The sequence below is a fragment of the Triticum aestivum genome, chromosome 2B, assembly GCF_018294505.1.
Source record: "Triticum aestivum cultivar Chinese Spring chromosome 2B, IWGSC CS RefSeq v2.1, whole genome shotgun sequence".
In the NCBI taxonomy this organism is placed as follows: Eukaryota; Viridiplantae; Streptophyta; class Magnoliopsida; order Poales; family Poaceae; genus Triticum; species Triticum aestivum.
The window spans coordinates 554,495,010-554,567,098 of record NC_057798.1 but is presented as its reverse complement, the minus strand read 5'-3'; positions in this window follow the sequence as shown (position 1 = coordinate 554,567,098).

Below are 72,089 nucleotides of genomic sequence, written 5' to 3'. Positions count from 1 at the left end.
CGGAGGAGCAGACCAGTCAAAGTCTTCTTTGAAGCCCATTTGCTTCAGATCTTCTTCACCATATAGATGTGACAGAATAGCCCAGGTGCAATCGAAAACTTCATAGAGGTAGTAATGGTTTTTCTTCACTACATTATGTGTAGAGGTCATATTGTGAAGAATAGAGCCAAACTGACGCTTAACCCATTTGTGTTTTCGATCCACCTTCTGGTGAAGACTTAAAAGCAGCTCATGGTCAGTCATCACACGAGGAGCAGTGGCTTGAGGACTTGACTTGGGAGCATTGGCAGCAGAATCATGTGTGGCAGAGTCATCATTGGTGGAGTAAGATGCAGCTTTGCGGAACTGACCATCCAATGGACAAATGCCTTCATCAATAACAGCAGGTGCCTTGCCCTTTTCTTCAGCTGAAGAATATGTCCGTTTGAGGACTTCAATCAGGGGCAAGTAGTTGCCATGGTTGAGAGTGTCAGCCTTGTAGTTGAGCAAAGACCTTGTTATGAGGAATCTCATGGTCCATGGAGCATAAGGCTTCATCTCAAACGGGGAAAGTGCAACATTAGCAAGAGTCCTCATGAAGAAATCGTGGTAATTGATAGGGATGCCATGCATGATGTTGAAGAGCATATTATTCATCATCCCAACAATTTCTTCATCAGATGAGTCATGACCTTTGATTGGACTGATAGTCTTCGTCAGAATGTGATAGATGGTCCTTGGCACATACAACAATTCCTTCACGAGGAATTTTGTCCTTGGGGCTTGACCAGGCTTCAGAGGCTTCATGAGGACTTGCATGTAATGATCGATGAGTTCAGGCTCATCATACAGACAACGAGCACCATCTGGTGGAGGACTGATTGGCAAGGCATGAAGCAATTCAGAGGCTGGTGCCTTGTAATGAGTGTTTTCGGTCATCCAGTCCAACACCCAAGAGTTGATGTCATTAGCTTCACCAGTGATATGCAACGTCGCATAGAACTGAAGAATTAGCTCTTCATTCCAGTCAACGATGTCAGTGCAAAAGTTAAGCAGACCTGCATCATGAATCATACTGAGGACTGGTGTGAAGCAAGGCATAGATTCCATGTCCATGTGAGGAATATGCTGGTGGTCGAAGACTTTGTCCTTGTCGAAGAGTACTGAGGAATAGAAGTTGGCCTGGCTGGCAGTCCAGAAACGCTTCCTTCTTAGACGAGCATTGTCATATGGGTTGAATTCAGTGAAGAATACACGCTCGCCGAAGAAATATCAGCCTTGAATTTTGGCTTCTTGGAGAAGGGATTCTTTTGCTTGGGTTGAGGGGTGTCGGTTAACTGCATTACCACCTCAGGAATCACAATCTCAGGTTCCTAATGCTGAGGAATTTCAGCCTCTTCTACAGCTGCAGCCTGGGTCATCAATTCTTCATTTACATTTTCTTCAGCACTAGTGGCTGGAATTTCTTCATGGACGGACGGGGTTGCACGAGGTTCATCAGATCCCGTTTTCACTTCAGTAGGTGCAGGGGACTGAGGAATTGCTTGGAGTGGAGTGAACAACGGAGAGTTGGGGTGCTAACTTTCCAAAAAGTCATCATTTAGTACAGGTGTGGTACAGCCGATGTCCACATCCTCATCTTCCATTTCTTCAACACCTGCCTCTTCAGCAGTGAACTGAGGCATAGGTGAAACAACTGGGGTTGAAGGGATTCTATCCACTTCAATTTCTTCATCCAACTGCTCTGTCGAAGCAGCAGAAGGAGTTTCTTCATCAGATTCCTCGGGAATCACATAATCTTCACCAAAAGGAACAAGGTCCTTTGATGGCATGTAAGAGACAGGAACGACATCAATTGGATTTTCAGTTGAACTTGTTAAAGGCTTCATTTTCTTCGGAGCTGAAGAATCTGATGAAGCTGATGCCTTCCTCTTTTTCATTGCTGCACGCTCAGCAGCCTTGGTCTTCTTCACATCTAATGCAGATGGAAGGATCGGAGTGGGTGTAGGCGCAAGAGGTGCAAAGGACTTGGGTTCAGTTTCTTCAGGCGCAACTGTTGCAGTTGCCGTGACTTCTTCATTTTCTTCAGGCGCACCACTAGTGGATGCCCTGGCAATTTCTTCAGCGGCTGGAATGCAGTCATCAGCCCTGGTACTCTCATTTTCTTCAGCAGTCTGACTGACATCAGCAGTGCTGGCATGTTCTTCAGTAGGCTGAGCAGATGCTTCAGCCTGAGGAATTTCAACGTGCACAGGAGCAGTAGCAGTTGAAGTAAATGTCTTTGTCAAATTGACGAACCGAACCTTTGCTCCCTTCCAATCGGCATAGTATCGATTGAAATCATCACTCAATTGCTTGATTTCAGTTTGCAAAGCAATGAGTTGCTAAGGGGTAAGAGTGAGGACATTGTCCTTGAGGTAGCGCTGTTTCTTGTACTGCGCTTTCTTCAGTTTTCTGCCTTGTTCATATTTCCACTTCTCTTCCTCAATGAAGTGAGTCAGAACATGACTTTGACCAGGAGTGAGGTTCATCTCCGGCAAAGGTGTGTTAGGGTCCTTGTGCCATAGGTCAATGAAATCGAGGATCAACTTTGGATCCAGTAGTAGTGGCACATTGCTGCCTTTGGCTCTAGCGGCCCTGGCTTGCCTGTCTCTGATGATTTCTGCAAGTTCTTCATCATCAGCCTCATCGTCATCAGAGGGGATTTGGAAGGTGACATGCTTCTTGTGAGGACATGGTCGAAGGCCTCGTCCAGCAGTGGCCTTTTTCTTCAGCAGAGATGGGCCAGCCGAGGAACTTGGTGCAGCAGTGGAGCTTGCAGATGCTCCAGAGGCAATTGAGATGCCAGTTGTCCTTTGGCACGTGGCGATATGCACAGGTGCCAATGATTTGGTCGGAGCAGCTGAAGACTTTGTCGGAGGAGCTGAGGACTTTGGAGGAGGAGCAGACTGAGGAATTTGTTGTGAGGGCTTTGAAGATTCTGGCCTTGAGGGCATTGCCGAGGAGCTTGGCCGTGAGGGCATTGAAGGAGAAGCACTGGACTTATGTGCAGGCTTCTTTGGCATTGCCTTCCTGGGCTTACTAGCAGAGGCCTCAGGAGTGGTAGCAGCATCAGTAAAGTCTTCATTGAATTTCCTCACTTCTTCCTTTGCTTGTTTGGCTAGTTTGGCCTGGCGCCTTGCCCATTCACCAGCATAGTCCTCACCGCACCGTGCTTGAGGTTGGTGGGATCCGCCAGTTGGCCAGGTGCCAATGGAGGTCTTGAGCATGGAGGGTTGAGCGCGAATTTCTTCATATACTTGGGAGTAACATACCTGTACTCCCTCCATTCTCGTGCCCATCTCCTCTCTATACGTTGTATGCACACCTTGCGCTGAGTCTTGTCCTCCTTGCCAAACTTGGCCTCATCAGGAGTGCAGTATCCAGCATAAATGTCCTCAGGGATTTCAAACGCAGTATTGACCTCAGGCCTCTTTCCTCCCTTTTGTGGCTTCTTACCATCACCCATTTTCTTCAGCTGAGGAATATGAACAACTGAAGTTTCTGAAGAGGTATGCAACTTTTCTTCGAGGAACGCTACAAATGAGTTAAGTTGATGAGAACCTAGTGATTCAGTAGCGGACATGTGTACCTGTGAATAGAGTATAGTTGCGAGGAATTTGGAGAGGTCATATGCGTTCTCAGAAGATTTTCAAAAAGAATAGGTTTGAGGAATTTGACCAGGTGTGTCTTGAAGAATTTCACTAAGCATTCTTAATCTTAGGTTCCAGAGTTGTATAGATTGAAAATCCACACAATTGAGGAATCTTGAAGACAATCATCGCTTAGAGAAACGAATCAAGAATGGATAACATGTGAGGTGTTTAGTGTGTGAAGATTTGAAGAATAAACACCTTTGAAGATTTTCCAGAAAACACATGAATCAAGGCGGGCAGTAAAAGTAACTTTTAATTACACCTTGATGAAGAACACGATGAACTGAGAAGTGTAGATGTGATGTTCATCAGTTCAGATCTTCCACGCCCTAACTCGACAGAGGAAGACAGCTACGGTGGCGGCGGAGTGAAGAAATCCGCAACCGGCATGAGTACGACGGCGACGAGGTCGAGGCAGTGAAGCTCTTACTCACCGGAGACGATGAAGTAGTGGCGGCGCTAGGGTTTGGGGAGCTCGAGCGGGAGTTGAGATCGAGCGGAGTGAAAACAAAGTGAAGAAGAAGCAGGGGGTATTTATAGTGGGAGTGAAAAACTATACGCCCGAAGATTTCGGATGAACGTGCCCCTGGCCCTTCTTATTCGCTTGACATGTGTCACCCACGTACTGTGAGGTGGCAATCGTGTAGGATCGTGGGTGAATAGATAAGTATTGTCGTGGGATGCGGAACGGTTTGAGCGGCAAAGCCGAAAATTCAGATAATATTAGTTAAAGTTCCGTTCGCAATTTCTTCAGCTGTCAAGGACACAATGAAGATTTTGAACGAGTTTCAAATGAGAACGCACATGAAGAATTTGTGAAAATATTAAGTTGAGTTTAGCATAGAGGGGGTCCGATCACATTCACTTAGCATAAAAAGTCAACTTGAAGAAAAACGTTACTTCGTGTGTTGCGCATCTAAGTCATCAAGTCAGCATAAGTGTTAGGATGAGTGTCCATTTCAGAGAACATTCGAAGATTCTAGGATATTTAGCTCACACCTCAACTTGCTAAATCTCTTCTCATCCAAGGGCTTAGTGAAGATATTGGCCAGCTGATCTTCAGTGCTTGCGTGGCTGATGGAGATATCGCCCTTCAACACATGATCATGAAGAAAATGATGACGAATCTGGATGTGCTTTGTCTTTGAGTGCTGAACTGGGTTGCGAGAAATCTTGATAGCACTCTCATTGTCGCAGTAGAGAGGCACATTCTTCACGTTGATGCCATAGTCCTTGAGTGTTTGCTTCATCCATAGTAATTGAGCACAGCAAGAACCAACAACAATGTACTCAGCTTCTGCAGTGGAGAGTGATACACAATTTTGTTTCTTCGAGGACCAATAGACCAAAGATCGCCCGAGGAAATGGCATGTGCCTGACATTGACTTGAAGTCCATGCGATCGCCAGCATAGTCAGAGTCTGAATATCCAATGAGATCAAATGAAGAGCCCTTGGGATACCATAATCCAAGTGTTGGTGCGTAAGCTAGATATCGAAGAATATGCTTCATAGCCTTATGGTGTGATTCCTTCGGTGTAGCTTGAAATCGGGCACACATGCAAGCACTAAGCATAATATCTGGCCTAGATGCACATAGGTACAATAAAGAGCCAATCATGGAGCGGTATACCTTTTGATCGAAGTCTTTACCATTTTCATCAGTGCATAGATGGCCATTCGTAGGCATTGGAATTTTGACCCCTTTGCAGTCTTGCATGACGAATTTCCTCAATACATCTTTGAGGTATTTCTCCTAAGATATGAATATGCCATTGCACTGTTGATGAATTTGAAGACCTAAAAAGAATTTCAATTCTCCCATCATAGACATTTGATATTCTTCACTCATCATATAGGCAAATTCATCACTATAACGTTGGTCAGTACAACCAAAGATAATATAATCAAGATATATTTGGCATACAAACAATTCATCATCATAAGATTTTGTGAGAAGAGTTGGGTCGAGTGAACCGGGTTTGAAGCCTTTCTTCATGAGGAATTCCTTCAAAGTATCATACCACGCCCAAGGGGCTTGCTTGAGGCCATACAGGGCCTTGTTGAGTCTGAAGACTTTGTCGGGATTCTTTGGATCTTCAAAACCTGGGGGTTGAGCAACATATACTTCTTCCTCAAGCGTACCATTGAGGAATGCATTTTTCACATCCATTTGATATAATGTGATATTATGATGGTTAGCGTAAGCAAGTAATATGCGAATAGCCTCAAGTCTAGCAACAGGTGCAAAAGTTTCATAGAAATCAATTCCTTCAACCTGTGTGTAGCCTTGAGCTGCAAGTTGTGCCTTATTCCTCACCACAAGGCCATTTTCATCTTGCTTGTTGCGGTAGATCCATTTTGTGCCAATGATGTTGTGCTTGCGAGGATTTGGACGTTTGACCAGTGCCCAGACGTTGTTGAGCTCGAACTGATGTAATTCTTCTTGCATAGCCTGAATCCACTCAGGCTCCAGAAATGCTTCATCTACCTTAGTGGGCTCTGAGATAGAGACAAAAGCAAAGTGCCCACAAAAGTGAGATAAATGTGAAGATTTTGAGCGTGTGAGAGGACCTGGTGCTTCAATGTCATCAATGATCTTCTCGATTTGCACTTCATTAGCAATGCGAGGATGAGTGGGTTGTCTTCGAGGAATTTGATCAGCATTCCCTTCAGGAGCATTTTCTTTAGCACCATTTTCTTCAGGTGCCCCAGCCCGGCGATCATCACGATCTAGAATGAATTCTTCAGCAGATTCTTCGGTAGGAATGACATCCTGATTAGCCTTGAACTTGATAGAATCCTCAGGTGCTGGTTCATCTATCACAGAAGGTAGGTGCTCTCATTGCGAGCCATTAGTTTCATCGAACCGCACATATACAATTTCAACAACTTTGTGAAGAACGTTGTTGAAGACTCTATAGGTGTGCGAGTCCTTTCCATAACCAAGCATAAAACCTTCATGTGCTTTCGGTGAGAATTTTGAAGTGTGATGAGGATCTCTAATCCAACATTTTGCACCGAAGACTTTGAAATAACTGACATTGGGCTTTTTGTCAGTGAGGAGTTCATAAGCAGTTTTCTTGAAGAATTTGTGAAGATATACCCTGTTGATGACGTGGCACGCGGTATCAATTGCATCGATCCAGAAACAATGAGGCGTTTTGTATTCATCAAGCATAGTGCGAGCCATTTCAGCGAGGGTTCTGTTCTTGCACTCCACGACGCCATTCTGCTGAGGAGTATAAGGAGCAGATAACTCATGAGTAATACCAAGTTCATCAAGATAGCCATCAAGACCGGAATTCTTGAACTCGGTCCCATTGTCAGTTCTGATGTGCTTGATCTTCACACCAAAGTTGGTTGAAGCCCTCGAGGAAAATCGTTTGAAGACTTCCTGCACTTCATGTTTGTAAGTGACAATGTGCACCCATGTGTAACGAGAATAATCATCAACAATAATAAAGCCATATTGAGTTGCATCATTCAGAATTGCAGAATAATGGTTAGGACCAAAGAGATCCATGTGAAGAAATTCAAATGGTCGAGTGGTGGTCATGATAGTCTTCGCTGGATGCTTGGCCTTTGTCATCTTTCCAGCTTCACAAGCTACGCATAAGTGATCCTTGAGGAATTTGACATTCTCAATGCCAATGACATGCTTCTTCTTCACAAGCGTGTGCGATTCCTCATGCCAGCATGACCAATTCGTTGATGCCATAGCCATCCTTCTGAAGCTTTTGCAAGTAAGCACACGACTGGTTGTGGTCCTGTAGAGAAATCAACAATATACAAGTTTCCTCTCCTAAAGCCTTCGAAGACTTTGGAATGGTCAGCTTCCATGATCACAACACAATGATATCTTCCAAAGACAACAACCATATCGAGATCACAAAGCATTGAGACAGACATGAGGTTGTATCCTAAGGACTCGACAAGCATGACTTTGTCCATGTGTCGATCCTTTGAGATCGCAACCTTACCTAGACCCAATACCTGACTTTTGCCTTTGTCTGCGAAGATGATATGCTTCAGATGTGATGGTGATAGAGGAGCATCCATCAATAGATTCTTGTCACCAGTCATGTGATTCGTACAAACACTATCGAGGACCCACTCGTGTGCTTTGGGTTGATCATCCTGCAGATGAATTAGTGCAACTTACGAACTCATATACTTCATCAGTGAAGAATATGACATCAATATCATCAAATCAATTTCATCAAGCAACAACACAGATAAATCAGCATGAGGATGTGAGAAATGAAAATTCATTTCTTCATGATTAGCTTGCGTCCTTTTAGGCACATTCAGGTCTCCAGCAAATTCTTCAGACGTTTTGAGCACGTCTGGAGACCTGACCCTGCATAAGAGATTAGTTCTTTTTCTTCACCACCCACATCTGAAGGGGTGGCAAAGAATTCATCACTTTGCGAGCACCATATGATAAAGGTGGCATAGAAGCCAGTCTGCTTCGTTTCACATGAGAGGGTTTAGAGTAAGCATATGAGTAAGCAAAGAAATTCTTCGAGGACTTATGAACATAATGATTTAAAGAATAATACTCATATTCATAGCCCTTAGCTCTACCCTGCGAAACAGAAGGGTTAGCACGATAATGATCATATGAGGATTTTGATCCATATGAAGAATTAGGTCCATATGAAGAATTTGATCTGGGGTTCCTATTCTTCACAGGTGGTGTCATGAGGACATTCACGTGAAGACTTTCAAGATAACTTTTGGGAACCCAGATTTTCTTCACAGGGGAACCGTTCCTGCAGTTAGTGCCAACATATCTAGCAAATACTTCACCATCTTGATTTTTGAACAGTTTATAGTTGGAGTCAAATGACTCATCAGAAGAATGAGGAGATTCACATGTGAAGCCAGATAAATTGGATGGATCAACTGAGGTCCCTTTGCAGCAACCCATGAGGTTTTGGGGTACTGCTCAGGCTTCCAATATGTTCCATCAGCATTGAGTTTCCTCTCAAAGGCAATACCCTCTTTCCTAGGGTTCCTGTTGAGGATCTGCTTTCTAAGCACATCACAAAGAATCTGATGCCCTTTGAGGCTTTTGTACATGCCTGTCGTGTACAATTCCTTCAGCCCTGCATCATCAGTAGTACTAGCAATGTCCTCAGATGAGGAATTAGTGATATCATAGACAGGTGAAGAATTTGTAATATTTGAAGCATTTGAACATTCAGGTGAAGAATTAGCAGATTCACGTTCAATGCACTTCAGACATGGAGGAATAAATTCTTCCTGAGTAGCGCTGATTTGTTGAGCAAGTAATGAATCGCTCCTTCTGAAGATCTTCATAACTCACTCTTAGATTCTCAAGATCTTGCTTTCTTTGAAGAAATTCATAAGAAAGCTTCTCGTGATCAGATAAGAGAGTGTTATGATGACTTTGAAGGTTGTCAAACTTAGACTGAAGTCTCTAAAGATTTTCAGTTAGTCTTTAGTGCGATCCATTTCTTCACCCAACATATCATCACTTTTGTCTAGCATGTTTTGAAGCTTTTCAATAGCCTTTTGTTGTTTCACAGCAATCTTAGCAAGTTTAGAGTAGCTGGGCTTAAGATTTTCATCAGATTCATCCTCACTAGATTCAGAGGAGGGGTATTTAGTTACCTTGGCACCCTTTGCCATGAAGCAATAGGTGGGAGCGTAGTCATCATTGCCTTCATCAGCATTGTTGGTGTTGCCATTTTCTTCATAGTTGAAGATAGACTTGCTGACGGATGCGGTAGCAAGAGCTAGTCTTGCCACACCATATTCGGACTCCCCGGATGCCTCCTCTTCCTCATGATCCTCAGGTTCAGCCTTAGAGTCCATTTCCTTGATAATGAATGCCCGAGCCTTCTTGGAGCTGCTCTTCTTGTGAGATGAAGACTTCAAGGATTGTGATGATGAGGACTTTCAAGATTTCTTCTTCTTCTTGGCATTATCAGAACTGTAATCCTTGTATTTCTTCTTCTTTAATTCCTTGTCCCACTGAGGACAATCTTGAATGTAGTGACCAGGTTTCTTGCATTTGTGGCATAGCCTCTTCTTGTAGTCACTAGATGAGGAATCGTTGCTCCTTGAGGATTTTCCAAAGCGACCACGTCTTGAGAATTTCTGAAATTTCTTCATGAGCAGTACTAGTTCCTGGCTCAGTTCTTCAGGATCACCAAGGCTGCTAGTAGAGTCCTCTTCTTCAGACTCAGAGACTGCCTTGGCCTTCATAGCACATGGTTTGCCATAGCTCGAACCATAGAGATCTCTCTTCTCAGAAAGCTAGAACTCATGAGTGTTTAGCCTCTCGAGGATATCAGCGGGATCAAGTGACTTGTAATCAGCACACTCTTGAATCATCAGTGCCAGAGTGTCAAATGAAGAATCGAGCGATCTCAAAAATTTCTTCACCACCTCATGGTCGGTGATATCAGTGGCGCCAAGCGCTTGAAGCTCATTTGAGATATCAGTGAGGCGATCAAAGGTTTGATGAACATTTTCATTGTCGAGTCTTTTGAAGCGGTTAAAGAGATTGCGAAGAACGTCGACACGAGAGTCACGTTGAGTTGAGACTCCTTCATTTACTTTGGAGAGCCTATCCCAGATAAGCTTAGCAGTTTCCAAAGCACTCACTCTACAATATTGCCCTTTGCTCAGATGGCCACATATGATGTTCTTCGCTTGAGAATCGAGTTGCTTGAATCTCTTCACATCAGCAACATTCAGGGAAGGTGTGACTGAGGGAACACCATTTTCCACAACATACCCGAGATCATTATCAATTGCCTCAAGATGCATTCACATCTTATTCTTCCAGTAGGGGTAGTCCATTCCATCGTAGGTAGGACACCCAACAGAGACCTTGATCATACATGCGGTCGACATAACTAAAACTCCAGGTGGTTAAACCAAAGTCACACAGAACAAGGGAGTACCTTGCTATGATACCAATTGAAAGTGCGTTATATCGACTAGAGGGGGGGTGAATAGGCGATTTTTATGAATTATTCACTGAGGAATTTGCTGGTGAGGAAATTCCTAAATGAAGAACTACTTACAGCGGAATAAGTACTCAAAAGTAAACATAGCAGAACACACGCATAGTCATCATGATGAAATGAAGACAAACATAGAGTACAGAAAGCATAAACACAGGATAACACAAGATGAAGACGGACAGACTGAAGAAATTGAACTTAGGAAATAGAGAAAGTCTTCAGTCAAAGTCTTCAAACAGATATGAACAAGCACACAACAACAGAGATGAGGAAATGAAAGAGTTGAGGAAATAGAACCAGTAAGCTCGGTGAAGACAATGATTTGGTAGACCAGTTTCAACTGCTGTCTCAGTTGTACATCTGGTTGGAGCGGCTGGGTATTTAAACTCGAGGACACCCAGTCCCGGACACACAGTCCTCACCGTATTCTCCTTGAGCTAAAGTCACACAGACCTCGCCCAATCACTCTTGGTAAGTCTTCAGGTGACTTCCGGACCTTCACAAACTCGGTCACTCGGCGATCCACAATTCCTCTTGGATGCTCTAGACCTTGACACCTAACTGTCTGGAAGAAGCACAGTCTTCAAAAGAAACAAGTGTCGGATCCACGCATGATCAATCTCTTCAGTGATGCTCAATCACTTTGGGGTTTTGTAGGTTTGGGATTTGGGTTTTCCTCACTCGATGATTTTCGCTCAAAGTCCTCGGAGGATGGGTTGCTCTCAAATGACAAGTGTCAGTTTCTCTTGGAGCAGCCAACCAACTAGTGGTTGTGGGGGGCGGCTATTTATAGCCTAGGGAGCAGCCCAACATGATAAGACATAAATACCCTTGTCTGATATGACCGTTAGGTGGGTAGATATTTTGGGACAGCTAGCGCGTAGCACAACAACGGTCGGAATATTTGACTCTCAAATACCTCAGGGCTATCATGTTCCTCACTGTGTACGCAATCCGCACTGGCGAATTCCTAGCTCCTCAATCAGAACAAATTCCTCAGAGACCAGAAGAACTTCGTCTCTATCACTGAAGAATATGACTGAACTGTGTGAGATTTCCAATGGCTTCACTCGAAAGGATTGGTAGGTGTAGGATTTTGAGATGAGCATCACATGGAAAATTTTCCTTAGTATTTCCTCGACCCCCTTTAACAGTACGGTGTTTCCTATGACTCAAGAAAGAGAAAATGAAATAGTAAAAACAAGAGTCTTCACGCTTCATGTTCCTCGAATGATTACCAAGTCTTTAAGGTCACACCAATTTCTTCACTTTCAAAGTCTTCATAAAGTCTTCAGTAATCCAACGTCTTCAGTCGAAGAACTTCATTTTTAGGGGTCAAATTTCTCTGTAAATATCAAACTCCTCATAGACTTATAGACCTGTGTACACTCACAAATGCATCAGTCTCTTAACCTATAAGTCCTCAATACACCAAAATCACTAAGGGGACTAGATGCACTTACACCCTCCGGTTTATATAGACACCAGAGGGGACTAGGGTTGTACAGAGTTGGTTACAGAGAAAGGAATCTTCATTATCCAGATGCCAAGGTTGCCTTCCACACCAATGAGAGTCTAGACACGGGAGAGAGTCTTCGGTCTTGTATCTTCACAGCCCAATAGTCTGGCTCATGTAACATAGTCCGGCCGTCCGAGGACCCCTTAATCCAGGACTCCCTCAGTCATCTCAATGGATTTAGGCGGTGCCCTATTTAACGTGAATGCGGTTGTCTCTAATGCATGACCCCAGAACGATAGTGGTAAATCGGTAAGAGAGATCATAGAACTCACAATATCTAATAAAGTACGATTATGACGTTCGGACACACCATTACGCTGTGGTGTTCCAGGTGGCGTGAGTTGTGAAAAAATTCCACATTGTTTTAAATGAAGGCCAAAATCATAACTCAAATATTCGCCTTCGTGATCAGATAGTAGAAACTTTATTTTCTTGTTATGATGATTCTCCACTTCACTCTGAAATTCTTTGAACTTTTCAAATGTTTCAGACTTGTGTTTCATCAAGTAGATATACCCATACCTACTTAAATCATCTGTGAAGGTCAGAAAATAATGATACCCACCGCGTGCTTCAACACTCATCGGACCGCATACAGCGGTACATATTATTTCCAATAAGTCATTAGCTCGCTCCATTGTTCCGGAGAATGGAGTTTTAGTCATCTTGCCCATGAGGCATGGTTCGCAAGTATCAAATGATTCATAATCAAGTGACTCCAAAAGTCCATCTGCATGGAGTTTCTTCATGCGCTTTACACCAATATGATCTAAATAGCAGTGCCACAAGTATGTTGCACTATCATTATCAACTTTGCATCTTTTGGCATCAATATTATGAATATGTGTATCACTACGATGATCGAGGTTCAATAAACCATTCACATTGTTGTATGACCATAGACGGTTTTATTCATGTAAATAGAACAGCAATTATTTTCTAACTTAAATGAATAACCGTATTGCAATAAACATGATCTAATCATATTCATTCTCAATGCAAACACCAAATAACATTTATTTAGGTTCAACACTAATCCTGAAGGTAGAGGGAGTGTGCGATGGTGATCGTATAAACCTTGGAATCACTTCCAACACACATCGTCACCTCACACTTACCTAGTCTTTGTTTATTCTGTAACTCCTGTTTCGAGTTACTAATCCTAGCAACTGAACCGGTGTCAAATACCGAGGTGCTACTACGGACACTAGTAAGGTACACATCAATAACATGTATATCAAATATAATTTTATTCACTTCGCCATCCTTCTTATCCGCCAAGTATTTGGGGCAGTTCTGCTTCCAATGACCATTTCCTTTGCAGTAGAAGCACTCAGTTTCAGGCTTGGGTCCAGCTTTGGGCTTCTTTATGGGAGCGACAACTTGCTTGCCATTCTTCTTGAAGTTCCCTTTCTTTCCCTCACCCTTTTTCTTGAAACTAGTGGTCTTGTTAACCATCAACACTTGACGACCTTTCTTAATTTCTACCTCCACTTATTTTAGTATTGTGAAGACCTCAGAAATCGTTTTAGTCATTCTTTGCATATTATAGTTCATCACGAAGCTCTACTAGCTTGGTGATAGTGACTCGAGAACTTTGTCAATCACTATCTTATCTGGAAGATTAACTCCCACTTGATTCAAGCGATTGTAGTACCCAGACATTCTGAGCACATGCTCACTAGCTGAGCTATTATTAGGGGTGGAATTCGAGCCTAGTCGAGCCAGCTCGACTCGACTCGCTAAAGCTCGTTTCATTAACGAGCTAGCTCGACTCAGCTCAATACTATAACAAGCTCAAATCCAAGATTGGCTCGACTCGTATAACTCGCGAGCTGGCTCATTTAGCTTGTTAAGCTCGTTAAAGATATGACCATGAAAACCTTACAGATATGACAAAAAGATTAACTGGGAATTTAACATGGACATATATGGTCATTTATGTGTGAGTCTCCTAGGTGACTAGGCCTTGAGAGGTTGGGCCTTGTGCTTGGACACAAGGTGTTTAGTGGTTGTTTCTACTACCCAGCAAGAAACACTGATTCTTATACCGAGCCTAATGAGTTATACGAGTACTTGTGAGATCGGCTCGTTTAACTCATTTTGTAAATGATCTTAAACTAAAGCTTGGCTCAACTCATTATTGTTCGAGTTCGAGTCGATTGGACCCGAGTGACGAGCTACTCATTTAGCTCGCGAGATTTGAGCTTTTTTTCCAGCCCTAGCTATTATCCTGTATTTTTCATAGGTCACATACCTCTCAACACAGGCATGAGCCTGAAATACCAATTTCAGCTCTTGGAACATCTCATATGCTTTGTGGCATTCAAAACTGTAAGTGCATCTAGTGCCCCTTAGTGATTTTGGTGTATTGAAGACTTATAGGTTAAGGGACTAATGCATTTGTGAGTATACACAGGTCTATAAGTCTATGAGGAGTTTGATATTTACAAAGAAAGTCGACCCCTAAAAATGAAGTTCTTCAACTGAAGACTTTGATATTCTGAAGACTTTCTGAAGACTTTGAAAGTGAAGAAATTGGTGTATCCGTGAAGACTTGATATTCATGCGAGGAATATGAAGCTTGAAGACTTTGTTTTCATAGTTTGTTTTCTCTTTCTTGAGTCATAGGAAACACCGTACTGTTAAAGGGGGTTGAGGAAATACTAAGGAAAAATTTCCATGTGATGCTCAACTCAAAATCCTACACCTACCAATCCCTTCGAGTGAAGCCTTTGGAAATCTCATACAGTTCAATCACTTTCTTCAGTGACAGAGATGAAGTTCTTCTGGTCGCTGATGAATTTGCTCTGACTGAGGAGTTAGGAATTCGCCAGTGCGGATTGCCTACACAGTGAGGAACATGATAGCCCTGAGGAATTTGAGAGTCAAATTTCCGACCGTTGCTGTGCTGCGCGCCAGCTGTCCCAAAATATCTTATCCACCTAACGGTCATATCATTGAGGGGCAGTTATGTCTTATCATGTCGGGCTGCTCCCTAGGCTATAAATAGCCGCCCCCTACAACCACTAGCTGGTTGGCTGCTCCGAGAGAACTTGACACTTGTCATTTGAGAGCAACCCATCCTCCGAGGACTTTGAGCGAAAATCATCGAGTGAGGAAAATCCCAAAAACCCAAACACCTCCAAACCCAAAGTGATTGAGCATCACTGAAGAAATTGATCCTGCGTGGATCCGATGCTTGTTACCTTTGAAAACTGTGCTTCTTCCAGATGGTTAGGCGTCAAGGTCTAGAGCATCCAAGAGGAATTGTGGATTGCCGAGTGACCAAGTCTGTGAAGGTTTGGAAGTCGCCTGAAGACTTACCACGAGTGATTGGACGAGATCTGCGTGATCTTAGTTCAAGGAGAATACGGTGAGGACTGGGTGTCCTGAGCTGCGTGCTCAGAGACTGGGTGTCCGGGACTGCATGTCCTCGAGTTTAAATACTCAGCCGCTCCAACCAGACGTACAACTGAGACAGCAGTTGGAACTGGTCTACCAAATCATTGTCTTCACCAACCTAACTGGTTCTATTTCCTCAACCCTTTCATTTCCTCACTACTGTGTTGAGTGTTTGTTCATATCTGTGTTTGAAGACTTTGACTGAAGACTTTCTCAATTTCCTCAGTTCAATTTCTTCAGTCTGTTTGTCTTCATCTTGTGTTATCCTGTGATTACGCTTTTTGTACTTTGTGCTAGTCTTCATTTCATCATGATGACCATGCTTGTATTCTGTTATGCTTACTTCTTAGTACTTATTCCGCTGCTAATAGTTCTTCGCTAAGGAATTTCCTCACCGGAAAATTCCTCAGTGAAGAATTCATAAAAATCGCCTATTCACCCCCCTCTAGTCGACATAACGCACTTTCAATTGGTATCAGAGCAAGGTACTCCCTTGTTCTGTGTGATTTTGGTTTAAACGCCTGGAGTTTCAGTTATGTCGACCGCAGGTATGATCAAGGTCTACCCCTACCTTTGATGGGACGGACTACCCCTACTGGAAAAACAAGATGCGAATGCACCTCGAGGCAATTGACAACGATCTCTGGTATGTTGTGGAAAATGGTGTTCCATCTGTCACACCCTCACTGAACGCTACCGATGTGAAGAGATTCAAGCAACTCGATTCTCAAGCGAAGAATATCATATGTGGCCATCTGAGTAAAGGACAGTATGGAAGAGTGAGTGCTTTGGAAACTGCTAAGCTTATCTGGGATATGATGTCCAAAGTGAATGAAGGAGTCTCAACTCAGCGCGACTCTCGAGTTGATATTCTTCGGAATCTCTTCAACCGCTTCAAAAGACTCGACAATGAAAATGTCCAACAAACCTTTGATCGCCTCACTGACATCTCAAATGAGCTTCAAGCCCTCGGTGCCACTGACATCACTGACCATGAGGTGGTGAAGAAACTGTTGAGATCACTTGATTCCTCATTTGATACTCTGGGTCTGATGATACAAGAACGGGCTGACTACAAGTCTCTTGATCCTGCCGATATCCTCGAAAGGCTAAATACTCACGAGTTCCAGCTTGCTGAAAAGAGAGATCTCTATGGTTCAAGCTATGGCAAACCACGTGCCCTGAAGGCCAAGGCTGTGTCTGAGTCTGAATGTGAGGATTCTGGTAGTAGCCTTGGTGATCCTGAAGAATTGAGCCAGGAGCTAGCACTGCTCGTGAAGAAATTCCAGAAGTTCTCAAGACGTGGTCGCTTTGGAAAATCCTCAAGAAGCAGTGATTCCTCATCAAGTGACTATAAGAGAAGGCTGTGCCACAAATGCAAGAAACCTGGTCACTATATTCAAGATTGTCCTCAGTGGGAAAAGGAATTGAAGAAGAAGAAATACAAGGATTACAGTTCTGATGATGCGAAGAAGAAGAAGAAATCGTCAAAATCTTCGTCATCAAAATCCTCGAAGTCTTCATCTCACAAGAAGAGCAGCTCCAAGAAGGCTCGGGCATTCATTGGCAAGGAAATGGACTCTGAAGCTGAATCTGAGGAAAATTTGGAAGAGGAGGCGTCTGAAGAATCCGAATCTAGCGTGGCGAGTCTAGCTTTGGCTACTGCTTTCGTTAGCAAGTCCATCTTCAACACTGAAGAAACTGACCCCACCGACAAGCCTGATGAAGATAATGATGACTATGCTCCCACCTATTGCTTCATGGCAAAAGGTGCAAAGGTACTCAAATACACCTCCTCTGAATCCAGTGAAAATGAATCTGATGATAATCTCAAGCCCAGCTACTCTAAACTTGCTAAGATTGCTGTAAAACAACAAAGGGCTTTTGAAAAGGTTCAAAACATGCTAGATAAAAGTGATGATATGTTGGGTGAAGAAATGGATCGCACTAAAGCCCTGACTGAAAATCTTCAGAGACTTCAGTCTAGGTTTGATAACCTTCGAAGTCATCATAACACTCTCTTATCTGATCATGAGAAACTTTCTTATGAATTTCTTCAAAGAAAGCAAGATCTTGAGAAGCTAAGAGTGAGTTATGAAGATCTTCTGAAGGAGCGCGATTCATTACTAGCTCAACAAATCAGTGCTTCTCAGGAAGAATTTGTTCCTCCATGCTTAAAGTGCATTGAACGTGAATCTGCTAATTCCTCGCCTGAATGTTCAAATGCTTCAACTGTTACAAATTCTTCACCTGCCTCTGCTATCACTAATTCCTCATCTGAGGACATTGCTAGTATCACTGACGATGCAGGGCTGAAGGAATTGTACACAACAGGCATGTACAAAAGCCTCAAAGGGCATCAAATTCTTTGTGATGTACTCAAAAAGCAGATCCTAAACAGAAACCCTAGGAAAGAGGGTATTGCCTTTGAGAGGAAAATCAATGCTGATGGAACATATTGGAAGCCTGAGCAGTACCCCAAAACCTCATGGGTTGCTGCAAAGGGACCTCCAGTTGATCCATCTAACTTATCCGGCTTTACTTGTGAATCTCCTCATTCTTCTTATGAGTCATTTGACTCCAACTATAAACTGTTCAAAAATCAGAATGGTGAAGTATTTGCTAGATATGTTGGGACTACTGCAGGAACGGTTCCCCTATGAAGAAAATCCGGGTTCCCAAAAGTTATGTTGAAAGTCTTCAGGTGAATGTCCTCATGACACCACCTGTGAAGAATAGGAACCCCAGATCAAACTCTTCATATGGACCTAATTCTTCATATGGATCCAAGTCCTCATATGGACCAAATTCCTCACGTGGATCAAATTCCTCAAATGGATCAAAGTCCTCATATGATTATCATCGTGCTAACAACTCTGTTTCGCAGGGTAGAGCTAAGGGCTATGAATATGCACATCATTCTTCAAATCATTATGTTCATAAATCCTCGAAGAATTTCTCTACTTATTCATATGCTTACTCTAACCCCTCTTATGTGAAACAAAATGGTTTGGCCTCTATGCCACCATTCTCTTATGGTGCTCGCAGAGTGATGAACTCTTTGCCACCCCTTCAGATGTGGGTGGTGAAGAAAAAGAACTAATCTCTTCTGCAGGGTCAGGTCTCCAGACGTGCTTTAACGTTTGAAGAATTTGCTGGGGACCTGACAAAATTGCCTGAAAGGACGCAGACTAATCATGATGAAATGAATTTTCATTTCACACGTCCTCATACTGCTATATCTGTTTACTGCTTGATGAAATTCATCTGATGAACTTGATATCATATTCTTCATTGATGAAGCATATGAGATTGTAAGTTACACTAATTCATCTGCAGGATGATCAACCCAAAACCACTGAATGGGTCCTCGATAGTGGATGTACAAATCACATGACTGGTGACAAGAATCTTTTGATGGATGCTCCCTTATCACCGTCACATCTGAAGCACATCATCTTTGCTGACAAAGGCAAAAGTCAGGTATTGGGTCTTGGTAAGGTTGCGATCTCTAAGGATAAACACATGGACAAAGTCATGCTTGTTGAGTCCTTAGGATACAACCTCATGTCAGTCTCAATGCTTTGTGATCTTGATATGGTTGTTGTCTTTGGCAAGTATCGCTGTGTTGTGATTATGGAAGCTGACAATTCCAAAGTCTTCGAAGGCTTTAGGAGAGGATATTGTATATTGTTGATTTCTCTACAGGACCACAACCAGCCGTGTGTCTACTTGCAAAAGCTTCAGAAGGCTGGCTATGGCATCGACGACTTGGTCACGCAGGCATGAGGAATTTGCACACGCTTGTGAAGAAGAAGCATGTCATTGGCATTGAGAATGTCAAATTCCTCAAGGATCACTTATGCGGAGCTTGTGAAGCTGGAAAAATGACCAAGGCCAAGCATCCAGCGAAGACTATCATGACCACTACTCGTCCATTCGAATTGCTTCACATGGACCTCTTCGGACCTAATCATTACTCAGCAGTCACTAATGCTACATCTCTATATGGTTTTGTCATTGTTGATGATTACTCTCGATATACATGGGTACACATTGTTACTTACAAACATGAAGTGCAGGAAGTCTTCAAACGATTTTCCTCGAGGGCTTCAACCAACTTTGGTGTGAAGATCAAGCACATCAGGAGTGACAAGGGAACTGAGTTCAAGAATTCCGGTCTTGATGACTATCTTGATGAACTTGGTATTACTCATGAGTTATCTGCTCCCTATACTCCTCAGCAAAATGGCGTCATGGAGCGCAAGAACAGAACTCTTGTTGAGATGGCTCGCACCATGCTTGATGAATACAAAACGCCTCATCATTTTTGGATTGATGCAATTGATACTGCGTGCCACATCATCAACAGAGTATATCTTCACAAATTCTTCAAGAAGACGGCCTATGAACTCCTCACTGACATAAAACCCAATGTGAGTTATTTCAAAGTCTTCGGTGCTAAATGTTGGATTAGAGATCCTCACCACAATTCTAAATTTGCACCAAAAGCAGATGAAGGTTTTATGCTCGGTTACGGAAAGGACTCGCACACCTACAACGTCTTCAACAATGCTCTTCACAAGGTTGTTGAAACTGTAGATGTGCGGTTTGATGAAACTAATGGCTCGCAAAGAGAGCACCTACCTTCTGTGTTAGATGAACCAGCACCTGAGGATTCTATCAAGTTGAAGGCAACTGAGGATGTCATTCCTACTGAAGAACTTGCTGAAGAATTCATTCCAGTACGCGAAGAACGTCGAGCTGATGCACCTGAAGATAATGCTGAAGAAAATGGTGCTAAAGAAAATGCTGACCAAATTCCTCAGCGATAGCCAGCTCATCCTCGCGTTGCAAAAGAAGTACAAGTTGACAAGATCATCGATGACATTGAAGCGCCAGGTCCTCTCACACGCTCAAAAGCTTCACATTTATCTAACTTTTGTGGGCACTATGCTTTTGTCTCTATCACAGAGCCCACTAAGGTAGATGAAGCATTTCTGGAGCCGGAGTGGATTCAGGCTATGCAAGAAGAATTACATCAGTTCGAGCTCAATCTGGGAACTGGTCAAACGTCTAGATCCTCGCAAGCATAATATCATTGGCACAAAGTGGATCTACCGCAACAAGCAAGATGAAAATGGCCTTGTGGTGAGGAATAAGGCACGACTGGTAGCTCAAGGCTACACACAGGTTGAAGGAATTGATTTCGATGAAACTTTTGCACCTGTTGCTAGACTTGAGGCTATTCGCATATTACTTGCTTATGCTAACCATCATGATATCATCTTATATCAAATGGATGTGAAAAGTGCATTCCTCAATGGTAAGCTTGAGGAAGAAGTATATGTTGCTCAACCCCCAGGTTTTGAAGATCCAAAGAATCCTGACAAAGTCTTCAGACTTAATAAGGCCCTCTATGGCCTCAAGCAAGCCCCTCGGGCGTGGTATGATACATTGAAGGAATTCTTCGTGAAGAATGGCTTCACACCCGGTTCACTCGACCCTACTCTCTTTACTAAATCTTATGATGGTGAACTGTTTGTGTGCCAAATATATGTTGATGATATTATCTTTGGCTGTACTGACCAACGTTATAGTGATGAATTTGCCTATATGATGAGTGAAGAATATCAAATGTCTATGATGGGAGAGTTGAAATTCTTCTTAGGTCTTCAAATTCATCAACAGCGCAATGGCATATTCATATCTCAGGAGAAATACCTCAAAGATGTACTGAGGAAATTCGGCATGCAAGATTGCAAAGGCGTCAAAATTCCTATGCCCACAAATGGCCATCTATGCACTGATGAAAATGGTATTGACTTCGATCACAAGGTATACCGCTCCATGATTGGTTCTTTATTGTACTTATGTGCATCTAGGCCAGATATAATGCTTAGTGTTTGCATGTGTGCCCGATTTCAAGCTGCACCGAAGGAATCACACCATAAGGCTGTGAAGCATATTCTTCGATATCTAGCTCACACACCAACACTAGGATTATGGTACCCCAAGGGCTCTGCTTTTGATCTCATTGGATATTCTGACTCTGACTATGCTGGTGATCGTGTGGACCGCAAGTCAACTTCTGGCACTTGTCATTTCCTCGGACGATCTTTGGTCTGTTGGTCCTCGAAGAAACAGAACTGCGTATCACTGTCCACTGCGGAAGCTGAATACATTGCTGCTGGCTCTTGCTGTGCTCAACTGCTTTGGATGAAGCAAACACTCAAGGACTATGGCGTCAACGTGAAGAATGTGCCTCTCCTCTGCGACAATGAGAGTGCCATCAAGATTGCTCACAACCCAGTTCAGCACTCGAAGACAAAGCACATTCAGATTCGTCATCATTTTCTTCGTGATCATGTGTTGAAGGGCGACATCTCCATCGAGCACGTGAAGACTGAAGAACAGCTAGCTGATATCTTCACTAAGCCCTTGGATGAGAAGAGATTTAGCAAGTTGCGGTGTGAGCTAAATATCTTAGAATCTTCGAATGTTCTTTGAAAAGGACACACATCCTAACACTTATGCAAAATTGATGACTTAGATGTGCAACACATGAAGAAACGTTTTTCTTCAATCAATGAAGAATAACACTCTAAGTGTGAAGAAATTAATGAAGAATTTGATTCTCAGAACCCTACGACAATTGTACGCGGTGTCTGAAATCATCATTCTTATACGGTGGGTCACGCCACCACAAAAAGTTGAAAATCTTCAATTTGAGTTTTTCCTCAGTTTTGAAATTCTTCAGTTTTTCAAATTCTTCATCTTTTCAAAATCTTCACTGGTTCCTTAGTTTTTGTTCATTGGCTATATATATATATATATATATATATATATATATATATATATATATATATATATATATATATATATATGAGTTTATGTCCTCTACATCATTCACTTATAGCTATTTCTTCAAGTTGCTTCTTCTGCTAAGTGAATGTGATCGGACCCTTCCCCCTCTATGCTATACTCAACCCAATCTATTCACAAATTCTTCATGTGCGTTCTATTTGAAACTCGTTCAAAATCTTCACTGAGTCCTTGTCAGCTGAAGAAATTGCGAACGATACTTTAAAACAAATCTTATCCAGATTTTCGGTTTTGCCGCTCAAACTGTTCCGCATCTCACGATGCATTATTCTATTCACCCACGATCCTACACGATCTCCATTACACAGTACGTGGGTGACACCTGTCACGTGAAGGAGAAAGGGCAGGGGCACGTTCGTCCTAAATCTTCGGGCGAACAGTTTTTCACCGTGTCTATAAATACCCCTCTCCCCTTCCTCACTTCATTTACTCCGCTCGACCATTCTCTCTCTCGCTCGAGCTCCTCAAACCCTAGTGCCGCCGCTACTCCATCGTCACCGGTGAGGAAGAGCTTCGCTGCCTCGACCTCGTCATTGTCGTACTCGCGTCGACCGCGGAAATCCTCACTCCGCCGCCGCCGTAGTTGTCTTCCTCCGCCGAGTTAGGGCAAGGAAGATCTAACCTGACGAACTTCCCATCTGTTCTTCTCAGTTCGTCGTGTTCTTCACTTTGGGTAATTAAAAGTCACTTTTATTACTCGCTTTGATTCTCAAGCTTTCCTGAAAATCTTCAAAGGTGTTTATTCTTCAAATCTTCACACATATGAACACCTCACACGTTATATGCTCTTGATTAGTTTCTCTAAGCATCTTTTTCCTTCAAGATTCCTAAATTGTGTGGATCTTCAATCTGTACTACTTTGGAACCTAAGACAAAGAACGCTTAGTGAAATTCCTCAAGGCTCATCTGGTCAAATTCCTCAAAACTTGTTTTTTTTGAAAAACCTTCTGAGAATGCATATGACCTCTCCAAATTCCTCGCACCTGTACTCTCTTCACAGGTACTCATGTCTGCTGCTGAATCACTAGGTTCTCATCAACTTAACTCATTTGCAGCGTTCCTCGAAGAAAAACTGCATACTTCTTCAGAAAACTCGATTGTTCAAATTCCTCAACTGAAGAATATGGCAGACGGTAAGAAGCCACAAAAAGGAGGAAAGAAACCTGAGGTTATGACTGCTTTTGAAATCCCTGAGGAAATTTATGCTGACTATTGCACACCTGATGAAGCAAAATTTGGCAAAGAAAACAAAAATCAGCGCAAGGTGCGAATTCAGAAGATTGAACGGAGATGGGCAAGGGAATGGAGGGAATACATATATGTTACTCCAAAGTACATGAAGAAATTCACTCTCAACCCTCCATGCCCAAGAGCTCCATTGGCACCTGGCCAAGTAGCTGACCCCACAAGCATCAAACGTGGTGAGGACTTTCCTAAAGAATGGGCTAAGTGCCAAGCAAAATTGGCAAGACAAGCCAAGGAGGCAGTGAAGAAATTCAATGAGGATTCTGCCACTGCTACTGCTACTGAGGCCTCGGTCAAACTAAGGAAATCCATGCCAAAGAAGCCTGCTCGTAAGCCAAGTGCTTCACCAATAGCGCTCTCACGGCCCAGTTCCTCAGCAATGCCCTCACGGCAAATTCCTCACACTGCCACAGCTCCACCAAAGTCCTCAATAGCTCCTTCAAAGTCCTCAGCTCCTGTGCATCTGGCTACATGTCAAAGGACTGCTGGTTTCTCGATTGCCTCTGGTGTTTCCGCCAGTTCCTCAGCTGCACCAATTTCATCATCTGGCCCCACACTGATGAAGACCAAAGCAACAACTGGACGAGGTCCTCGGCCAAGTCCAAAGAAGAAACATGTCGTATTCCATGTGCCTTCTGATGATGAAGCTTCTGATGAAGAACTTGCAGAAATCATCAGAGACAGACAGGTGAAGGCCGCTAGAGCCAAAGGCACATCTGTGCCACTGCTATTGGATCCGAGGAAAATCCTCGATTACATTGATCTCTGGCACAAGGATCCAAACACCCAATGCTTGATTTTCCTCTGACCACTGGACAAAGTCATATGTTGACCCATTTCATCACTGAAGAGAAATGGAAGTTTAAAAAGGCAAGAGAGATCAAGAAAACTCAATACAGAAAGGAGAAGCTCCTGAAGAAAAACGTTGTCAGAATGATACCTGAGGAACTTCTCCAGGCTCAGTCTGAAATTCAAGCCCTCAGCAAAGACTTTGATGCTTACTATGCTGATTGGCAGGGAGCTAAAGTGAGATCCGTTAACCTGACGAAGAAATTCACGAATGTTGCAGCCCCATCACAACAAGAAAATCTTCAGGCTGCAGACTCTGCTCAGCCTGCTGAAGAACATGCCAGCACCGCTGATGACTTTCAGCCTGCTGATGAACAAGCTCGTTCCAGGGCTGGTGAAGAAATTCCAGCTGCTGAAGAAATTGCCAGGGCATCCACTAGTGGTGCGCTTGAAGAAACTGAAGTGATCAGGGCAACTGCATCAGTTGCGCCTGAAGAAAATCAACCAGATTCCTCAGCTCCATCTGCACCTACACCAACTACAATTCTTCCATGTGCATTCGATGTGAAGAAGACCAAGGCTACAGAGCGAGCTGCAGTGAAGAAAAGGAAGGCATCAGCTGCCTCAAATTCTTCGGCTGCGAAGAAAATGAAGCCAATGACCAGCTCACTCGAAAATCCAATTGATGCTGTTCCGATTTCCTCCATGCCATCAAAGGACCTTGTTCCTTTTGGAGAAGACTATAAGATCCCAAGCAGATCTGATGAAGAAAATCATTGTACTGCTTCGTCAGAGCAGATTGATGAAGAAATTGAAGTGGACACAATCCCTTCAACGCCAATCATTTCCTCGCCTATGCCTCAGTTCACAGCTGAAGAGGCTGGTGTTGAGGAAATTGAAGATGAAGATGTGGATATTGGCTGCACCACACCTGTGATGAACGATGACTTTTGGGAAAGTCAGCATCCAAATTGTCCACTCTTCACCCCACTCCAACAGATACCTCAGTCCCCTGCACCAACAGTTCAAATGGGCTCTGAAGGAACTCATCCCACAACATCTGTCCATGAAGAAATTCTAGCCACTAGTGCTGATGAACCTGCTGCTGCTGATCCTCAGACTGCACCTGTTGAGGAACAAGAAATTCCTCAGCCTGAAGAACCTGAGCTGGCGATTCCTGAGGTAGTAATGCAACTCACTGACACCCCCTGCCAAAGCCAAAGGATCCATTCTCAAGCAAACAAAATTTCAAGGCTGAAGATTTCTTTGCCGAGCACGTATTGTTCACAGACTATAATCCATATGATTCTGCTCGCATAAGGAAGAGGCGTTTCTGGACTGCCAGCCAAGCTAATTTCTATTCCTCAGTGCTTTTCGCCAAAGACAAAGTCTTCGATCATGCACATATTCCTCATGTGGACATGGAATCTCTGCCCGGCCTTGAGCCAGTCCTCAGTGTTCTTCACGACGCAGGACTTCTGAATTTCTGCATTGATATCTGTGACTGGAATGAAGAACTCATTCTTCAATTCTATGCAACTTTGCACATCACCGGAGACGCTGATGACATGAACTCATGGGTGTTGGACTGGATGTCTGAAAACACTCACTACAAGGCACCAACAACTGAATTGCTTCGTGTCCTTCCTCTCAGTCCTCCACTTGATGGTGCTCGTTGCATCTACAATGAACCAGAACTGTCAGATCACTATATGCAAGTACTGATGAAGCCTTTGAAGCCAAGGCAGGCCCCACGAACCAAATTCCTCGTCAAGGAATTACTCTATGTGCCTCGGACTGTCTATCGAATTCTGACGAAGACAATGAGTCCTATCAAAGGCCACGACTCAAATGATGAAGAAGTCGTTGGCATCATGAAGAATATGCTCTTCAACATCATTCATGGCGTTCCAGTCAACTTCCATGATTTCTTCATGAGGACTCTGGCCAATATTGCTATGTCACCATTCGAGCTGAAGCCCTATGCTCCTTGGATTATGAGATTCATCAGGGCAAGATCTTCACTGAATTACAAAGCTGACACTCTGAACCACGGTAGCTACTTGCCTCCCATTGAAGTCCTCAAGCGGACAGTTTCATCAGCTGATGATAAAGGCAAGGCCGCTGCTGTGATCGATGAAGGAATTCGTCCATTGGATGGTCAATTTCGCAAGGCTGCATCTTACTCTACCAATGACGGTTCTGCCACACATGACTCTGCCGCAAATACCTCAGCCAAGCAAAATCCTCAAGCCACAGCTCCCAGGGTGATGACTGATCGTGAGTTACTCCTCAATCTTCATCAGAAGGTTGATCGCAATCATAACTGGGTAAAGCGCCAGTTTGGTTCAATTCTTCACAACATGACCTCAACACACAATGCAGTGAAGAAAAACCAATACTACCTCCATGAAACCTTCAACCGTACCTGGGCTATTCTCTCTCATGTCTACAGCGCTGCAGATCTAAAGAAAATGGGTCTCAAGGAAGAATTTGACTGGTCTGCACCTCCACCGAAGAAATTCAAGAAGGTCAAAGTTCCTTCCTTGGTGGCCAGCTCCTATTCTTCATCACGCGAGACTGATGAGTATGAAGATTTGGACGACACTGCGGCAGGCCCTGCTACAACAAACAACCCCAACAACGCTGGCTCTCCTCCATCAACTTGATATTCTTCAGGGGCGTTAGTCCTCAGTTTCAATCCTTTTGGTCATTTGATGACAAAGGGGGAGAAATCTGAGTTAGTCTTCAAACGGGTCTATATTAAGGGCATTTTTTTAAGTTACAACTCTCGTTCTTCAGAAACTTTTATTTGGATCGAGTTGTAATCTTAAACCCGATGGTGCAGTGATACTTTTATTGCATTATGCTTTGCATGCTTATTCCTCGTTAATGACATTGCACGCATGCTGAATCTCATCAGGCACCATATTTCATCATGCATTTCAAATTCTTCATATTATATATCAAATGCGTGTATGAATTACAAGATATAGGGGGAGATCTCCATGATTTAACTCTTCAAGTGTGCATTGCTTCAAAAGCAAATTCCTCACTATGCACATCTTCAGGGGGAGTTCTACTATATCTTGTAATCAAATTCCTCAATATCAGTGTATACACTTCATATGTTTATCCCCGTTGAAAACTTAACCTATGTTGTCATCAATCACCAAAAAGGGGGAGATTGTAAGTGTATCTAGTGCCCCTTAGTGATTTTGGTGTATTGAAGACTTATAGGTTAAGGGACTAATGCGTTTGTGAGTATACACAGGTCTATAAGTCTATGAGGAGTTTGATATTTACAGAGAAAGTCGACCCCTAAAAATGAAGTTCTTCAACTGAAGACTTTGATATTCTCAAGACTTTCTGAAGACTTTGAAAGTGAAGAAATTGGTGTATCCGTGAAGACTTGATATTCATGCGAGGAATATGAAGCTTGAAGACTTTTGTTTTCATAGTTTTGTTTTTCTCTTTCTTGAGTCATAGGAAACACCGTACTATTAAAGGGGGTCGAGAAAATACTAAGGAAAAATTTCCATGCGATGCTCAACTCAAAATCCTACACCTACCAATCCCTTCGAGTGAAGCCTTTGGAAATCTCATACAGTTCAGTCACTTTCTTCAGTGACAGAGATGAAGTTCTTCTGGTCGCTGATGAATTTGCTCTGACTGAAGAGTTAGGAATTCGCCAGTGCGGATTGCCTACACAGTGAGGAACATGATAGACCTGAGGAATTTGAGAGTCAAATTTCCGACCGTTGCTGTGCTGCGCGCCAGCTGTCCCAAAATATCTTATCCACCTAACGGTCATATCATTGAGGGACATTTATGTCTTATCATGCCGGGCTGCTCCCTAGGCTATAAATAGCCGCCCCCTACAACCACTAGCTGGTTGGCTGCTCCGAGAGAACTTGACACTTGTCATTTGAGAGCAACCCATCCTCCGAGGACTTTGAGCGAAAATCATCGAGTGAGGAAAATCCCAAAAACCCAAACACCTCCAAACCCAAAGTGATTGAGAATCACTGAAGAAATTGATCCCGCGTGGATCCGACGCTTGTTACCTTTGAAGACTGTGCTTCTTCCAGACGGTTAGGCGTCAAGGTCTAGAGCATCCAAGAGGAATTGTGGATTGCCGAGTGACCAAGTCTGTGAAGGTTTGGAAGTCGCCTGAAGACTTACCACGAGTGATTGGACGAGATCTGCGTGATCTTAGTTCAAGGAGAATACGGTGAGGACTGGGTGTCCTGAGCTGCGTGCTCAGAGACTGGGTGTCCGGGACTGCGTGTCCTCGAGTTTAAATACTCAGCCGCTCCAACCAGACGTACAACTAAGACATCAGTTGGAACTGGTCTACCAAATCATTGTCTTCACCAACCTAACTGGTTCTATTTCCTCAACCCTTTCACTTCCTCATTACTGTGTTGAGTGTTTGTTCATATCTGTGTTTGAAGACTTTGACTGAAGACTTTCTCAATTTCCTCAGTTCAATTTCTTCAGTCTGTTTGTCTTCATCTTGTGTTATCCCGTGATTACGCTTTCTGTACTCTGTGCTAGTCTTCATTTCATCATGATGACCATGCTTGTATTCTGTTATGCTTACTTCTGTGTACTTATTCTGCTGCTAATAGTTCTTCGCTAAGGAATTTCCTCATCGGCAAATTCCTTAGTGAAGAATTCATAAAAATCGCCTATTCACCCCCCCTCTAGTCGACATAACGCACTTTCAAAAACGTTTTTGAAGTCCCGATTCTAGGCCGTAAACCATGGCACACTAAACTATTAAGTAGTCATCATATCGATCTTGCCAAACGTTCATAACTTGTGCATCTTCTCCTGCAATAGGTCTGTCACCTAGCGGTGCATCAAGAACATAATTCTTCTATGCAACAATGAGGATAATCCTCAGATCACACACCCAGTCCGCATCATTGCTACTATCATCTTTCAACTTAGTTTTCTCTAGGAACATATCAAAAATAGGGGAGCTATATCGCGAGCTATTGATCTACAACATAGATATGCAAAACTATTAAGACTAAGTTCATGATAAATTTAAGTTCAATTAATCAAATTACTAATGAACCCCCACTTAAATAAACATCCCTCATGTTATCTAAGTGATACGTGATCCAAATCAGCTAACCCATGTCCGATCATCACGTGAGATGGGGTAGCCATCAATGGTGAACATCTCTATGTTGATCATATCTACTATATGACTCACGTTCAACCTTTCGGTCTCTAGTGTTCCGAGACCATGTCTGTTCATGCTAGGCTCATCAAGTTTAACCCAAGTATTCTGCATGTGCAAAACTGTCTTACACCCGTTGTATGTGAATGTAGAGTCTATCACACCCAATCATCACGAGGTTCTTCGAAACGACGCACTTTGGCAATGGTGCATACTCTGGGAGAACACTTTTATCTTGAAATTTAGTGAAGGGATCATCTTATAATGCTACATTCATTCTAAGCAAAATAAGATGCATAAAGGACATCACATGCAATCAAAATATGTGACATGATATGACCATCATCATCTTGTGCTTTTGATCTCCATCTCAAAAGCATCATCACCGGCTCGATATCTTGATCTCCATCATTGCGTTGGTGTTGTCTCACCAACTATTTCTTCTACAACTATCACTAACGCAAAGTGATACAGTAAAGCAATTACATTGCGCTTGCACTTCATACAATAAAGAGACAACTCTAAGGCTCCTGTCGGTTGTCGATATTACAAAACATGATCATCTCATACATCAACATATATCACATCATATCTTGGCCATATCACATCACAACATGCCCTGCAAAAACAAGTTAGACGTCTTCTACTATGTTGTTGCAAGTTTTACGTGGCTGCTACGGGCTTCTAGCAAGAACCGTTCTTACCTACGCAAAAACCACAATGGTGTTTTATCAAGTTTGTTGTTTTAACCTTCTTCAAGGACTGGTCGTAGTCAAATTTGATTCAACTAAAGTAGGAGAAACATCCACCCGCTAGCCAACTTTATGCAAAACTAGTTGCATGTCTGTCAGTGGAACCAGTCTCATGTGTGTGGATATGTAAGGTTGGTCCGGGCCGCTTAATCCCACAATACCGCCGAATCAAAATATGACCTTGGTGGCAAGCAGTATGACTATCATCGCCCACAACTCTTTGTGTTCTACTTGTGCATATCATCTATGCATAGACCTGGCTCAGATGCCACTGTTGGGAAACGTTGCATGGAAATAAAAAAAATATGCACACACAAGATCTATCCATGGAGATGCATACCAACGAGAGGGGAGAGTGTGTCTACGTACCCTCGTAGACCGTAAGTAGAAGCCTTTAAGAACGCGTGTAAGGGATTTTCCTACCTTAGGGTTTTGGTGATGATGAAAACACGCGTGTGGACTAATTGTGCATCCCAGTTTTCTCAGGTACACATTGTGTGGTGCAAGACGGTTAGGCCTTCCCTCTATGCGGAAAAGATCAAAGACAGAGTTTCCGACATTTTTATTCCTTTGGTCGTAGGATTTCCGTACTTGTTAGAGGGAGTCCTCATCGACAGGTATTGGGTGATTCACTACACATACACGTTCTTTGCACCCACCATATACCCTCCGTTTGAGGAAAGAGAGGTTCCCAAAGTCCTCTATGACTGTGCAGTTTTGCTCATGGCGGTAGTACAACTCTCTTGAGCAGTTGTACCGCTGGCATGCAGCTCTGTTCAAACCACCGCTCCAAGTACCGCTCAGGGGTGACACCCTTCTGTACCGGGTACGGTGGTGGACCGGTGATGGAACAGAAGTTCCAGTTTGTCTTGACAAACCGGTACTACCGGTGTTTAGGGCGGTAGTACCGCCTGGAACTCCATCGCCCAGGAATTGCTGGTCCAGCGGTAGCTCCGGCCCAACCACCGCTCCAACTACCAGTCCAGGGTGACAAACTTTTGTTGTGAAGCGGCAGACGAGCGGTGGTGGAACGGTAGTACTGGTTTATTTCGATATACCGGTACTACCGGTGGCTCCACCAGAAGTACCGCTCCTATGGGTTTCTGCGCATAATGGTTGGGTCTGAGGGGACCCTATTTAAGGAGGTGCTTCTCCCACCTCCCACCTATCTCTTGCCACTCTCTCTCCTCCATTAATGCCCTTGAAGCTTTCTTGCCCGATCTCTCTCTCTAGCCACTCAAACTTGTTAATTTGCTAGGGATTGAAGGTGGAGACCTAGGTCTACACTCTCACCAAAGGAAACTTGATTCCCCCATACTTTCTTGTGTGGATTTTGTTACTCTTAGGTGCTTGGGCACCCTAGTCGGAAGAGGTCACTTCGGAGCCACATTCCATTGTGGTGAAGCTCCGGGGTTTCGTTGGGAGCCTCCAATTAAGTTGTGGAGAGAGCCCCAACCTTGTTTGTAAAGGTCCGGTTGCCGCCTTTAAGGGCACCAATAGTGGAATCACGACATCTCGCATTGTGTGAGGGCGTGAGGAGAATACGGTGGCCCTAGTGGCTTCTTGGGGAGCATTGTGCCTCCACACTGCTCCAACGGAGACATACTTCCCCTCAAAGGGAAGGAACTTCGGTAACACATCCTCGTCTCCATCGATTCCACTTCTGGTTATCTCTCACCTTTACTTGTGCAAGCTATATTGTGTTATATCCTTTGCTTGCTTGTGTGCTTATTGTTGTTGCATCATATAGGTTGCTCACCTAGTTGCATATCTAGATAACCTACTTTGATGCAAAGTTTAATTTGGTAAAGAAAAGCTAAAAATTGTTAGTTACCTATTCACCCCCCTCTAGTCAACTATATCGATCCTTTCAATTGGTATCAGAGCCTCGTCTCTTTATTAAGGACTTTGTCGTCTGAAGAGTATGGTTGACACCATAGACGGTGGGGAGGAGCACTCTGGTGTGAATCCGGTCTCGTCTACGGCCGATGGGGGAACCACGTTCTCTCATGAGGAATTCAATGTGGCTTTGGACACATTGAAAACCTCCATGACGACCGGGGTTGAAAGCATGTTTATCAAGTTCTTATAAGGGCTTAAGTTATCCACTGCACCAATGAAAGTGGGCGATCCCGCTAACAAGGTGACGGATGCTAACTCCGACAAGGGGGGAGCTACTAGTGAAAAAGCTCCTTTATCTAGTGGTAAGAATGGTAGTGGCATCTTTGCCCATGTTTAACCTCCACTTTCTTATGGAGGACCGATTACCTTCACTCATTTGAATCATGTTGGTCCTCCTCCTAAAATTGTGAAAAATGAGGATTTTGACTCTTGGGTCTATCACTTTAAACGTCATTCAAATCATGTTAATACTAATCTTTGGAGAATCATTGAGCAAGGTTTCTACCCGCGTGATCCAAGCAACTTCACCCCTAGAGAAGCCGTGGACCATCAATTCAACGAGAATTCTCTCTTCATCATCCAAGATGCAATTCCATCTGAAGATATTGTGCATCTCCGACCATTCACCGTGGCCAAGGAAGCATGGCATCATGTTGTTTCCATTTACAAGGGAAGCGCAAGCATTCAATGCTCCAACTATGAAGTGGTGCAAGATGAAGCCGATGGATTTGAAATGAATGAAGATGAAGAACCTCGCGAGCTTTACCGGAGATTAACCACTCTCGCGGTCTCACTCCGAGATCATGGGAGCAAGGATACGGATGGCAATTGGATCAAGCGCAAATTCCTCAAGGCCATGATGCCTTACCATAAGGCCATGTCCTTCGTCATCCGTCAAAGTCCGGACTTCCACACCTTGACCTCAAGTGAAGTGTTGGATGCGTTTGTGGTTATGAGGATCTTGGACAAGACCGCCGACAATGCCGTGTTGCGTTCTCAAAGAGCAAAGAATCCCAACCTTTCCTTGAAGGCCAAGGCTAGTGTAGAAGAGGAGGATGAATAAGAAGATGAGGAGAGCAACCCCGAAGACACGAAATATGATTATCATGAGCACATGGCTCTCGCGTCAAGGCAATTTTGGAGCAAGAAGAACTCAAGGCCCAATTTCAACAAGAACAACTCAAGTGGCTTCAAGGGCAAGCAATGTGTGAGAACATGTTTCAATTGTGGCAATGTGAGCCACTTTGTTGTGGAGTGCCCTTACGAGAAGTGGGAAGACAATGGTGGAAAGCTCATCCGAAAAGACAAAGACAAGTTCTTCCCTAACAAGAACAACTTCACCAAGAAGACTCCGACCAAAGGGTTGGTGGCACAAGAAGAGTACAACGAGGATGATGATGATGAAGAAGATGGTGAAGCCATGGACATGACCTCCGTTGCCATTGCCACAACCCCACGGGTGTCTCTCTTCGATTCACCCAATGAGAACATCACCGCCAAGTGCCTCATGGACAAAGCCACCAACAAGGTAACCCCAACATCAAAACTACCATCATTACTAATCCTTCCTTGACGGATTGCATTGATGAAAGTGAGGGGTCTAATGAGGAAGTGAATGAATTTGAGTCTTTTATGAGTAAGCTCAAGGGAAAATCCAAGAAGCACTTCGTTGCTCTCTTGGAACAACTTGGAGAAGCCAATGACATGATCGAGGCTCATGAAGAAACCATCCCTAAGATGGAAGGGCATAGTCGTGACTATGACGATGAGATATCGGATCTCTCTAATGCACTTGAGGAAGAGTGTGTTCATCGTTTGGCTTTTGAGGAGTCACACAACGATGACCATGCTAAATTAAAGAAAGATCTTGATGATGCTCTTGTTGTATCTCGTGTGCTCGATTCCGAGAAGGCTAAACTTGGGGTTGACCATGCTAGACTCAAGGAGGAGTTTGATATACTTCACAAGGCTCACAAGGCCTTGAAGGGTGCTCATGCTAGCCTCAAGGAGTCTCATGATCAACTCCAAGTGAATCTAACCAAGGAGAAAGCCACGTCTTAATTGATAATGCAAGTGCTACTAACCCGTGTTGTGAGCTTGTGCATCTTGTGGAGGAAAATGCCAAGTTGAAGGAGCAACTTGAGAAAGGCATTGTGTCTTGCATACAAGGTGAGAATAATGTCAACGATCTTTTGAGCAATCAAAAGGAATTTGTGGCCAAGGAGGGAGTTAGGTTTCCACCCAAGTCCAAGAACAAGAAGAAGAATGACAAGGTCAAACGACCTCCTCCTCTCAAGAAAACTTTTGTGAAGGAGGGAGAGGGTGCTTCTAAGGATAAGAACTATGTGAAGGGTGGTGATGTCAATAAGGGCAATGCCACCCCTTCCAACAAAGCCGGCGACTTTAACCCTTCTTATGTGTTGTGTCGTGCTAGTGATGGGCATGTTTATGCTAAATTTGTTGGTTCTCCTTATGAGTAAATTGAACGGTCTATTTGGGTTCCTAATACCCTTGTTACTAACATCAAAGGAGGTGTTTGCTTCCGGTGGGGGATCATGGTTGCTCGATAGTGGAGCCACAAATCATATGACCAGAAGCAAGGACTTGGTGGTGGACGTGAACAAGATTCCATCTATACCCACCAATGTCGAGTGGGGTGATGCCTCGCCTTCCAAGGTATTGGGTCTTGGAAAGGTTGTCATTTCTCATTATCTCATGATCGACAAAAGTCATGCTTGTTGAGTCCCTTGCATACAATTTACTTTCCGTTCGTCAACTTGCACTCATGGGCTTTGTCACATTCTTTGATATTGATACCATGGCCCTCTTGTGGAGCAAGACTCTTAAAGTAGCCTTTGTTGGGCATGTCGAGAACGGTCTTTATGTGATTAACTTTTTGGAGCGACCCACTAAGACCGCGACATGCCTAATGGCTAAAGTTGATGTTGGTGGATTTGGCATCGCCGTTTAGCCCATGTGAATATGAGATCTTTGCAAAGTCTTCTCAAGGGGGACCATGTCCGTGGACTAACAAATGTTAGATTTGCCAAAGATCATGCTTGCAGTGCTTGTATCGAAGGAAAGTTACATGAGAAGGCTCACCATCCCACGACTATCATCTACTCAAAGAGACCCATGGATCTCCTTCACATGGATCTCTTTGGGCCTCCAACATTTGATAGTCTTGGGGGTAGAAAGTATTGCTTGGTGATTGTCGATGATTATTCAAGGTACACTTGGGTATATTTCTTCAAGAGGAAGAGTGAAACTCAACAAACTGTCATCGACTTTGCAAATGAAGCTCAACATCAACACGATGCAAAGATCTTGACAATAAGAAGTGCCAACGGCACCGAGTTCAAGAACCACACCTTGGATGAGTTTCTTAGTGATGAGGGGATCAAGCATCAATATTCCGCACCATACACCCCTCAACAAAATGGTGTATCAGAGAGGAAGAACTGGACGTTGATGGATGCGGCAAGGACCATGATGGCGGAGTTCAAGTCTCCTTACAACTTTTGGGCCAAAGCCATCAACACCGCGTGTCATGCATCCAATCGGCTCTATCTCCGCAAAGGCTTGAACAAGACTCCATATGAAATACTCACCGGTAACAAGCCCAACCTCAAGTACTTCCGGGTGTTCGGTTGTAAGTGTTTCATTCTCAAGAAATGTGTTTGTTTGTCTAAATTGAGGCTAGAGCTCATGAGGTCATATTTTTTGGTTATGCTACAAACTCTCATGCTTCCCGTGTCCTCAACAATTCCATGGGACTCATTGAGGAGACGTGTAACATGGAGTTTTGACGAGAATAATGGCACCCAAGTGGAGCAAAGTGGTACTTGTGATGTAGGTGATGAAATTCCTCCCCAAGCCATCAGAAGAATGGGTGTTGGTCATATCCTACCCATTGAGGAACCCCTTGTGGCTGAAGGAGAAGGACAATGCTCCACTCAAGTGGAGCCATCACCAACCCAAGACCCACACGCTTCCGAAGAACAAAATGAAGGCCCTCAACCAAGGGAACAAGATCAAGGGCAAGATCAACCTCAAGATAGTGGTGAATCACCAAGTGATGCCCACGGTCAAGTTCTCCCTTCCGAGCAAGTTCAAGATCAAGAGCAAGCTCAAGATCAAGAACAAGCTCAAGATGATCAAGTTTCCTCTCCTCATCTCACTCCCGAGGAGGAATTGGAGCGTCGTGCCGCTAAGGTTGCATCCAAGCTCACAACCAAAGATCATCTCATGACGAATGTGCTTGGAAGCCTAAGAAAGGGGGTAAGCACTCATAGACAATTAGAAAACTATTGTGAACATCACGCGTTTGTTTCTTGTATCGAACCCCAAAAGGTCTATGAGGCCCTCGAGGATCCGGATTGGCTCAATGCCATGCATGAAGAACTCAACAACTTCGAGCACAACAAGGTGTGGAGATTGGTGCCAAGGCCATCGGGGGACCATAATGTCATTGGAACTAAGTGGATATTCAAGAACAAGCAAGATGCTCACGAGATTATTGTTCGCAACAAGGCTCGTTTGGTAGCACAAGGCTACTCCCAAGTCGAGGGTATCGACTACGGTGAAACCTTTGCTCCCGTTGCTTGCCTTGAATCTATTCGTTTGTTGATTGCTTATGCTTCTCATCATAACTTCAAGCTGCAACAAATGGATGTTAAAAGTGCTTTTCTTAATGGTCCTATTAATGAGTTGGTGTATGTCAAACAACCCCCGAGGTTCGAGGATCCCTATTTCCCCGATCATGTGTACCAACTCGACAAGGCACTCTATGGCCTTAAACAAGCCCCACGTGTGTGATATGAGCATCTTACCGAGTTGTTGCAAGATCGTGGGTTTGAAATTGGGAAAATCGACCCCACTCTTTTTACTAACAAGGTCAAAGGGGAGTTGTTTGTATGCCAACTATACGTTGATGATATTATCTTTGGTTCCCCTAGCAAAGCTTTCAATGAGGAATTTGCCGCTCTCATGACCTCAAAGTTCAAGATGTCCATGATGGGAGAGTTGAAGTTCTTTCTCGGGTTCAAAATCAAGCAAAGAAGAGAAGGAACCTTCATCAACCAAGCCAAATACACTCAAGACATTCTCAAGAGATTCAAGCTAAGTGATGTAAAGCCGGCTTCCACTAATGCCCGTCAAATGCCAACTTGACATAGATCCCAATAGTAAAGCGGTGGATCAAAAGGTATATCGCTCCATGATTGGCTCCATGCTTTACCTTTGTGCATCTAGACCAGATATCATGTTGAGTGTGGGAATTTGTGCATGGTTTCATGCCGCACCTAAGGAAAGCCACTATGCGGCAGTCAAGCGAATCTTTCGATATTTGGCTCATACCCCAAACTTTGGCTTGTGGTACCCAAGAGGAGCCAACTTCAACCTTTTGGGCTATTCAGACTCAGATTGGGCGGGAGACAGAGTGGATAGGAAGTCCACCTCTGGAGGGTGCCAATTTCTTGGTTGCTCTTTGGTGAGTTGGTCTTCTAAGAAGCAAAGTTGTGTGTCTCTCTCGTCCACTAAAGTGGAGTATGTGGCTGCCGATAGTTGTTGTGCTCAACTTCTATGGATGAGGCAAACTTTGAAGGATTACGGTGTCATTTGTGACGAAGTGCCTCTTTGGTGTGATAACGAAAGTGCCATCAAGATCTCTGAACCCGGTGCAACACTTCAAGATGAAGCATATTGAGATTCGATATCACTTCACCCGGGATCAGATGAGACGAGGGGAGATCAAGCTCAAGTATGTCAACACTCATGATAACCTTGCAGATATTTTCATGAAGCCCTTGGATGAAGCAAGATTTCACGAGTTAAGGCATGAGCTAAATATCATTGATTCGAGCAATGTGGCTTGAACCTTTACACACCCCACCATACTCATCATGATGTCTTGTTTAGGTGTAGGCATGGACATAGGGGGAGTGTTGTTCTCTCAATGAACTCGCTCCCTCCCCCCATTATGCATAAATTGATCAAGTCTTTCACATTAGCCATTTTTATGGTACTTGTGCTTCAAAGACGAGTTTTGGTCATGGGCCTAAGGATAATTCTTTGCGGCGCCATACCATTTGACTCAAACATAGGTGGCTCCGGACACCGCCCCTGTGCAAGGGTGTTTTCTTTGTTGTGTGTTTACTTTTTCCTTGCTCCTTCGGTTCTCCTAGATGCTTGAATTCTCCAAGGAGTGGCTTTTATTATTTGCTTCTTGCACTCTTGGGGGCTTCATCATCATAATACAGTGTCTTGCTTCCATCCTAAGCCTTCTCATCTCAAGCCATCTTTTCCAAATGTACACAAGTTTGATCCTTTTGTGCATGGGATGATGCAACTTGGCGGTACAACCGGTGGTCAGAGCGGTTCTATCACTCTTCCACTAAGTCGTGTAGACCCAGCGGTACTTCCGGTCTTGCACGAGCGGTTCTACCGCTCTTGTTTCTACCTGTACCACTAGCCGGTAGTACTGGTATTTGGAAGCATTACTACCGCTGCTTCTACCGTGAAAGTATCACCCTCAAACACCGGCTAGCTATAGGAGCAGTACCACCGGCTCACATCTGGGCGCATATATAAAGGGCGCGTGCTGAAGGGGTATTCTATTTCGCCTTCGTGCCCGTCCCTCATCTGAACCCTAGCCGCCGGTTTCTCTGCCCATTGCCCGGGAGCGCCCTCAGGCATTCCGGATCGGTCGACCCTTCATCGCATCCACTCCATGGAGGTCGCCTCCCTTCCAATCTCCTCTCATGGATACTGGTAATGCCTTGTTTCCTCTTGTTCTTAGGGTTCCTTTTGTTGAATCCTTCCTCTAGGGCATTGCTTGTACTCCCGCATTTTTGGCCAAATTATTGGTGGGAGAGATCCTTATAAACTCCTCCTTTTCTTATGCGTAGTTAGAAGTAGGAATATTGCATCTAGATTCAAAGTAGGGTTGTACCCATTCTTCAACTTGGCAGATCCGCTCTCAGCGGTACTACCGCTCCTCGCGAGCGGTACTACCGCCTTGGCATTTCTACCGGTCGAACAACCGGAACAACCACTTTCTCTGAACCCATCTGCACTGTTCTTCTTCCACTTACGAACATGAGATTTATTCTTCTGATCTTGTGTATTTTCCTCTCATCTTTGTTGGGGTATCTGTGTGCTCTCTGTGTGCGTTTGCAGGTGGCTCTAGCTCTCGTGCTGCTCAGAAGCCTCGGAACACCAAGAAGAGGGCCGGTAGGGGCAAACCATCGAATGACAGTGAGGATACTCGCGAGGTTGTGATCCCTACCAAAGCCACTCGCCGAGAGAAGTCTACTGCTGCCAAGCAACATGCTGCGATACCTATGCACAAATGGAAGCTTTTGGACTGGGAAAAGTTCCGTTTCCAGGATCCCTACACTATGCCACCGCATCCTTGGTGGAACAACCCTCACTTTCGGAATGAGTTGCAGTTAAGGGTTGTGTTAGAAATTTTCGAGCACCACAAGAACAAGGTGACCCGGATGTGGTCCATTGACATCGATCACTGGAGGAACAACCTTGGTTACTTTGGAGAGGCTCTGGAGATCTGTGAGGAGTTTGATTTGAGCAAGCTCATGACTGTGAATTGTGACTTCGATGTGCATCTCTTCATCAGTTCTATGCTACAGTCCACTTCGACACCGATGATGCGCATCACCTGTCCTTTATGTGTCGTGATGAGTTCTTTCATGTCCTTTGGAGAGCCTTCTGCAATGCTCTTGGCCATGAGGATACCGGGTTGAAGGGACAAGGTGGTATCCGTCCTCATGACCAAGCCCACCGAGGGAGTCCTGGATAAGGGGGTATTCGGACAGCCGGATTATATACTTTGGCCGGACTGTTGGACTATGAAGATACAAGATTGAAGCTTCGTCCCATGTCCGGATGGGACTCTCCTTTGCGTGGAAGGCAAGCTTGCCGATTTGGATGTTAGATCTCCTTCTCTGTAACCGACTCTGTGTAACCCTAGCCCCCTCCAGTGTCTATATAAACCAGAGGGTTTAGTCCGTAGGATAACAACAAACATAATCATAGGCTAGCTTCTAGGGTTTACCCTCTATGATCTCATGGTAGATCAACTCTTGTAATACTCATATCATCAAGATCAATCAAGCAGGAAGTAGGGTATTACCTCCATCGAGAGGGGCCGAACCTGGGTAAACATCGTGTCCCCAGCCTCCTGGTACCATTAGCCTTAGACGCACAGTTCGGGACCCGCTACCCGAGATCCGCCGATTTTGACACCGACATTGGTGCTTTCATTGAGAGTTCCTCTGTGTCATCATGACAAGGCTTGATGTCTCCTTCAATCTTCAACAATGATATGGTCCAGGGTGAGACTTTTCTCCCCGGACATATTTTTGTATTCGGCGGCTTTGCACTACGGGCTAACTCGCTTGGCCATCTAGAGCAGATCGACAGCTACGCCCTTAGCCATCAGGTCAGGTTCGGAAACTTTAACTACACAGCCGACATCCATGGAGACTTGATCTTCGACGGGTTCGGGCCCGCGTCAGGAGCGCTGAACAATCACGACGAGCATGACTTAGATCAGCCATCGGACAGTATTCAGGATATCACACCTGCTGCAGCTCCGGACTTCAATCTGGAGCAGATCATGCCATCCGAGGACGGGTGGATGGACCCCGCCACGGAGGCCGCACACTCATCGGTGTTAGAGCCGAACACAGACTCCACCTCTAAGGAAATTGTGTCACCGGATCCCCGGACTTGTCTCCGGTCGTAGGTTCCAGACCGCGTGCATCCGGGCCCATCGAATCTGATTGGGTACCGATCATGGAGTTCACCGCCGCGGATATCTTTCAGTACTCACCCTTCAGTGACGTGCTAAATTCTTTAAGGTCTTTCTCTTTGTCAGAAGACTCTTGGCCGAACTATGTCCGGCTCGAGTGGTATACGGACGATGAAGAAATTCGCTGCCCACCCACCACCCACTTAATAGCCACTGTCGATGACTTAACCGACATGCTTGACTTCGACTCCAAAGACATCGACGGTATGGACGTCGATGCGGGAGATGATATAGAACCACCACCCACAGGGCGCTGGATAGCAACCTCAACATATGATATATACATGGTGGATACACCCAAGGAGAACAACGGCGACAAAAAGGATGCAATGGAGGATAATCCCCCCGGGCAGAAACCAAAGCGACGACGTAGGCGCCGCTCTAAGTCCAGCCACAGTAAAAATAGCGATAACAGAGGAAGAAAAATTGACACCCCGGTCGACTCCAAAGGCAACAACGACCCTATGGACCCAGCGATGGAGCAGGATGAGCCAGGGCACGCTGAACATAGCCCGGAGCAGACGCCCGATCACGGCGATCCCGAGGGTAGAACTCATCAACTTGCCTCCGGAGAGGAGGACAGCCCGGACGATGATGCATTCATCAGTCAGGAAAAACGTTTGGAACAAGAGAACCTCCATAGAAGGCTTATGGCCACAGCGAGGAGCCTGGAGAAGCAGAAGCAAAGGCTTAAGGCCGTGCAGGATACGCTCAATTGCAGATGGAATAAGGTGCTAGACACTGGAAAAAAAGTATGGCGACGATCGCCGCACAAAGAGCTACCAAAGCGCAAGCTGCTGCCTAAATTCGACGAGGAGGCCATAGAGCCCATTCCGCCAAAAAACAATACGGCTGATCAGCCGGACCTGCCACCCCGTGGCCGCGACAGGGCGGCCAATGATGCCGCACACAAGCCAGCACACGATCTACGTGAGCTCCTGGACAAAAAAGCAGGTGCAAACAGGTCCAGCTATGGATCTAAGAAGCACGCCCCGGCGCAGGATAACATACACCAAAATGATCATACTGACCGAATACCAGCTCGAAATCAACACCAACCACAACAGCCGTCAACAACATGCCACGACATGTCCAGATACAGAGGTGCCGCACACCCCCTGTGCTTCACCGATGAAGTACTGTATCACGAATTTCCACAGGGATTCAAACCCGTGAATATAGAGGCATACGACGGAACGACAAACCCTGGGGTCTGGATTGAGGATTTTATCCTTCATATCCACATGGCTCGTGGAGATGATCTCCACGCCATTAAATACCTACCCCTCAAGTTGAAAGGACCATCTCGACATTGGTTGAAAAGCCTCCCTGAAAACTCAATTGGAAGTTGGGAGGAACTTGAGGATGCTTTCAGGGCCAATTTTCAAGGGAGCTATGTCCGACCTCTGGATGCAGATGATTTAAGTCACATACTACAACAACCCGGAGAGTCAGCCCGTAAGCTTTGGAACATATTTCTCACTAAGAAGAATCAAATTGTTGATTGTCCGGATGTCGAAGCCTTAGCGGCCTTCAAGCACAGTATCCGAGACGACTGGCTCGCCAGACACCTTGGCCAAGAAAAGCCCAGGACAATGGCGGCCCTAACAAGCCTTATGACCCGCTTTTGTGCGGGTGAGGACAACGGGTTGGCCCGTAAAGGCACCAGCGACCCAGGCACATCCAAAATTAGGGATGGCAATAGGAAGCCACGATGCAACAAAACAAGCGTCGAAACAATGAAGAGAATCCAGACAACACGGCGGTCAACGCCGGATTCAGGGGCTCTCAACCCGGTCAATGTAAGAAGCCATTTAAAGGCAGCAAAGATGGACCATCTAGCCTGAACAAGGTCCTGGATAGACTATGTCAAATCCTTGGCACTCCCGAAAAACCTGCAAATCACACTCACAGAGAATGCTAGGTCTTCAAGCAGGCCGGCAAGCTAAACGCCGAAAACAAAGGAAGGGAGACACCAAGTGAAGACAAGGATGAGCCTCGCCAGCCGAACACTGGGGGACAGAAAAAATTCCCACCAGAATTCAAAACAGTGAATATGATCTACGCAACCCATATACCGAAGAGAAGGCGCAAACACGCACTCAGAGACGTATACGCTGTAGAGCCCGTCGGCCCCAAATTTAATCCATGGTCGGCCTGTCCGATCACTTTTGATCGCAGGGATCTTCCGACTAGTATCCGGCACGGAGGATCGGCTGCCTTGGTGCTCGACCCAATAATTGATGGATACCATCTCACTCGAGTCCTTATGGACGACGGCAGTAGTCTTAATCTGATATACCAGGACACTGTCCGCAAGATGGGTGTCGATGTCAAAACCGGCGGATCTCGGGTAGGGGGTCCCGAACTGTGCATCTAGGCGGATGGTAACATGAGACAAGGGACACGATGTTTTACCCAGGTTCGGGCCCTCTTGATGGAGGTAAAACCCTACGTCCTGCTTGATTGATATTGATGATGTGGGTATTACAAGAGTAGATCTACCACGAGATCAAGGAGGCTAAACCCTAGAAGCTAGCCTATGGTATGATTGTTGTTCGTCCTATGGACTAAAGCCATCCGGTTTATATAGACACCGGAGAGGGCTAGGGTTACACAGAGTCGGTTACAATGGTAGGAGATCTACATATCCGTATTGCCAAGCTTGCCTTCCACGCCAAGGAAAGTCCCATCCAGACACGGGACGAAGTCTTCAATCTTGTATCTTCATAGTCTTGGAGTCCGGCCGATGATGATAGTTCGGCTATCCGGACACCCCCTAGTCCAGGACTCCCTCAGTAGCCCCTGAACCAGGCTTCAATGACGACGAGTCCGGCGCGCATATTGTCTTCGGCGTTGCAAGGCGGGTTCCTTCTCCGAATAATTTATAGAAGATTGTGAACACCAGGATAGTGTCCGGCTCTGCAAAATAAATTCCACATACCACCGTAGAGAGAATAATATTTACACAAGTTCAATATGCTGACGTATTTTGTGGTGTGACGTCACACCACTACCAAGCCTTTACTCGAATTGTTTTTATTGTACCACCTCAGCGTGTTTAGCGAAGCGGTTTCCTTGGCACGTCTTGTCGAAGCAGAGATCATGTTCCCCTTATTCCGGGATTCCCATCAATACGGACGTGGGTAACCCAACCACGCCATTGATTGCGGCGCTTGGGAGATAAGCGAGTTTTATCAGGCTGGTGGGGACGCATGTTTTCGTCCGCCCATATAAGGGGATAAGGATCCAACCCTTTTACCTACGCCTTCTTCCTCCTTTGCTTATCCATCTCCGCGAACTCGAGCTCCAGCGCCCAAGTCCGCACATCTCACCTCAACCTTCTCCAACTATGTCTGGAGAGGGAGGCAAGTGGATGGCCTCCTCCGTTACGGAGGGGCAGATCCAGAAGCTGCGCAGCGCCGGATATCTGTCCAGTGACATCGCACACCGGCTCCCCGACGAGGGGGAGCTCATCCCCACCCCCAGGCCCCATGAGAGGGTAGTATTTCTTTCCCATTTCCTCCGCGGACTGGGCTTCCCACTCCATCCCTTTGTCCGGGGGCTCATGTTCTACTACGGCCTGGATTTCCATGATCTGGCCCCGAATTTCATCCTCAATATCTCGGCGTTTATCGTCGTGTGTGAGGCCTTCCTCTGCATCCAGCCTCACTTCAGCTTGTGGCTCAAGACCTTCAGTGTCAAGCCGAAGGTTGTGAAGGGCAGGCAAGCGGAGTGCGGAGGCGCCATGGTGGGCAAGATACCCAACGTTACTTGGCTCGAGGGCACCTTCGTGGAAACCATTAAGGGGTGGCAATCGGGGTGGTTCTACATCATCGAGCCACGTGACCCTGAATGGGCAGCGGCCCCCGAATTCGGATCTGGCATCCCCATACGGCTCACCTCCTGGAAAGAGAGTGGCCGGACATGGGGTGATTCGGAGGAGCTGACCGGACTTCAAGCCTGCATCTAAAAGCTAGTGAACAATAAGCTCAAGCTTGTCAACGTAGTCCAGGTCATCCTCATCCGCCGAATTCTCCCGTGCCAACAACGGGACTTCAATATGTGGGAGTTCGATCCGGCGCAACACCAGACTTTGAGCGGGCTCTTTGACACTACGTACGAAGAGGCCTGGAGGGTGCTGTTTAAGGGCACCGAGGCTCCCGCATCCGCTACCAAAGATCGCGGATTCAGCTCGCAGTGTCCGGCTAGCGAGGTAAGCGATTTTGCCCTTTACGGGACACTTGTTTTCCATAGTTTGACTCTATGCGGGATCTAAACCCCTCCTTTGACAGGACTGGCTGAAGAAGGCCGAACAGACTATCTGTCCGGCCCCATTGCCAGAAGACCCAACGGACGCCCGCTTAACGGGGCTGCTGGCTCCGGCAGCCCACGTGGTGCCGGAGAAGAAGGCCAAGAAGAAGGCCACAGGTACTCGAAAGAGTTCCCGTTTTCAGGTGTCATCGGATGATGACTCCGAGGCAGACTCCTCCCACAAAGGCGAGGAGGAGAAGAAGGAGACCTCTCCCCCAGCGGGGGGAGGGAAGAAAAGGAAGGCCTCCCCAACGAGGGAGGCCGAAGGGTCTAAGAAGGGAAGGACTCTTCCCCCGGACTGCTCCGCAACGCCGCCGATGACGACGAGGATTGGCCTCCAAGGGCCAAGCTTCTGGCGAGATCATAAGTATCCGGACTCCCGAATAACTTCATGGTTTTTCTTTTCGCCACATGGTGTCTTTCTAATGACGCATACTACCCTGCAGTCTGCCCAAGGATGATCTTCCCGCTTCGTCGAGCGGGTCCTTGGGTGCGTCGGATATGGATTCTCTTCCGACCGCCTCCACCCCCCGTGATGCGGACGATGCCGAGGTGGGATCCCGGGAAGGGACCCGCCAGGAGGAGGAGGCCCCGGAGGTGCCGCAGGGCAACCTCTCGGACTTTGCACCGGACTCCGCCCCGGAACCTGTAGTGGCTCCGGAGTCCGGTGGGCGGCCCCTTCGTAAGAAGGGCAAGACCGTGACGCCGGCGGCCTCCGTCCAACTGGAGGCGCTGGATAGCTTGCTGGAGGCTCTCAACGGCGCCTCCATCAAAGAGGAACACCGCACTGTCATGAGTGCGGTGATTCAGAAGGTTCAGCTCGCCAAGAGCGGGCTGACCGAAGCCTGCAGCAGCCTTCTAACAGGCTTTGAGGTAAGAATTTTGATATATGTAAAATAGTACCGCATAGACAGTAGCCCCTGATGCTCGGTTCGGTATTCGGAAAGAAAAGCCAGACTGAGGATCTAAAAATATATACGCAGGAGTCATAAAAAAAGTATGTCAATATGGGATTGCAGGTTGTGCTGCTGACCTCTGCTGCCCTGACTGCGGAGGTCAATACTTTGAAGCAAAGCCTCGAGCGGTCCAAGAACGAGCTCGGCCGTGCCAAGAAGCAACTCGAGGATAAGGAAGGTGAGTAACACCTTATTAAAATTGTACCTTACAGAAAAGGATTTGGTTGCAAGAAGGATGACAAGGATAACATGGGTATTGCAGGGGCCACGAACAAGGTGGCGACCCTGAAGGAGGCGGTGTCCGCGGCCGAACGTAATGCGGCCGCGGAGCGCACCGAGCGAGAGAAACAGGAGGCGCGGGTGGCGGAGGTACAGCAAGAGCTCCAGGCTCTCATGGAAAAACATGAGAGTTTGGAGCGTGACTCGAAGACTCAAGAGTCCGAGCTTGCATCGGCTCTTGAGAGTGCCAAAGCCGCTAAGGCCGAAGCCTACAAGGCCCTCCAGGAAATCAAGGCATTGAAGAAAATAGCGGCGGGTAAGGCATTTTTCATGCAAAGTAAGCATGTGAGTGTGAATTACCTATCACTTACCCGAATTCGGAGCTCTCCAGGAGCGTTCGCAGATCTGCCCCGCAACGTGTCCGATGCTTCCACTTTCTATAGGGCTGAGGAGGGGAGCTCGACGGAGAAGGTCTTCTGGTCTCAGTATGCTGAGGCCGGACATCCGGTGCCCCTTAGCGACCAGCTGAAGCAGCTGGTCGAGCTCCACAAGGTGGCCGAACAGGCCATGAAGGGCCTCATAGTTCGGCTGTGGTCTAAGGAGGCCATGCCTGGGAGCTACTTCGGCCTGGTGCGGCGGCTGGTGGATGCGTGTCCATGGGTTGAAGTCATCAAGCACTCCGCCTGCATTGAAGGTGCCCGTCGGGCCCTTGCACACGCAAAGGTGCAATGGGGCAAGATGGATGCTGAGAAGCTTGTGACGGACGCGCCACCGCCGGGCAAGGAGTATCGCACGCCCGAGATGTATTATAAGAGTGTCCTGAAGGGTGCCCGCATTATTGCGGGTGAGTGCTCCAAAGATGTAATATTTGAGTAGACTCGCATTTTGTTATCCTGTGCGCTGAAAACTTTGTTCATATGCGCTAAGAAACGCTTGTTAATTTAAAATATTACCTTTTGTGCGGCCATTTATCAAATCTGAGAGATGGCAAGTCGTCGGCTTCAGCCCCCATGCCATGAGTGCTGGGGTGTTCGGGATAAATTTGAGCACTCTTGTTCCCATTTTTGGGTCCATCTAGGGAGGCGCTCAACACAACTAACAAGGCAACCGGACTTGTAATGCTTGAACACTCTCACTTAGCCATAGAATTCTATAATTTTAAATTTCGGCGAAGCCCCTAGTGTTCAGAATGCCGAATTTGGGGCGCCATCCACGCCTGGGCCGGACAAAGCCGGTTCCTCGCTCTAAGCGGCATAAGTCTTTAGGGACTCGAAAAAACCTCTCAAACAGCGACCGGCTCTCGCCTCATCATGACGGTCAGTTTTAGCTTTCTCCACTGTGGCGCTCGCCCAGCTCAACTGGGGCGCAATCGCAGTGGTTCTCCCAGTGCTACCTTAGCCGATACAATGGAACATAAGGTACCAAAACATGGGAGCCGGGCAAACCCAACTATTGACCCAAGACATGATTCAGAGCCGATGCATATAATGCTATAAGTTCGGGGTGCCGCACTTGTGAAAGTGTTCGGACTTATCACACCATGATACGGGAAGCATAAGCCCCTGGTGTATTTAGCCATACCAAAGTGTACGGATGCAACATGTCATATATGTATAAGAAAGAAATGCAATTGTAAGCAAAAAGGTGCTGCATTGTTTATTCAAGAAATACTGCTGTGAATGCAGAACGATACAAATGGTGCGATAAGCAAGGGATGGGACTATTAAACATGTCCCCCCCAGGGGTAGGCTGCGGAATGGTGTATTAAATAGATTTAATGCTCGTAATGGAGACCACCTGGATATTCGTCGTAGCCTTTCTCCTTCCCTGGCTGTTGCATCGTGAGTTCGGCAGGTCTACTGCCAGACAAGGCCTCTGATGAACGGAGTCCTGTGGGTAAAAAAAAGAAAAAGAGAGAAAAAAAGAACGACACACTTGAGAGCCCCTGGTGTGGTTAAGCCGCATTTTGGGCCTATCGTGGTCGTGCCCCTCCCCCTATGCCCATGGTATCTCCAGAGCATAATGATGTACGCGAAGGACCTATCTTGAAATTTTGCAGGGGCTGGGGTTGGGGCCACATTGCTACGCGTGCTCGGAACGTGCCAGGTGGTCTTGTTGTAGGTTACTCCGGGCGTGTTTAGCCGTGTCCGGTCGCTTAGCGGCCGGACTCGAGAATTGCCTTAAGAGGCTCCACTGTACTTCTGCCGCGAGAGCCGTTGTATGTTACTCCGTTCGGAGAGAGCGTTCAGTGTTTCCGTTGACCATGATGACTCCTCGAGGGCCTGGCATCTTGAGCTTGAGGTATGCGTAGTGCGGCACCGCATTGAACTTTGCAAACGCGGTACGTCCGAGCAGAGCATGATAGCCGCTATGTCGAAGATTAACTCCTCGCTTCGGAAGTTATCCGGGGATCCGAAGACCACTTCCAGTGTAACTGAGCCTGTTCAATTGGCCTCTACACCTGGTATGACGCCTTTAAAGGTCTTCTTTGTAGGTTTAATCCTTAAGGGGTCTATGCCCATTTTGCACACAGTATCCTGATAAAGCAGGTTCAGACTGCTGCCGCTGTCCATCAGGACTCTGGTGAGGTGAAATCCATCGACGATTGGGTCTAAAACCAATGCGGCGAATCCGCCGTGGCGGATGCTGGTGGGGTGGTCCCTTCGATCAAAAGTGATCGGGCAGGAGGACCATGGATTGAACTTCGGGGCGACTGGCTCCATCGCGTATACATCCCTGAGTGCACGCTTCCGGTCCCTTTTGGGTATGTGGGTTGCGTATATCATGTTCACCGTCCGCACTTGTGGGGGGAAACCCTTCTGTCCTCTATTGTTCGGCGGTCGGGTCTCTTCCTTGTCATCTCTATGCAGCCCCTTGTCGTTGTTTTCGACAATTAACTTGCCTGCTTGCTTGAATACCCAACAGTCCCTGTTGGTGTGGTTAGCTGGCTTTTCGGGGGTGCCGTGTATCTGGCACGAGTGGTCGAGTATTCGGTCCAAATTGGATGGGCCCGGAGTAGTTCTTTTGAATGGCTTTTTCCGCTGACCGGGTTTGGAGCCTCTGAATCCGGCATTGACTGACATATCCTCACTATTGTCGCTGTTAATGCGGCATTTGTTTTTGTTGCGACGCGACCTGCCAGTGTGGTCCTTGATATCCGGACTGCCAAAATATTTGCTGAGGTTGTTGCTGCGGGCTAGCCAGCTATCCTCACCCGCGCAGAAGCAGGTCATGAGTGATGTGAGGGCTGCCATGGATTTTGGCTTTTCTTGTCCTAGGTGCCGGGCAAGCCACTCGTCGCGGATGTTATGTTTGAAGGCCACGAGGGCCTCCGCATCCGGACAGTCGACAATTTGATTTTTCTTAGTTAGGAACCGTGTCCAGAATTGTCTGGCTGATTCGTATGGCTGCTGAATTATATGGCTTAGGTCGTCAGCGTCTGGTGGTCGCACATACGTGCCTTGGAAGTTATCGAGGAATGTGGCTTCCAGGTCTTCCCAACTCCCAATTAACTCTGCTGGCAAGCTGTTAAGCCAATGCCAGGCTGGTCCTTTAAGCTTGAGTGGGAGGTATTTGATGGCGTGAAGATCATCACCGCGGGCCATGTGGATATGAAGGAGATAGTCCTCGATCCAAACCGCGGGGTCTGTTGTGCCATCATAAGATTCAATGTTCACGGGTTTAAACCCTTCGGGGATTTGATGATCCATTACTTCATCTGTGAAGCATAGTGGGTGTGCGGCGCCTCTATATTGGGCGATATCACGACAAAGTTCAAAAGAGCTTTGTCTAATGTGTTCGGCCTGGCCGGACTTACTTTGTCCGGCGCGAGGATTGTCGTCACGTATCATGGGGCACCCACGCGATCCATAGATCGATCTTGATTGTCTTGCCTTATCCTCCAATATATCTCGCAAGTCCAGAGCGTTCCCCTGTGGCCTTGTGTTTTTTGAGCGATGCCGGGGTACGGTTCTAGTGGAGGGCCTAGATGCATCTCGGTCGCGGCCACGGGGTGGTCGGTCAGCTGTATTGTCCGCTGGTGATGCAGGTTCATATGCCTCCTCCTCTAATCGGGGGAGCAGCTTGCGTTTAGGGTAGCTTTTGGAGGGTCGTTCGAGCTCATGCTCTTCGGCCGCAAGGACTTCAGTCCATCTGTCGGCTAGCAGATCTTGATAAGCTCTAAGCTGTTGCTGCTTTTTCTTGAGGCTGTTTGCCGCGGCCATAAGCCTGCGTTTAAAACTCTCTTGTTCGACGGGATCCTCAGGTACGACGAATTCGTCGTCGTCGTCGAGGCTTGCCTCGTCTCCGGAGGGAGGCATTTAATCCTCTACCTCTTCGTCTGCCGCTCTCTCATGAGGGCTGGCGTCTCCGTCGTCCTGTGCTGAATCTTGCTGGAGGGGGTTGTCTTCGGCACTGTCTGGGGTGTTATTATCTCCGGTGCCGGAATCTCCATTCTTGCTGTGGCGGGATTTAGAGCGGCGTCGCTGACGACGGTGCTTGGGCTGTTTCTTGGAGGGGTCATCCTCCGCTGTTCCTTCGCCATTCCCATCCTTTGGGATATCCACCATGTATATGTCATATGATGAGGTGGCTTTCCAGTGCCTAGTAGGCGCTGGTTCTTGGTCGTCTCCGGCATCGTCGTCCATACCGTCGATGTCTTCGGAGTCAATGTCTAGCATGTCGGTTAGATCGTCGACAGTGGCTACTAAGTGGGTGGTGGGTGGGCTTTGAATTTCTTTGTCGTCCGCATCCCAACCGTCCTGACCGCAGTCCAGCCAGGGCTCTCCTGATAACGAGAGATACTTTAGCGAACTCAAGATGTCGCCGAAAGGTGAGTGTTGAGAGATGTCCGCAGCGGTGAACTCCATGATCGGCGCCCAATCGGGTTCGATTGGAGGGGGCGCGGGAGGTTCGGAGTCCGGCGAGGAGTCCGGCACCTCGGAGTCACGCGCTTCATGAGGGACAAGGTCAGTGTTCGGCTCCATCGCCATAGAGGTTGCAGCCCCCGAGGCGGTGTCTAGCCACCCGTCCTCGATCTGCGCAGCCGGCTCCGAATTGAGGATCGGAGTGGACTCGTTTGCAGCCTCCAGGGCACTGTCTGGCTGCAGAGCTAAATCATGCCCATCGTGACAGTGCGGCGCGCTCGGCTATGGCTCGAATCCATCGAAGATCAAGTCCCCGCGGATGTCAGCCGTGAAGTTCAAACTTCCAAATCTGACCTGACGGCCAGGGGCGTAGCTTTCGATCTGCTCCAGATGGCCAAGCAAATTGGCCCACAGTGCAAAGCCGCCGAATACAAAGATCTGTCAGGAGAAAAGTCTCACCCTGGACTGTGTCGTTGTTGATGATCGAAGAAGCCATCAAGCCTATCAGTGACGACACAGAGGAACTCTCAATGAAAGCACCAATGTCGGTGTCAAAACCGGCGGATCTTGGGTAGGGGGTCCCGAACTGTGCGTCTAGGCGGATGGTAACAGGAGACAAGGGACACGATGTTTTACCCAGGTTCGGGCCCTCTTGATGGAGGTAAAACCCTACGTCCTGCTTGATTGATATTGATGATGTGGGTATTACAAGAGTATATCTACCACGAGATCAAGGAGGCTAAACCCTAGAAGCTAGCCTATGGTATGATTGTTGTTCGTCCTATGGACTAAAGCCATCTGGTTTATATAGACACCAGAGAGGGCTAGGGTTACACAGAGTCGGTTACAATGGTAGGAGATCTACATATCCGTATTGCCAAGCATGCCTTCCACGCCAAGGAAAGTCCCATCCGGACACGGGACGAAGTCTTCAATCTTGTATTTTCATAGTCTTGGAGTCCGGCCGATGATGATAGTTCGGCTATCCGGACACCCCCTAGTCCAGGACTCCCTCAATGGGGATAGACCCGTCGAGAATTAGCCAAAGTAACATTACCTTTAAAGGAGTAATACCAGGCGTTGAGGCCCACTGCATGGGCTCCCTCATGTTAGAGGTTATATTCGGTTCTCCCGACAACTTCAAAAGCAAAGAATTACTCTTCGACATCGCTCCATTCCGAAGCAGCTATCACGCACTACTCGAAAGAGCAGCCTTCGCTCGCTTCAACGCAATACCACACTACGCCTACCTCAAACTCAAGATTCCCGGTCCACGTGGCGTAATCACAGTTAGCAGAAACACAGAGCGTTCCTTACGTGCGGAAGAATATGTGGCGGCTCTAGCAGCCGAACACTAAGCGGCCTCTCCAACAAGAATACATGATTGGTCGTCAAGACCACGGACACAGTTAGACGAGTCCGGTGCACCGCCGGTGGTAATAGCCCAGATAAACCTGAGCTGGAGTCCATAGATATACCCCCATAGGCGGTGCTAGGGGCTGCAAACATGTAACAAAGCCCACAGTTCGGCTTGCCCTATTAATATAACAATATATTGCATTTTCATGTTTCATTGAGAATAACCAATTTCTCGCACGATTACACCAGACTCTTTTACCTGGGTGTTTTTTCCTTCTTCTTGCAGATGACAATCATGCGACACCCTTCCAGGATACGGCGCAACGGAGACAAAGGCGCAGACGTGCAGCAGGGCCCTGCTCAAAGGTTTCTCTTTAGATTAATCAACTGTGTAAACCTTCTTTAATGTCTCTCATTGCTTGACATCCCACGGGTATTTAATACACCCAAAAGGGATGCTAGCATTATTGGCATTTCGCCACGACAGATTAATGCATGTACCTGGAAATAACGGGTTCATTATCGAGGGCGTTACTCTGCCCAGTATATGTTATAAAGTCCGAACACCTTCGGGAGTGTTTGGCGTCGCGAGTTCGGACTTATATGCATTAGCAACGAATCATGTCTTTGGTCAAATGTTGGGTTTGCCCGGCTCCTAGGTTTGCTACCTTATGTTCCGTTTTATCGGCTAAGGCGGACAAAAGAGAACTACTGCGATTGTGCCCTGGTTATTCCGGATGAGCACCTCAGTAGAAGAAGCTGCAAACTGACTGTCATGATACAGCGAGAGACTGGTCAACCACTCGATGACTTATCGAAATCTTCGGGATTCCTCCGCATTAACGAAGGACCGTTTCCCGATCATGTACATACGCGCACCATATTCGGATGAACGCGGAAGTACCAGGAGCTATATAGTAGCCCCATCGTCAAACTCCTATGGCTAAGTGAAAGTGTTAAAGCTATATAGTTCGGTTGCCTAGTTCGACGTGCGATCACCTCCTTAATGGACCAAGACGTTGAATCAAGTGTGATTACGCACATTTTCGCGAACTCCCCCGCATTATATGCGTGGGGGCTGAAGCCAACAACTACAAACTTTCAGGTTATATACATACATAAATGGCCGCACAGGAGGCTGATAACCCACAAGTGTAGGGGATCGCAACAACTTTCGAGGGTAGAGTATTCAAACCAAATTTATTGATTCGACACAAGGGGAGCCAAAGAATATTCTTGAGTATTAGCAGTTGAGTTGTCAATTCAAGCACACCCGGATAACTTAGTATCTGCAGCAAGGTATTTAGTAGCAAAGTAGTATGATAGTAATGGTAACAGTGGTAAAGGTAAAGATGGCAAAAGTAATATTTTTGGGTTTTGTAGTGATTGTAACAATAGCAACGAAAAAGTAAATAAGCGAAGAACAATATATGAAAATGTAACATCCCGATTCTCGGAATGTTAAAAAAAATTCAAAAATCAGGGCAAGAAAATTTTGTTTGTTTTATTTGGTAACAAAGCTTAAATTGGACTTTTATAATTTGGAGGATTTAATTTGACCTAATGTGAACTTAAATTTAATTTGAGTTTTGTTCTTCTCTTTTAGTTGATTTATTTTTCTCGTCTTCAACATAGTAAGTTAAGCGCCTCTGCTTCTTCTTGGAATATTTTGTTGAAGTTCATTTGCTTTTTATTGAGTGTTATTGATTTCTAGACTTCCCTATAGGAAAATAATTTCTCTCTCACACACACTATGTAGAGAATTCCCTAGGCTCAATGTGTGTGTCTCTTCTCTCTCTATTTTTTCACCAAATGGGCCAATGCTCTCTCTCTCTTTTTCCCTCACTTCTTCCTCATGGGCTGGCCAAACTGGCCCATCTTGACAACCGCGAAGGGCTCCTCTCTTTCCTCTGTACGTTCACATCCACCAAGAAGAGGAAGGAAGGACCACCCACAGGTACAGAAGAAGGGAAACGGCCCCTCCTCCAACTCCTTTAATTGCTACTGTTTCCAAACCTGTAGATAAATAAACTGGTCCATCTCTCCCACGATCGAACGCCTCTTCTCCTCCTCTTCTCCTCTCCTCTATACGCTCACAGAGACCAAATCGCAACATCTTGAGCGCTTCATCTCTTGCCTCCTCTTTTTAACTCCCCTCAGTTTTCACAAACTGAAGACATCTTCATGTGCGCCTCCACCTCCTCTTGCAATCCCCTGCCACCTCCTGCCCCCTCCCTTCTCTCTTCTTCCAAAATTCATCCACGAAGTGCTGCTGCTCCATGGACGCCGGTGCTTGTTCCCGGTGACTTCAAGCATCTCCATCCATGCCCTTGAGCCAGAAGGTTCCCCTCGACGCGACGAATCCATTCAGGAAAGAAGGAATGCATTCCATCGACCACACGCAAAGAATTTCACATGTGCGTGTACACTGTTCGTCAAGTTCACCACACCGTTCTGTCCAACTCGGTGAGCCTCTATCGAATTCCTCATGCACGCCTCCTCAACGTCACACATATTATCTCTTGGACATCATGTTTCGAGCTATCTAAGTTGTTGGCCATGCGTGTCCAAAACCAAATTCAATTTGATGGCATCGGCTTGTCTTTTTAATTTCTGCCATCGAATGATCTCGTGGTCAACATATGAAATGCTTCTTGTGGCCATATTAACCTCATGATGGAGTTATATGTTTTGTTTGGTCAACCGTGTTTAGTATAGATTTTAACTTAGTCGTTTTTGTATAGAATCCAAGTGCGTTCTGTTTTCGATAAAGATTTGTATTGATATGTCATTTATCATATGCACATGATATGACTAGGAGTGCATGATAGTCCCTCATAATTTTTGTGTGTCATATATATGATTGCTTGATTTATTTGTTTTACTGATTATAGTTATGTGCTATTTTTCTTTCTTGGGGTATGTAGTCGTATGATATAGCTATGTACAAATTTCGACAAATTATTATCATGTGTAGTAGTTGATCGGTAAACTTTTGTGTTGGTTTGATAATTTTTGTATATGTTCATGACATGTCTAGGAGTCGCTCATAATTATTTCTTAATTTTAGAAGTTAGATGTGACTGACTAGATTTATTGTAAGGATTTCCTTTATTTACTTATTATAGTCTTGTACGTTGTCTCGTATTGTTATTTTTGCGTATCATGTAGTCCTTGTGCATGCGTGCAAATTTTTATGAATGTTCGCCATGCATATAATTCCATAGAATTATTGTAGACTTTCCTTTGTTTATCGTATCATGAAACGCATCATATATGGATTTTTGTTTAGCATGGAGAAATCTTAGATATAGTTTACATATTCTTGTTCTTCCATGTCGCATCCTTATTTTATTGGTTTGAAATCATGGCATTCCTATAATAAATGTTTATATATATTTTTGTACGTTTTGTTGGATAGTTTTGCTTATGTTAGAGATCAAATGAAATACCTTGTCGTTTGGAACTGAGTGCATTATAGTTCATTGCGTAGAATATAATTTCCTAGTTATTCCTCTTCTTTTCTATATGTTTGGTATCCAGATTTCATGGTTGGATGCTTTATGTCATGATTCTTATTTGCATTGCTATATATAATTTATTCTTGTGGCATAGAACTTAGTTTATTACATCTTGGTAATTATCATGTGTGATCATTTACCTTAGTTTATTACCTTGCCATGCTAGAACTTGTTCAAACATCGAATGCATGTTTATTGTATGATTTCATGTGTTATAACATTACTAGGAGTTACGATACAATGGTGTATACTATTAGACTTTGCTTGGAGAGATACATGTTAGTTGTGTATGATTCCATCTTGCTTGATCAATACCATTCCATGATGTTCTGACAAATGTGACTAGATGATAGTGTGTGTAGCAATTCATGATATAGAACATTCCTGATTATGTAGCTTATGTCTTTACAAGTGTAAGTTGTACATGATTGAAATGCATGTTGTCTCTGTTATTCATGCTATGATATTTCATTGCTTTATTTGGTTGATGCCATGATCTAGTTGTTTACTTTCCTACATGCTTAGTATGCTTCCTCGATGTGCTTATATGTCACAACTAGAATGTATGGTGGTGTCCTATTGCCATACTTGATAGTCGTGTTAGTTGATATCAACTAAGTTATCTCATAGTTATGAGTTGTACTCTATTAGTAGCATATTTTGGCATCTCATGTGATGATCACCCATGCTTACAATCATATCGGGTTTATCATACTATTGCATTTGCTATGTGCATGTCCTTTGTCATATCTATTATATCTAGTTGTTGTATTGTTGTATGTCTAGCCATCGTCATGCAAGTGATCTTTCATGTCTTGTGAAGTTCTATGTGTTATAGTTGCCTAGTTTAGTTCTTCCTTGTAGATGTTTAACTTACTTGTTGCTATGACTCTTATACGTAGGACGAGTCATATGTCATGTCAGTAGAGTTGTGCTTTGATAACACACTCAGTGTGTATCATACTTTATTATTGCAAGCATGTGGTTATAGTATTGTTGCTGGTGGTCATTAGTATTAGTTGTTCTTTATTATTAAGACCATGTCCTGGCCTAGTATCTTCTCATGATCACTTGTATGTCTGACGCTTGTGTTATTTGTTAAGACCTCTAGTTATTCTCCATTCACATGCCTCGTATGATGTGCATCTTACTATTAGTGGTTTGTTTACCTTTCACCTTAGTGTTAGTTTGGCCTTTGTTGTGGGATGCTTGCTACTAGATGCTTGGTGGATTCATATCCTTTAGTTAATGTTTGACCATTATAAATATTTAGAGTTATCTAAATATTTATTTGTGGTTGATTATCGCTCTTAATCATATCATGTCTAGGATAGTTGTTCAGCCTATTGTTCTATGTGTTGTATAGTTTCTTGTTAATTATTTGACAAATGAATTGATCTGATGTTATGCACTTGGTCCTATTTTCTTTTAATAATGATTTAGGTCTAGAACTAGATCAATTCAATTCATGTTCTTCAGTGGTGTTTGATTGCTTAACTAGTATGGTTTATAATGTTGGTTCTGTTGTCAACACTTGTTTATGAATGATTATGTAGTTGATGCAAATGTTTGGCTACTATTGACCATTATAAATATTTAGGTTCCATCTAAATATTTATTTGTGGTTATCTTTTACCTTTATAATGCCATGTTGTGATTGTGTAGTTAAAATGCATATGTTGGTTCCATTCAATGTGTGTTGTAGTCATCGTGTTTGTTATATAGTAGTTTCATATATAGTTAACCGATGTGTAGTGGGCGCTACTAATTTTTAGTAGCATATTTCGTATCGGGGCGTTAGTCTTGATCTCCAAGCCTTCCTTAGCCATTTCAACCTAAACCATGTCAATTCATTGAGTCCTCTGCTTACCTTCCAATCATGCTATCTCCTTTTGGAATCTCCATCTGATCAATATATTTCTTGCTATCCATCCACTCTTAATTGTTTTGGTTGTTATTTGGATTTACTTTTGCTTTGGTATTTATGGTTTGTCTTTTGCTATCGTACTGCGAGTAGGGAGTGACGACGATGTTGCACATGGACAGAACCAGGTTACTGAAGAAGGACTCAACAACGAAGGCATGCCTCCTTTTTGATCATACTTATCCTATGGTTTACAAAATTGCATTGAGTTTTATTGTTACTATGTGCATGCTATTTTAATTCCCGTAGCTAGCGTGTCGATTGACACATTACCTTGATCCGCTTGTCACCTAATTACTTGACACCTGAGTAGAAGTATATGATTTCGGTAGAGTAGAAATGCTTAGCCATGCTTATCAGCCTATAGGTTCTTTGTTGAATGACCTCTGAGTCATTGACAGTTGAAACTTAACGCTGAGCTAGGCCTGTTGGTCCTTGTTGATCTCCTCTACTCTCTTCTACTCTGGGTGAAACTCCATCTGAATACTGGTGCGGGCGACAGCTGAATCAAGGATTGAAGGAGCGATTGGCCGCCCTTCACTTGTTGAAGGGGGGAATCAGTCGTCCGTTCCGCATGAGGCCTAATAAGTCTTGGATTTGAAGATTGTGTTAACAGTACAGCCACATGCTATATGGGCACTGGCTTGGTTGATTAGTTAGTTCACTCTTATTGTTGTCATCGTCGTACCGCAGATGGGATAGCTGCCTTGCGAGGAGTGTCCTCGGCACAAAAGGGGGGCTCGGACTGTGAACTGCGGTTACTTCCGTGTTGAAACCTAGTGGGCTTGGCACAGTAAGTTTGGTCTAATGAAAGACCTCGTCACAATCTCCCTGCCGGTATACCAAATGGTGTACTATGCCAGCGGTCACTGGTGGCAATAAGTCGAGATTGTGTCGTGTGGGTAAAGTGTACAACCTCTGTAGAGTGTAAAACTATTCGAATAGCCGTGTCCACGGTCAAGGGCTACACATGAATCTTTCTTGACGTACAGGACATGTCTTGCTTATTCCCTCTTTGCCCCTATTCTTGAAACCTATGAAGGACGTGAGTTGATCGAGGATCCTCACTTGAAGAAAGATATTATTCTGGAGATAAAACATGTTTTCATCTAAAACCGCTATTATTCAACTACTTTATTTGTCAAACAAAATTAGCTTTATGCAAATGAGCCATACAACCTTTCTTTGAAGCCACATGTAGCTACTAAGTCCTTCCCCTTGGGAGGCATGTTGACTACGTAATGTACTCATGGCAATATTTTTGTTGACAACAGAGTTCCATGAAGACGAAGGTGATGACTATGACTACTATGGCAATCCGTAGGAGTGAGGTCACGTGGACTACATCGACTGCCTGTGGCTGAGATGGAGCCACTATGCATTTTACTTTCCTCTGTTTTCTGATTGTAAATGCCATGAGACATTTCACTAGGTATGTCTTGTGACAAATATACTACTTGTAATGCTTTTACGTATTCTGCAATGATACCATTTCACTGTGTTGTCAACAATGATCCTGTGGTTGACAATTAAACATGGGAGGATCTGGAAGATAATTCCGGGTTCCCACAGAAAAGCTCGTAGGCAATGGATCAATGATGGATAATTATGTCGGATGCGATTCCTCATGTAATAGCTATAACATAGGGACACAGAACTAGCTCCAATTCATCAATGTAGTGTAGGCATGTATTCCGAATATAGTCATACGTGCTTATGAAAAAGAACTTGCATGACATCTTTTGTCCTACCCTCCCGTGGCAGCGGGGTCCTAATGGAAACTAAGGGATATTAAGGCCTCCTTTTATTAGAGAACCGGACCAAAGCATTAACACATAGTGAATACATGAACTCCTCAAACTACGGTCATCGCCGAGAAGTATCCCGATTATTGTCACTTCGGGGTTGTCGAATCATAACACATAATAGGTGACTATAGACTTGCAAGATAGGATCAAGAACACACATATATTCATGAAAACATAATAGGTTCAGATCTGAAATCATGTCACTAGGGCCCTAGTGACAAGCATTAAGCATAGCAAAGTCATAGCAACATCAATCTCAGAACATAGTGGATACTAGGGATCAAACCCTAACAAAACTAACTTGATTACATGATAAATCTCATCCAACCCATCACCGTCCAGCAAGCCTACGATGGAATTACTCACACACGGCGGTGAGCATCATGAAATTGGTGATGGAGGATGGTTGATGATGATGATGGCGACGAATCCCCCTCTCCGGAGCCCCGAACGGACTCCAAATCAGCCCTCCCGAGAGAGATTAGGGCTAGCGGCGGCTCCGTATCGTAAAACGCGATGAAACTTCCTCTTTGATTTTTTTCTCTGTGAGACGGATTATATGGAGTTGGAGTTGAGGTCGGTGGAGCTGCAGGGGGCCCACGAGATAGGGGGCGCGTCCAGAGGGGGTGGGCGCGCCCCCCACCCTCGTGGACAGGGTGTGGGCCCCCTGGTCTTCATCTTTTGCCAGTATTTTTTATATTTTCTGAAACTTGTCTCCGAGGATTTTCAGGTCATTCCGAGAACTTTTGTTTTCTACACATGAAACAACATCATGGTAATTCTGCTGAAAACAGCGTCAGTCCGAGTTAGTTTCATTCAAATCATGCAAGTTAGAGTCCAAAACAAGGGCAAAAGTGTTTGGAAAAGTAGATACGTTGGAGATGTATCAACTCCCCCAAGCTTAAACCTTTGCTTGTCCTCAAGCAATTCAGTTGATAAACTAAAAGTGATAAAGAAAAACTTTTACAAACTCTGTTTGCTCTTGTTGTTGTAAACATGTAAAGCCAGCATTCAAGTTTCAACATATATTATGAACTAACCATACTCACAATAACACCTCGCTCTCAGAATTACTCATATCAATGGCATAATCAGCTAGCGAGCCATAATAATAAAACTCGGATGACAACACTTTCTCAAAACAATCATAACATGATATAACAAAATGGTATCTCACTAGCCCTTTCTGAGACCGCAAAACATAAATGCAGAGCACCTTTAAAGATCAAGGACTGACTAAACATTGTATTTCATGGTAAAAGAGATCCAGTCAAGTCATACCCAATATAAACCAATAGTAATGAATGCAAATAACAGTGTGCTCTCCAGCAGGTGCTTTTTAATAAGAAGGTGATGACTCAACATAAAAGTAAATAGATAGGCCCTTCGCAGAGGGAAGCAGGGATTTGTAGAGGTGCCAGAGCTCGATTTTGAAATAGAGATTAAATAATATTTTGAGCGACATACTTTCACTGTCAATGCAACAACTATGAGATGGCTGTATCTTCCATACTACATGCATTATAGGCAGTTCCCGCGCAGAATGGTAAAAGTTTATACTCCCCCACCACTAACGAGCATCAATCCATGGCTTGCTCGAAACAACAAGTGCCTCCACCTAACAACAGCCCTGGGGGAGTTTTGTTTAATTATATTGATTTGCTTTGATCTTTTTGGATCATGGGAATGGGCATCCCGGTTACCGGCCCTTTCTCGTGAATGAGGAGCGGAGTCCACTCCTCTTGAGAATAACCCACCTAGCATGGAAGATATAGGCAGCCCTAGTGGAAACATTAGCTGCTCGAGCATACAAAATAGAATTTCATTGAAGGTTTGGAGTTTGGCACATACAAATTTACTAGGAACAGCAGGTAAGTACCACATATAGGAAGGTATGGTGGACTCATAAAGAATAACTTTGGGGTTTAAGGAGTTTGGATGCACAAGCAGTATTCTCGCTTAGTATAGGTGAAGGCTAGCAAAAGACTGGGAAGCGACCAACTGAGAGAGCGACAACCGTCATAAACATGCATTAAAATTAGTTCGCACCGGGTACACGCATGAGTAAGATATAATCCACCATGAACATAAATATCATGAAGGCTATGTTGATTTGTTTCAACTACATGCGTGAACATGTGCCAAGTCAAGTCACTCAATTCATTCAAAGGAGGATACCACCCCATTATACCACATCATAATCATTCTAATAGCATGTTGGCACGCAAGGTAAATCATTATAACTCATAGCTAATCAAGCATGGCACAAGCAACTATAATCTCTAAATGTCATTGCAAATATGTTTACTTCATAATAAGCTGAATCAGGAATGATGAACTCATCATATTTACAAAAACAAGAGAGGTCAAGTTCATACCAGATTCTCACATCTCAATCAGTCCATCATATATCGTCATTATTGCCTTTCACTCGCACGACCGAACGATGTGTATAATAATAAGAGTGTACGTGCATTGGACTATGCTGGAATCTGCAAGCATTCAACTCAAGAGAGAAGACAAGGTAATATGGCCTCTAAGTTAAATAAACAATCATGCATATGAGAGCCACTAAACATTTTCAATATGGTCTTCTACTCTCAACCCCCTAAAGGAAAGGAAAGAAGATAAAACTATTTACACGGGAAAGCTGCCAACAAGTAAAAAAAGAACGAGAAATCTTTTTGAATTTTTATTTTAATTTCTACTACAAGCATGGGAATTAAACTAACTATTTTTTTTGTTTTTTCTTAAGGTTTATCAAACACACAAGAAGAAAACTAGAAAAAGAGAATTAAACTCGCATGGATAATACAATGAAAGAGTATGAGCACCCACGACTAGAATAGTGTGTGGACATGAATGTAAAGTCGGTGAGAAATATGTACTTCCCCAAGCTTAGGCTTTTGGCCTAAGTTGGTCTAATGCCAAGGGTATCCTGGCTGATATTCGTAGTTGTAACTGGGGTCGTACTGAGATGCAGCAACAAATGCATCCTGAGCTGCGGCATGTTGGCGAGCCGCTTCCGCTCTCCCTTCGTGTTCAGCTGCTTCCTCCCTGGTAACAACATATCTTCCTTTTGCCTGGTAATCAAAAAGGAAAGGAGCAGGAAGAGTAACATGGACAGCGCTATGTCTGTCAAAGATTAGCCGATACTAGAGGAATTGTCCATTCCTCTTAAGAAAATGATGTTGGACCATAGCGTCATAATCTAAATAAGCAGGAGATAACATCATATCGCCCTCTCGTGGGGCTGTACCAAGATAATTTGCCACACGGGTCGCATAAATTCCTCCAAATAAATCTCCATCTCTACCATTTTTATGCAGCCTACGTGCAACTATTGCCCCCAAGTTATAATCTTTATAACCTAACACAACACTCTTGAGGACACAAAGATCAGGGACACACATATGACATGCTTCATCTTTACCGTTAATGCATCTACCAATAAAGAGAGCAAAATAATGTATAGCAGGAAAATGAATGCTCCCTATGGTAGCTTGTGTAATATCCCTAGACTCTCCCACAGTAATACTAGCAAGGAAATCTCTAAATTCAGATTTGTGGGGTTCATTAACACTTCCCCACTGCGGGAGTTTGCAAGGAGTAGTAAAGTCTTACAGGTCCATGGTATATGATTTGTCATAAATATCAAACAGGACACTATGAGAATTACACGAATATGAAAATTTAATCCTTCTCACGAACGAATCGGTTAGATAGTAGTACTGAGGACACTTATCTTGCATGAAATCCTCAAGATCGGCATTATGCACATATGTATCAAATTCATCCTTAATGCCTGCATTGGCCATAAGCTCTTGTGACGGCCATTCACAAGACCGCACTTCAGCTTCTCTTGGTGGTTCATCGTCTTGCTCACGCATAGAAATCTTGGGTCCTTTCTTTACTGAGGAACCACCTTGGTACATTTTCCTGAACATATTTCTTTTTCTGCAATATTTCTGAAATTTTAGTAACTTCAAAATAAAAGTAAATAAAACTAAACAAGATTGATAGCAACTACTCCTACAAGTGCCTAGAGCCTATATCATGCATTAAAACTACTTGGGACCTCATAAATTTAACATGCAAGCTCAAGAACAGGGTCACCAAGCCAGCAAGGATTTTCAATGAATAAAGCACTAGAACAAAAACTATTTGGACCAATGGAGGAGTCACATCCAAGCAACAATCTCCCAAAGCAGTTTTGTGAATGGAGCTTTGAGCAAGGAGATCGAAAATCGCAGCAAAATGAGCTAGAACTCGTGCTTGAGCTGGATGGGGATTCTTTTGGGTAGAAGATGGAGTGTGTGTGGATGCTGACATAAGTGGAGGGGGGCCACCAGGGGCCCACGAGACAGGGGGCGCGCCCAGGGGGTGTGGGCGCGCCCTCCACTCTCGTGGCCTGGTGCTTGCCCCTCCTGCAGTGATTTCAGTGCCTAAAATCCTCAAATATTCCATAAAAAATCATACTAAATTTGTAGGGCATTTGGAGCACTTTTATTTTTGGGATATTTTTTATTGCATGGATAATTCAGAAAACAGACGGATAATACTATTTTTGCTTTATTTATTTAAATAACAGAAAGTAAAAAGAGGGTAGAGAAGGTTGTGCCTTCTAACTTCATCCATCTCATGATCATCAAAATGAATCCACTAACAAGGTTGATCAAGTCTTGTTAACAGACTCATTCCGAATAACACAGAACCGGAGAAATTTCAAAGTGACACTAGGTTACCTCAACAGGGATATGAACATCCCCAACAATAAGAATATCATACCTTTTCTTGGCAGTAGGGAGAGGAAATTCAAAACCTCCAATAATGATTGATGGAATTTTCTCAATAGAATTTATGCTATAAACTTGAGGTTGTTTCCTTGGAAAATGTACCGTGTGCTCATTTCCATTAACATGAAAGGTGACATTTCCTTTGTTGCAATCAATAACAGCACCTGCAGTATTTAAAAAGGGTCTACCGAGAATGATCGACATACTGTCGTCCTCGGGAATATCAAGAATGACGAAGTCTGTTAAGATAGTAACATTCGCAACAACAACAGGCACATCCTCACAAACGCCGACAGGTATAGCAGTTGATTTATCAGCCATTTGCAAGGATATCTCAGCGGGTGTCAACTTACTTAATTCAAGTCTACGATACAAGGAAAGAGGCATAACACTAACACCGGCTCCTAAATCACATAAAGTAGTGTTAACATAATTTATTTTTATGGAGCATGGTATAGTAGGTACTCCGGGATCACCGAGTTTCTTAGGTATTCCACCCTTAAAGGTATAGTTAGCGAGCATGGTGGAAATCTCAGCTTTGGTATTTTCCTCTTATTAGTGATGATATCTTTCATATATTTGGAATGAGGGTTTGTTTTAAGCATATCAGTTAAGCGCATGCGTAATAAAATAGGTCTAATCATTTCAGCTAAACACTCAAAGTCCTCATCATCCTTTGTCTTGGATGGTTTAGGCGGGAAGGGCATGGGTTTCTGAACCCATGGTTCCCTTTCTCTATCATGCTTCCTAGCAACAAAATCTCTCTTATCATAACGTTGGTTTCTTGATTGTGGGTTATCAAGACCGACAGCAGGTTCAATTTCTATATCATTGTTATTATTAGGTTGAGCATCTACATGATCATCATTATTAGCATTATCATCAGGTTCATGTTCATCTCCGGATTGTGTTTCAGCATCAGAGATAGAGGTATTATTAGGATTCTCAGGTGTTTCTACATTAGGTTCACTAGAAGCATGCAAAGTCCTATCCTTCTTCTTTTTCTTCTTCTTAGAAGAACTAGGAGCATCTAGATTATTATTCTAGGAATCTTGTTCAATTATCTTAGGGTGGCCTTCAGGATACAAAGGTTCCTCAGTCATTTTACCAGTTCTAGTAGCCACTCTAACAACAAAGTCATGTTTATTATTTAATTCAATTAGCAATTCATTCTGAGCCTTAAGTACTTGTTCAGCTTGAGTAGCAACCATAGAAGCATGTTTACTAGCGAGTTTAAGTTCACCTTTAACTCTAGCTATGTAATCATTCAAGCGTCCTATCATATAAGCATTATTCTTCAATTGTCTACCAACATAATCATTGAAATTTGCTTGTCTATCCATGAAATCATCAAATTCATCTAAGCATGGACTATGAAATTTAGTAGATAGGGTTTCATCTTTATCATATCTATAGAGAGAATTTACCTTCGCTACCTGTGTCGGGTTATCGAGACGATGTGTTTCTTCAACAGGCGGTATATTAAGACCATGTATTTCTTCAATAGGGGGTAAATTCTTAACGTCTTCAGCTTTAATACCTTTCTCTTTCATTGATTTCTTTGCCTCTTGCATATCCTCAGGACTGAGAAATAGAACACCTCTCTTCTTCGTAGTAGGTTTAGGAATAGGCTCAGGAGTTGGCTCAATTGGTTCAGGAATTGGCTCAGGAAGAGTCCAATTATTCTCATTAGTCAACATATTGTTTAATAATAATTCAGCTTCGTCCACTATTCTTTCCCTGAAAACACAACCAGCACAACTATCCAAGTGGTCCTTGGAAGCATCAGTTAGTCCATTATAGAAGGTATCAAGTATTTCATTTTTCTTAAGTGGATGATCAGGCAAAGCATTAAGTAATCGGAGAAGCCTCCCCCAAGCTTGTGGGAGACTCTCTTCTTTGATTTGCACAAAATTATATATTTCTCGCAAGGCAGCTTGTTTCTTATGAGCAGGAAAATATTTAGCAGAGAAGTAATAAATCATATCCTAGGGACTACGCACACAACCAGGATCACGAGAATTAAACCAAGTCTTAGCATCACCCTTAATGAGAACAGAAATATCTTATGGATGTAATAATAGAGAGACGTCTCATCATTAGTAAACAGGGTGGCTATATCATTTAACTTGGTGAGATGTGCCACAACAGTTTCAGATTCAGTGCCATAAAAAGGATCGGATTCAATTAAAGTAATAATCTCGGGATCAACAGAGAATTCATATTCCTTATAAGTAACAAAGATAGGTGAACTGGCAAAAGCAGGGTCATGTTTCATCTTAGCATTTAGAGTCTTTTGTATTAGCTTAGCTAACAATTTCTTAAGATCTGATCTATCATTGCAAGCAAGAAAATCTCTAGCAATTTCTTCATCCATAACATAACCCTCAGGAACAACAGGCAATTCATATTTAGGAGGAGAACCTTCATCATCACTTTCATCAATAATTTCATTTTCAATGATTTCATTCTCCCTAGCCTTAGTAAGTTGTTCATCAAGAAATTCACCTAATGGCACAGTAGTATCAAGCATAGAAGTAGTTTCATCATAAGTATCATGCATAGCAGAAGTGGCATCATCAATAACATGCGACATATCAGAATTCATAGCGGTAGCAGGTTTAGGTGTCGCAAGCTTATTCATAACAGAAGGAGAATCTAGTGCACAGCTAGATGGCAGTTCCTTACCTCCCCTCGTAGTTGAGGGATAAATTTTAGTTCTTTGATCTTTCAAGTTCTTCATAGTGATCAACAGATATAAATCCCAAGTGACTCAGAGGATAGAGCTATGCTCCCCGGCAACGGCGCCAAAAATTAGTCTTGATAACCCACAAGTGTAGGGGATCGCAACAGCTTTCGAGGGTAGAGTATTCAACCCAAATTTATTGATTCGACACAAGGGGAGCCAAAGAATATTCTTGAGTATTAGCAGTTGAGTTGTCAATTCAACCACACCTGGATAACTTAGTATCTACAGCAAGGTATTTAGTAGCAAAGTAGTATGAGAGTAGTGGTAACAGTGGTAAAGGTAAAGATGGCAAACGTAATATTTTTGGGTTTTGTAGTGATTGTAACAATAGCAACGGAAAAATAAATAAGCGAAGCACAATATATGAAAAGCTCGTAGGCAATGGATCACTGATGGATAATTATGTCGGATGCGATTCCTCATGTAATAGCTATAACATAGGGTGACACAGAACTAGCTCCAATTCATCAATGTAATGTAGGCATGTATTCCGAATATAGTCATATGTGCTTATGAAAAAGAATTTGCATGACATCTTTTGTCCTACCCTCCCGTGGCAGCAGGGTCCTAGTGGAAACTTGTTGGAAATATGCCCTAGAGGCAATAATAAAATGGTTATTATTGTATTTCCTTGTTCATGATAATTGTCTATTGTTCATGCTATAATTGTATTAACTGGAATCCGTAATACATGTGTGAATACATAGACCACAACATGTCCCTAGTGAGCCTCTAGTTGACTAGCTCGTTGATCAATAGATGGTTATGGTTTCCTAACCATGGACATTAGATGTCATTGATAACGGGATCACATCATTAGGAGAATGATGTGATGGACAAGACCCAATCCTAAGCATAGCACAATATCGTGTAGTTCGTTTGCTAAAGCTTTTCTAATGTCAAGTATCATTTCCTTAGACAATGAGATTGTGCAACTCCCGGATACCGTAGGAATGCTTTGGGTGTGCCAAGCTTCCCAACGTAACTGGGTGACTATAAAGGTGCACTACGGGTATCTCCGAAAGTGTCTGTTGGGTTGGCACGGATCGAGACTGGGATTTGTCACTCTGTATGACGGAGAGGTATCTCTAGGCCCACTCGGTAATGCATCATCCTAATGAGCTCAATGTGACTAAGTAGTTAGTCACGGGATCATGCATTATGGAATGAGTAAAGTGACTTGCCGGTAACGAGATTGAACGAGGTATTAGGATACCGATGATCGAATCTCGGGCAAGTAACATACCGATTGACAAAGGGAATTGCATACGGGATTGCTTGAATCCTTGACATCGTGGTTCATCCGATGAGATCATTGTGGAACATGTGGGAGCCAACATGGGTATCCAGATCCCGCTGTTGGTTATTGACCGGAGAACGTCTCGGTCATGTCTGCATGGTTTTCGAACCCGTAGGGTCTACACACTTAAGGTTCAGTGACACTAGAGTTGTTATGGGAAATAGTATGTGGTTACCGAAGGTTGTTCGGAGTCCTGGATGAGATCCCGGACATGACGAGGAGCTCCGGAATGGTCCGGAGGTGAATATCGGTATATTGGACGAAGGGTATTGGAGTCCAGAATTGTTCCGTGGGTAACAGGTGATGACTAGCGTGTCCGAAAGGGGTTTCGGAGGCCCCGACAAGCGTTAGGGGGCCTTATGGGCCATGGGGAGAGGGCACATCAGCCCACTAAGGGGCTGAGCGCCCCTCCCACCCCATCTCACGTAACCAGGAGAGGTGGGGGCGCCACCCCTAGGGAAGCCGCCCCTCCCGGCTTTGGGGGCAAGTTTCCTAGGGGGTGGGGGCGCCCAAACCCATCTAGGGTTTCCCCTATGGCCGCCGCCCCTCCCCTAGGGAACCCTAGGGCACCTCCCCCTCCTCCCTTCCCCCTATATATAGTGAGGGAGAGAGAGGGCAGCCACACCCTTCCCCTGTTGCAGCCTTCTCCTTCCTCCAACACCTCCTCCTCCTCCGTAGTCCTTGGCGAAGCCCTGCGGAGAACCACGAGCTCCATCACCACCATGCTGGCGTGCTTTCAGAGTTTTCCCTCAACTTCTCCTCTCCCCTTGCTGGATCAAGAAGGAGGAGACGTCCCCGGGCTCTACGTGTGTTGAACACGGAGGCACCGTTCTTCGGTGCTTAGATCGGATTCAGCCGCGATCTGAATCGCTTCGTGTATGACTCCACCGACCGCGTTCTTGCAACGCTTCCGCTTAGCGATCTTCAAGGGTATGAAGATGCACTCTCTCTCTCTCTCTCTCTCTCTCTCTCTCTCGTTGCTAGTCTCTCCATAGATTGATCTTGGTGATGCATAGAAAATTTTGAATTTCTGCTAGGTTCCCCAATAGTGGCATCATGAGCTAGGTTTATTACGTAGATTCTATGCACGAGTAGAACACAAGTTGTTGTGGGTGTTGATTTTGTTCAATATGCTTACCGTTACTAGTCCTATCTTGTTTCGGCGGTATTGTGGGATGAAGTGGCCCGGACTGACCTTACACGTACACTTACGTGAGACAGGTTCCACCGACTGACATGCACTTTTTGCATAAGGTGGCTAGCGGGTGCCAGTCTCTCCCACTTTAGTCGGATCGGATTCGATGAAAAGGGTCCTTATGAAGGGTAAATAGCAATTGGCATATCATGTTGTGGCTTTTGCGTAGGTAAGAAACGTTCTTGCTAGAAACCCATAGCAGCCACGTAAAACATGCAAACGACAATTAGAGGATGTCTAACTTGTTTTTGCAGGGTATGCTATGTGATGTGATATGGCCAAGAAGGATGTGATGAATGAAATATATGTGATGTATGAGATTGATCATATTCTTATAATAGGAATCACGACTTGCATGTCGATGAGTATGACAACTGGCAGGAGCCATAGGAGTTGTCTTTATTTATTGTATGACCTGCGTGTCACTGAATAACGCCATATAATTACTTTACTTCATTACTAAACCGTTAGCCATAGTAGTAGAAGTAATAAGATGGCGAGACAACTTCATGGAGACACGATGATGGAGATCATGGTGTCATGCCGGTGACGATGATGATCATGGAGCCCCGAAGATGGAGATCGAAAGGAGCAAAATGATATTGGCCATATCATGTCACTATTTGATTGCATGTGATGTTTATCATGTTTATGCATCTTATTTGCTTAGAACGACGGTAGTAAATAAGATGATCCCTCATAATAATTTCAAGAAAGTGTTCCCCCTAACTGTGCACCATTGTGAAAGTTCGTTGTTTCGAAGCACCACGTGATGATCGGGTGTGATAGATTCTAACGTTCACATACAACGGGTGCAAGACAGATTTACACATGCAAAACACTTAGGTTGACTTGATGAGCCTAGCATGTACAGACATGGCCTCGGAACACGAGAGACCAAAAGGTCAAACATGAGTCGTATAGTAGATACGATCAACATGAAGATGTTCACCGATGATGACTAGTCCGTCTCACGTGATGATCGGACATGGCCTAGTTGTCTCGGACCATGTATCACTTAGATGACTAGAGGGATGTCTATCTGAGTGGGAGTTCATTAGATGAACTTAATTATCCTGAACATAGTCAAAAGGTCATTGCAAATTATGTCGTAGCTCGCGTTTTAGTTCTATTATTTTAGATATGTTCCTAGAGAAAATTTAGTTGAAAGTTGATAGTAGCAATTATGCGGACTGGGTCCGTAAACTGAGGATTGTCCTCATTGCTGCGTAGAAGGCTTATGTCCTTAATGCACCGCTCGGTGTGCTGAACCTCGAACGTCATCTGCGGATGTTGCGAACATCTGATATACACGTTTTGATGACTACGTGATAGTTCAGTAATGTTAGACGGTTTAGAATTGAGGCGCTAAAGACGTTTTAGAAACATCGCGGAACATATGAGATGTTCCAAGGGCTGAAATTGGGATTTCAGGATCGTGCCCACGTCAAGAGGTATAAGACCTCCGACGAGCTTCTTAGCCTACAAACTAAGGGAGAAAAGCTCAATCGTTGAGCTTGTACTCGGATTGTCTGGGTACAACAATCACTTGAATCGAGTGGGAGTTAATCTTCCAGATGAGATAGTGATGTTTCTCCAAAGACATTGCCACCAAGCTACTAGAGCTTCGTGATGAACTATAACATATCAGGGATAGATATGATGATCCTTGAAATATTCGCGATGTTTGACACTGCGAAAGTAGAAATCAAGAAGGGGCATCAATTGTTGATGGTTAGTGAAACCACTAGTTTCAAGAAGGGCAAGGGCAAGAAGGGGTACTTCATGAAATGGCAAATCAGTTGCTGCTCCAGTGAAGAAACCTAGGGTTGAACCCAAACCCGAGACTAAGTGCTTCTGTAATGAGGGAACGGTCA